The sequence below is a fragment of the Hypanus sabinus genome, chromosome 1 (genome assembly GCF_030144855.1).
Source record: "Hypanus sabinus isolate sHypSab1 chromosome 1, sHypSab1.hap1, whole genome shotgun sequence".
NCBI lineage: Eukaryota > Metazoa > Chordata > Chondrichthyes > Myliobatiformes > Dasyatidae > Hypanus > Hypanus sabinus.
This window is the reverse complement of record NC_082706.1, coordinates 31809059-31881147: the sequence shown is the minus strand read 5'-3', so window position 1 is coordinate 31881147 and position 72089 is coordinate 31809059. Positions and strand designations below refer to the sequence as shown.

Genomic DNA, 72089 nt, shown 5'->3' with positions numbered 1-72089 from the left:
GTTGTTTACAACTTCACTCTGACAACCTCTGCGACAACACTGGTGCCAAGCTGTATCGGCGCTTGCCCTTCCCTTGGACTCCATCAGTGACGTGGAGAGGGGGAACCCACTGCATGGGCAACAGCCGGTTCTTCAAACCTTCTTGCCAGGCTTGCACCCTGGAGAGGACACAGTCCACCAGAGGCACAAACCCATGGTCCCCTGGGATCGACGGCTGTCTATTACTACATACCACCCCAAACAGCACCAGCAATCATCTCATGGTCAGAGTTACCTAGATCACATTTCTTCCCAATTCTGATATTTGGTCTGAACTCCAAGTGAAGCTCTTGACTACTTCTGCATGCTTTTATATATTGACTTACTGTCAATGATTGGCTGATTAGATATTTGGATTAATAAGCAGGTGTACAGGCATGCCTAATAAAATGGCCACTGAGTGTAAGAATCAAACGTAATACATAATAATAATATTATTTATTGAGCCTGTTGATATAGTTCAAAGTGCTTTACACAAAGTACAAATATGAAAAAAAATAATAAATATGAAAATAAAAGGCAAAAAGATGTTGGTTAAAAGCAAGGTTAAATAAATAGGTTTTAAGCTGACATTTAAAAGTGTTAACTGAGTCTGTATCCCTTACAGTTTTAGGAACCTAATTTAGGAGCCTAGTTCAAAAAAGTTCAAAAGTTGATCTTTTGTCTAAATTTAAGAGACTGGCGGAAGGTGACCTGAAACTTTGACCAGGATGATGAGACTAAAATGATGTACTCCGGTCTCAGACATAGTTCATTGATTAACAACCAATTAAATCTACATGTTAAAGGCCAATAATACTTCAAAATGAGTATAGTAATTGTCCAATAGTAAAGGTCACCCTAGAATCCTTTGTTTGCATCTTTATCTTGTCTTGATATGCTTGGCGACCTTGGTTCCCAGACGAACAGGAAAGGCTGCACAAAGGGGAGTCTAACACTCAAAGATCTTGTTCAGCTTGAGACTGTACACTGTCTGCACTCTCTGTTCTGTCAGCACACAATTTTAACCCTTGCCTTCCTACGACTTCCACAGGACTTTTGTATCATATTCACTGGTCAAATAAAACTTAGTCTAAAACACTGGAACCATCTAACGTTCCTTATGAGCAAATTGCGAACACAGGCAACTATTCCTGGGCTAGATTGCACTTGTGACCTTTTCCTGGAGGATCACACCATCAGGAATTAGGCTGGGAATGCTGTGAAGAACTCACCCTTGTGCATTTGATGCTGTCCTGGTGGGTCACATTATTGTTGATGGAGTCCTTACGAACTTACGAACTGATACCGACCATTGATAATGAACTGGGAGAACATTTCACAGTGATCACCCAGTGTTGTCAAACCATAGAGTTATACTGGACAGAGACAGACAGAGACTGGCCCTCTGGCCCAACTTGTCCATGCTGATCAAAGTATAAACTATTCCCACTTGCCTGTACGTGGCCCCATCCTTCAAATCCATGAACCTGTTTAAGTGTCTGTGTACACTGTAATTGTACAGACCTCTCTTTTACTCTGGCAGCCCGTTACATTAGAACACCCCCCGCAGTATGAAAAACTTACCCCTCGGTTACCTTTAAATCTTTTCCCCCTCAGCCTACAGTCATACCTTTGAGTTTTAGACTCTCCAATCCTAGGAGAAAGACTGTGACCATACATCTTATCTATACCCCTCACTATTGTATAAACTTCTACAAGGCCATCCTCAATATTTTTCTCAATCTTGCAGGCCTACCCATTTGCTGCTCATAAATCAAGCCCGCCTGTCCTGGCAGCATCCTTGTGAGTCCCTTCTGCACCCTCTCTAGCTTAGACGCATTTTAAAATATCGGATATAATAGCACAGTAACAGTCTCTTCCAGCCCAATGAGCCCATGCTGCCCAAATAAGAATGTAAGAAATCCAGGAGGAGGCCATCTGGCCCGTCGGGCCTACTGCACCTTTCAGTAATCTGGCCATGGGCTCATCTCCACCTACTTGCCTTTTCCCCAAAACCTATGTTCCCTCTAAGCTGTGCGTATGCGTGCGCGCACACATTTCCAACCAGCACAGAAAGGAAATCAATGTGCGCACAAAAGGTTTGTTACCTAAAATAATGTAGTAATTAATAATTATACTTATCGTTAGTCTAGATAGAGTTTACAAAGAATGGCTAAATGCCAAAGACAGGAGAGAGAAAAAATAACCGAGTGACTTAAATCTGTATGTTATTTTATTGTTATTCTTTGCAGTTTTATGTCAAATATTTTGTAAACCTACATAAACTGCACCATGAGTGCATTCAGTGCGCACAAACTTTTGTCACAGGAAAAAATTTGCACAACATAAGGTTTTTGTGCACACTGACTATTAAAACTTAGAGGGAGTATTGCCCATAAGCCTTAATTCCCCTACTATGCAAAAAACACCCATGAGACCAATTAATCCAATAATCCGTATGTGTTAGGAATGTGGGAAGAAACTAGAGTAGCTGGTGGAAACCTGCATGGTCACAAGGAGAACATGTGGAATTGAACCCAACTCGCTGGCACTCTAGCGGAGTTATGCTAACCGCTAGACAACCGCGCCAACCCGTCTTTCCTATAATACGGTGATCACAATTGCACACAATATTCCAGTCGTGATCTCACCAACAGCCTATGCCGCTGAAAGGTGCCATCCTTTCTCTTGTACTCAGTGCTCTGTCCTGTGAAGGCAAGCTACTTCACCACCTAATCTACCTGTGTCACCACTTTCAGTATGTATTGTATGACTTGGTTTCTGATTTGCAATACACTCCAGGATCTCATCACTTGCTGTGTATGTCCTGCCCTGGTTTAGCTTCCCAAAATGCATCACTTCCCAGGCCAAAGACTGCCGTGTGACTCCTTTTTAATGACACATGCAATGTGAAGACCACACTTTGTTAGTGATTTCTGAACTATCCACGTACCTCAACATTTCTTTATTTGCACTTGCTATTTTGTAATTTCCTGTCATTTATGTCTTGCATTGGTACTGCTGCAGCAAAACAACAAATTTGATGACGTACCAGACACTGATAATAAACCTGATTCTGATTCAGTTTCTAATGATGTCACGTGCAGAGTGATCACATTGAAGCTGCATGCCAGCCTCTACTTTAAATGCTCAGCATAATAGAAACAGCTCTACCTTAGCTCGCATCACGTTCACGCTATCCCCTCAGAGCTTTCCGTTACGACCCCTGCCTTGCTGACCACCGATGACCTGGCAGTGGCACAGCGCTTCGAACGGTTCTCAGACTGGGCGGGAGGAGAGGTTCCTTTAAGTTTAGGGGTTGGTCTAGTAGTCACCTGAGTGATGGTGTGATTGGTGCAAGCTCTTCAAGCGATTCCCAAAGAAGAACCGCCTGCACCCATTTTAGTGAGGGATCCTATGCACACTAGGGTTCTCCCCCAGTTCATAAATCTTCTCAGGAGATCCAGATGGGCATTCATATGGACAGTATGCAAGACAGCCAAATCCGATTTCAAGCTTATTATTTTCCGTCGCTGCTATCCATTGGTCTGTCTTGCAAGTGACCCCAAGAAGCTACAGGGAGTTGTGGACACAGTTTGGAAACGAGTCACACAAAACAAGTCTCCCCTCAATGGACTCTGTCTAAATATCTTACTGTCTCAGTAAAGCTGCCAGCATAATCAAAGAGACCACTTACCCCCTGACGTTCTCTCTTACCCCCCTGTGCAAAGCCTGAAAACACATACAATCAGGCTCCAGAATAGCTTCTACCCTGCTACCCTTCTACTCTTATAAAACCATAAAATGAACTCTTGTCTGCACAATCTACCTCGTTATGATCTTACACCTCATTGTTTACCCGCACTGCACTTTCCCTGTAATCTGTTACAATTTACGCTGCATTCCTTTTTTGCTTTATCTCCTTCTATCTCAGCGCACAGTGTAATCATTTGATCTGTACAGACAGGGTGCAGGACGAGCTTTGCACTAATCATGTGGTCGCGTGCAGAGCTGTTACCCGACCGAACCGTTCTGCAGCTCCCAGCAGGAAGAGCATTCAGCTGCTCAGTGTTAGCATAACAGGTTAATTAACAAGGCAGCGGCTGACACTAGAACAGTTTTAAGCTGTTACCCAGTTTCATTGCAGGTGCATATTTACAATTAGAGACGGAATTGCAGTCTCTCATAGGCCTTCAAGACAATTGAGTAGAATCCTACAGTGAAAAAGAGGCCATTTTGGCTCACCTTGTTCATGTTGACAGTCACGCCTGTCTATGCCAACTTCATTTAGCTGCATTAAGCCTCTATCTTATCCAAACCTGTCTAAATGACTTAAAAAAATGTAATTGTAGCTACCTCTAACAGCTCATTCTAGATAACCACCATGCCCTGTGTGAAGGACCTACCCTAAGTTGACCTAAATTGTCAGATTTCTTATTTCTGAGTTTTTTTTTCTTTCATGTTTGAAAAAAAGGATGGCAGCAGTCCTCATTACCTCCTCCTTATCTCATATGGTTTCTTATGGCTCAAAACATGCATTTCTGCCATTAATACACTGTGAAATAACACCCTCAAATAGCTAATGAACAACTACAACCTGTTGCTGCAAGTCCGATTCACTGGTTTATTGGCGGATAGAAGAGACAGATGGTGGGGCAGCTGCGGGGCCTCATCTTAGTGAAGATTAGGCCTCAAGCCGCGATGTCGCCTGGATACAGCTGCCCAGGAGAGAGATGTTGAAGTCGGTGTGCTCCACCAGAATGCCAGGATGTCGTGCTGTGTCCAAGCTGGAATTGATGCTGCCCCCCCAGTGTTCACTCGGCAAAAGACAACCCGCATTGTGTTTGGCTGCAGACTGCTACAACATTCATGAACTCAGGGTCTTGGGCTGATTTTTCTTTTGAGTGTGACAGTATTTTACTGATATTTTATGTATGCTTGCTACCTTATATGTGCCTTGTGCTGTGTGTGTGTTTTGCACCTTGGCCCCAGAGTAATGCTGTTTCATTTGGCTGTATTCATCCTCATTCATGAATGTTTGAATGACAATTAAACTTGAACTTGACTTGACTTGCCCTGATGACAGCTTATTCTCATGGGCATATTCCTGTAGTTACATCTGGAAGAACATTTCTTCATCGACTTGCATGTCTCTATCTGTGTCTGCTACTGGAGTTTAAATGCATCAACTTTTCAAACCTGGTTCTTGATTTTTGTATCTTATGCAGCAGCATTCAACAGGCTCTAGGTCTAAGTAATGTCTTTAATTAACAACAGCCCCATCAGGATGCACTGAATAAGTCCAACAGTGGGTTCATTCAATATTTTATATAACAGTGCTATCCACTAATGATCAGGCAACCTGGCGGGTCTCATGTGACAGCCTACCACTGTGATCTCAGGGTGGGCTATAATCCAAAGTCTGTCTATGAGGGTCAAGAGAAAATCATCTTCAGGGCTGTGTTTGTGTTGGGCTACACTGCGTTCATCAATTCAGTGAAGAGGTTGTTAGAATGTCAATTGAGTGATAGCCTCAATGAAGAGACAAGAATGACAACTGAGTGATAGCCCCTATGCAGAGACAAGAATGTCAACAGAGCGATAGCCCCAATGTAGAGACAAGAATGTCAACAGAGCGATAGCCCCAATACAGAGACAAGAATGTCAACAGAGCGATAGCCCCAATGCAGAGACAAGAATGTCAACTGTGTGATAGCCCCAATGCAGAGACAAGAATGTCAACTGAGTGATAGCCCCAATGCAGAGACAAGAATGTCAACAGAGCGATAGCCCCAATGCAGAGACAAGAATGTCAACTGTGTGATAGCCCCAATGCAGAGACAAGAATGTCAACTGAGTGATAGCCCCAATGCAGAGACAATCCAACATGACAGTGACAGGTTAATTAAAGAGGTAGCTCCTGGTGTTGAAGCACATTTAAGCTGTGTTATCTATTTCCAGTGCAGGAGTTTCAGTAAAACCTTTGGACCCAACGAATTCGCGCCAACCACGGTATCCACCCAACTAGTCCCAATTTCCTGCCTTCATCTCATATCCCTCTAAGCCCCACCCATCCGTGTGCTTCTCTAAGTGCTTCTTTAATGACACAATTGTACCTTCCTCTGGCTGCCCATTCGGATGATTGAGAGGAATAGATAGAATGGACAGCCAGCGCCTCTTCCTCAGGGCACCACTGCTCAATACAAGAGGACATGGGTTTAAGGTAAGGGGAGGGAAGTTCAAGGGGGATATTAGAGGAAGGTGTTTTACTCAGAGAGTGGTTGGTGCGTGGAATGCACTGCCTGAGTCAGTGGTGGAGGCAGATACACTAGTGAAGTTTAAGAGACTACTAGACAGGTAATTTAAAGTTGGAGGTTATATGGGAGGCAGGGTTTAAGGGTCGGCACAACATTGTGGGCCGAAGGGCCTGTACTGTGCTGTATTGTTCTATGTTCTATATGTCTTTAGTGATTTGTCTGCAAAATTCTATAATATTCTGAAGCACGTTGACAGCCTTGAAGATTACTTCATAACATTTACATAATGAACTGGAGAGCCCTCGGGAGTACTGATGACTTAGTTGTTCAAGTTGAAGGTGGCAGCGTAGGTAGATAAAGTGAGGAAAAAATCCGAGGAGATACTAGCCTTCATTTGGTAGGGTTTTGAAAGCAGGGAAGTTATGGTGACCTTTATAAGCAATGATAGACCACAGCATGTTTATTTGTTTATTATTGTGACTGGCACCAAAATAGAGTGAAAAGCTTTATTTTGTATGTCATCCTGGCAAGTCATAGCGTACATCTTTTATATAGGTTTGCAAACAAAAAAGTGAACAGAATGCAGAGTACAGTGCTACTATTTGCTGTGAGTGAGGCAGAAGACACTCTCTACTAGTAAGTAAGTTAACTATTTATTTACATGACAGGACTGATACTAAACATTTAATAAACCCTTCAAGTTATGCTTAGTTACAAATCTTATCTAAAGTATGCACTCAAAGTGGACGGACAAGACAGACACTGACCATATACAGAGAGGCAAATCTAAAATGTGCACTCCGGCCCACTTCACTGCAGCACATCTCTTCTGTTTGCTGTTTCCAGGGCACTGGTCGCCACCACCCCAGTTTGTGGTGACCCAGGGAGTGAGTGCTTTTTGAACGCTAGATTTAAACACTACCCGTGCCATGACATCATCAGCTAAATGGCGGCTAGTGGGAGGGGCTGCAAAGCTACTTAAACAGGACAATCCACAACTGGCATGGAAGAGTGGCCTTGGATGAACATGTAATATGGACCACATTTACAGAGAAAGTAAACTGCAAGTGCTGTGACAAGGTCAATCAAGCTTTGCCTTTATCATACAAAAGCTGGAATATTGGGTTCCCCCTTCCCATCACTGCATTATCACCTGACATGATTTCATTGGAGAGGAGATTCACTATGGTTGCCTGGGATGGATTGTTTCAGTTATGAGTAAGACTGGATAGACTGGCGTTGGTTTTCCTAGAGCAGAGAAAGTTTTAGAGGTGATATGTAATAGAGGTAAATAAAATTATGTGAAGTATAGATACTATGGAAGATTTCCTGATAATTGAGGTGCAAAAAAAAAGCCAAACATGATGGGGTAAAGGGGAAAAAGACTTGCAGAGGCAATGACAACATTTCTTCACCCACAGAGTGGATGACTTCCAGAACGCACTGCCTAAGTGGGCCATGGAAGTGGGCACTCTCACAATATTTAAGAAGATTGAATTGATCCCGTGACTTTTCAAGCCATAGAAAATAATTGACCAAGTGCTGGTAAATGGGATCAGTATCAATGATCGCAATTGACATGATGGGCTGAAGGGCCACAAACGTGACCCTTTTGCAATGACCTTTAAAGTCACGATGGACTTCTATTGGAATTATCACTAGGTAAAATCTGGCTGCATTTGCAATTCCATATCTATCTGCAGTTTTCAGAAATGAATCTCAAGCACAGTACAAAAGAGAGAGGAAATTTTGTTGGTAATCTTCAAAGCACAGATCAAGTTATTAAAAGCTAAAAAAAACCTTGAAATAGTTTTGCCCAAAGGGAAATTTGCATTGCAATGAATTGAGAACAATTTGGAGGCATTTTAAATGATAATCCATAGATAAGTACCAATAGAAGCTATTTCATCTGATTCATAATTTTGAGCTCACTCATTTTGCATTTAAACAATGCTTTGGTTTCTTTTGAATTAAAAATGAGCCACGGGTGTCATGCAGTCTTTCAAGCTAAGACTCTTGCGGTAAGTGCTGGTAAACTTTTTGCTTTCCAAATGAGGGTTTAATGCTGCTCACTGTAATGGGATCTCATCCATCATTCATTGACTGCTTCATATCCACATCCTGATGCTCTCAATTATATATCCTTCAGTCTAATCATCTGCAACGTAACGGTGCCAATTTCTCATGCTTCGCACCAGGTTCTGCAAATTTTTGATATGTTTTCCCTATTTACTTTCCTGACAAGGCCAGCGTTTATTGCTCGTCCCTCATCACCCTAAAAGAGATAGCCTGAGAATAGCTGTGGGTCAAGCACATTCTTGTGGTTGAGTGTTTGTGTACAGGCAGTCAGGAAAGAATTCCTCCTCTGAAGGGTATTTGTGAAGAAGAGGGATCTACACAGCAACATGGTAATTTTGTGACCACAAATGCCATATTTTTTTGATTACTTGAATTTCTATCCCCCACAACTGTGGTGGGATTTGAGCTCATGTCTCCAGAATAATAGCTCTGGTCTCTAATGCATGTCCAGTAACTTAACCACGAAGATACTATACCATATCATGGCTGGTGCCATAAACAAATACCTCTATGTCCCCCTTAATAACTGGGGTACCTTTAAATCTGCACCTTTTCTGTCTTTGTGAATTTTCTTCATATTAAAAGGAATGGCGTCGGAAGAGATTTCTGCCCCTCTGGCATGTCAGACAGAATTAGGCAAAAGTCCCAGTCAGTCTCACACCGAAGCCAGTAAATAGGCAGCAAGCAGCTGGTTATAATCTTGAAGTACAAACCACATCCCCTTCTCAGCCGCCATTCTACCAGCAAACCGTCAACCAGGCTGCTGCTGGAGACAAGTCGTGCACCACCTCACTCCAAAGCCCAGCTGGGCCTTATCGTTGCCTTGTCAGCACAATGGAATTAAAATGCACAAGGTGTCAACGGCCCAGTACATGCGATTAGAAACCAGACGAGGACATATACTGTATTTCTAGGTGTGTGTGTGTCTATGTGCAGATTTATGCATGTGCATCTGTGTGTGTGTGTGTGTGTGTGCACTTAGGTGTGTACTCTTTGTGTGTGTGTATGCATGTGAATTTGTGTGTCTGTATGTATGTGCACATTCATGCATATGCATTTGTGTGTAAGTGCGATTGCAGATTTAATGTATACTGTTGTGTGTGTGCACAAATTTATATATTTGCATTTGTGCGTATGTGTGCACATTTGGGTGTATACTGGTATGTGTGTGTGTGTGTGCATTTGTGTATGTGTGTGTGTGTGTTTCTAGCAGGAAGGAGATGGGTTAAAATGATTGCTAATTATGATCTTCAGGCTGCCTTGCTACTTTGAAAAATGCTTATACAGTTCATTGACATTTACAAAAGCAATTTCATACTAATTGCAACATGTAACATTTTGATGACTTTAATGCATTAATTAACCTCTGAGTCGTGGCTGATTCTTGATATAATTTTTTTGTGATGACATCCAAACAGAGCAAAACTGCCTTTAACAGATTGTAATATTTCTAATCTTTTGTAGTCTTTAATAAAATTTTGGTTTTTATTTCCCAAGCCGACCATTACTGAATATTTCTGCTGATGATATTGTTATTTCAGTAAGAAGGGTTTGTGAGTTACCATTTTTATTGCCATAAATGTTAATCTTACTTAAAGAGTGAGACTAAGAACAGAGAGGTGCTGATTCTTTGCAATGTTACATTGTCACTGTCAATTTAGATTAATTTTCTTGTTCAGACACCAATTGGTCTGATGGTGGTGTGCTTGGATGCAGCAGCCTCTCTGGGTCTAAGTAAAGATGTAATTGTTCATCCTTTACTTTTTTCCTCCAATCACAAGACACTGCTGGATATTAAAAACATCAGGTACTGCAGGTCTACCCCACAAGGGCGATAGAGCTGGAGTTGTTGTCCAATGTTTTGCAGCCTGCTTTAGCCATCCAGGGAAGAAGGTGCCAGAGGTGGTGTGCGGAGCAGTGGATGCTATCTTGAACACCTCTTTTGCATTACAAGACCCTGCTGCCGGACACTGGCAATGTGGAATGCTGATTCACTGGTTCATTGGCAAGACTGACGGCAGGAGAGCAGTGTGGCCTTGATTGTAGCGAGGACCAGGCCCTCATCCCTTGGGGTCGCCTGTTGCAACTGCTGGGGGAAGAGACACCAGAACGGGTTGTGTTCCACACTGGGTTGGGGCCTGGGTCCTCCTGTGTTCATGCAGTGGAAGACAAGCTGGATTACATTCAACTGCAGTGCACTAGCACAAGATGAGGAGCTGCCATGGGCTGGTTCTTGCAGAAACGTGGCTCCAGGCCGACATCCATGCACCATCAATCTACAGACCGTGACACTCAGGGACTTAGGCTATTTTATTACTTTCTTGTGGTGTTTGTAACTATATGATTTTCTGTTATCGTAACTGTATGTGCCTTGTTCTGTGTGTGACTGTTGGTACTGTGTTTTGCACCTTGGTCCCAGAGGAACGCTGGTTTGTTTGTCTGTATTCATAAGTATGATTAAATGACAATTAAACTTGAACTTGAACTCAACTGTGACAAGATGAAACAATGTAATTGCAATATTTCTTCACATCTGTGACAGGAGCCTACCATGACCAATTTGAGCCTCTAAAATTCTTAAAAGAGATGCAAGCACTATTGAAATATATTTTTCTTTTAAAGTTTAAACTCTATGACGCCAGTCACATTGCTCATTTCATTGTGAACAGTTCTCTGTAATTCCCCAATTTCTGATAAATTTCTCCCCTTTGCCTCTTTTCTCTCCCCAGCTGGTCTGTCCTGCTCCCATCATCCAATTTCTCTTCCCCTCCTCTACCCTTTTCACCTACCCATCATCCACACACTCCTCCCACTAGTTCCCTGCCCCAACTACTCATCTCTGCCCTCCCCCAGCTCCTTCCCTTGTTTCTGTGTTCCAGCTTCCTCTCCTATCAGATCCCATCATCTGCAGCGCTTTGCCACATCCACCTACCATCTCCCAGTTTCTGTCATTATTCGCTCCCTCCCTTCTTCCAGCTGCCCATCACACCCCCTCATCCGTATACACCTATCGCCCGCCATCCCTTGTCAAATCCATTCCCATCCATTGGTGCTACCTATCTCGTTGAGGTGCCTCAGCATTTCGTGTGTTGCTCCAGAGTCTGTTCCAACTGTCGGTCCCTTTGTGAGACGATACGCAGCTCATTGGTAGAATATTCTGGTCCAATGCAGACAGCAATTTATGAAAATAAACCTGGCTTTTTGTTGCACTTGAAGTTAAGGCACAATTAAAAGGGAGATTAGATCCAGATACTTAAAGTGATTTATCAAATCCTTCAACAATTTTATCGGAATACCAGATAGAAAGACATAGAAAGACATCTTTCCAAGATGGCAGTTGTGAACTATGGTGATATGTAGCAGGCTGCTTACGAAGTATGAGGGGTGATTGATAAGTTCATGGCCTGGGGTAGAAGGAGTCAATTTTAGAAAACCTAACACATTTATTTTTCAACATAGTCCCCTCCTACATTTATACACTTAGTCCAGAGGTCGTGGAGCATACGGATCTTGGACCTCCAGAAAGTGCCCACAGCAGGGGTGATTGATAAGTTTGTGGCCTAAGGTAGAAGGAGATGAGTTATTAACTTCAAACTTTCTGCATAATCACTCAAAGAGTTGAACTGCACGTGATTGTAACAAGAGCTGTTTAACTGATGGACGCTCAACAGTTGTGACAGCACTACAAAGTGAAACCAATGAACACAGGCGACAGCAGGGCTTCACTCCCAGATGAGCTCAATGCCTTTTATGCTCGCTTTGACCATCTAAACATGGAGGCACCTTCACAAACTACCGCAGCCCCCAATGACCCTGTGATGTCATTGAGGCTGATGTGAGAGCACCCTTCAGGAGGGTGAAATATGGAAAGCATCCAGCCCAGAATGGGCAGCTTGCTGAATACTAAGGACACGTGCTGATCAATTGCCTGGAGTGCTCACCGATGGGGTACCACAGGGTGTAGCAGTCTGAGAGTTGGGGTGTTCCAGACCTCGGAGTTCAATTCTGGCGCTGTTCTGTAAGGAGACTCTGTCCATTCTCCCTGCGTGGGTTTTCCTGGTGCTCCAGTTTCTTGCCACAGTCCAAAGACGTACCAGGTAGGTTAATTGGTCCTTGTAAATTATCCCAGATTAGATTAGGGATAACTGGTGTTTTAGGGTTGCTGGGCTGGAATGGTTCAAAGAATTGGAAGGGCCTACTCCACGCTGTATCGCTTAATAAAAATATCTTTAAACTCTCGTGTTGGCATTTTGTGGTACCCAGCTGCTTCAAGGACTCTTCAATTATATCACTGCCTAAGAAGAACATGGTAACCTGCCTCAATGACTATTGTCCAGTAGCACTTACATCCGCAGTGAAGTATTCTGAGAGGTTGGTGATGAAGCATATCAACTCCTACCTGTGAAGCGACTTGGATCTGCTCCTGCTTGCCTACTAGGTCAGCAGTAGATGCCATTTCATTGACTCTTCACTCAATTCTGGACAGCAAAGATGCATACACCAGAATGCTCCACGTCGACTGCAGCTCATCCTCTCAAAACTAACCAATAAGTTTCAAGGCCTAGACCTCAATGCACTGATCCTCGATTTCCTCGCCTGCAGATCCTAGTCAATTTGAACTGGCAATATCTCCTCCACAATCCTTCTCACAGCTACACCACAGGGCTGTGTGCTTAGCTCCCTGCTTTACTCGCCTTACATTTATGACTGTGAGGCTAAGAGCAGCTTCAATGCCATATTCAAGTTTGCTGATGGCACAACTGCCATTGGCCAAATTAAAGGAGATGACAAATCAGCATATAGCAGGGAGACGGAAAGTCCCAACAAAGGGTCTCGGCCCGAAACGTCGACAGTGCTTCTCCTTATAGATGCTGCCTGGCCTGCTGTGTTCCACCAGCATTTTGTGTGTGTTGCTTGAATTTTCAGCATCTGCAGATTTCCTTGTGTGAGACTGAAAATCTGACTGACTGGTGCCACACCAACAAACACTCAATTTTTATTGACTTCAGGAGGAGGAAACTAGAGGTCGATGAGCTAGAGGGTGTTCAGTAACTATGAAAATTCCTCAGTGTTAACTTTTCAGATGATCTGTCCTTGGCCCAGCCATTATAAAGAAAGCATGGCAACACATCTACTTCATTATGAATTTACAAAGATTCGACTTGTCATCTAAACCTTTGACAAAATTCTGCAGATGTGTGGTGGAGAGTATATCGACTGGCTGCATCGCAGCTTGGTATGGAAACACCGATGCCCTTGTAGGGAAAAGCCTACAAAAAGTAGTGGATGCGTTCCAGTCCATCACGAGTAACACCCTACCCACCATTGACCACATCTTCACGGAGCAGGAAAGCAGCATCCATCATCAAGGACCCCCACCATCCAGTCCATGCTGCCATTAGGAAAAAGGTACAGGGGCCTCAGGACCCACACCACCAGTTTCAGGAGCAGTTATTACCCCTCAACCATCAGGCTCTTGAACCAGTGGGGATAACTTCACTCATCCCATCACTGAATTGGACTCATTGTCAAGGACTCTTCATATCATGTTTTTGATATTTATTGCTTATTTATTTATGTATTTATTTATTATTATTATTTTCTCTATTTGTATGTAACACTCACTTTGCCTAGTGGCTTAATATAGAGGTTGATAACCCCCTGCCCAGCCAAACTTGAGAAACCTCGTTTGGGCGGATACTGTGCGATGTGTCCCCTGTTACAAATCAGTACCTCAAAATATTAAGTAGTACACAACATGTGATTAAACAGTTAAGCTTTATACCTCTTACTTTGACTGTATGGTTAGTGGAGAAACAAAATATAAAAGAAAAAGGGCCCAAATCATAAAATGTAATAATAAATAGTCTGTGCACAAAGTTGGAGCTCACACAGTTTAATAGTCCTTCTCCCACCATCGGTCTCCTCCGAGCATTGTCGACCTTTGGACCCCAGCTCGGAGTCCACCCTGTCCGGCGGTCTACCAAATCTCTCCATTCCTGTCTTCTCTCTTCATCTCGCTCCCTCCCTCTGGCAAAAGCCTACGAGATCAACTGCTTCCAGAATCACAAGAAAGAACAATGTTTCCTCATTGGCTAACCCCTGCATTCCAAAACCCCACTATCTCTAGCCAAACCCAAACATTGCTGCTACAGAGAAACCATTACCTCGGCAGTGAACATTACAGAGAAGCCTTAGCAGGGACACATTACAAAGAAGCCATTACATGTACTTGCACAATTTTTGTGGGGTTTTTTTTGCACATTGGTTGATGTCTGTCCCCTTGGTGCAGTCTTTAATTGATTCTATTGTGTTTCTTGTACTTACAGTGAATGCCTGCAAGTAAGGGAATCTGAGCCTTATATATGGTGACATGTAAGTACTTTGATAACATTTTTACTTCGAACTTTGATCAAATCTTTCAGATTTGGAAGGAAACTGGAGCATCCAAAGAGAAACCCATGTGGTTACAGGGAGAACATCCAACTCCATTCATCCAGCATTCTTATTTTATAAGCACACTCCTCTCTAATGCCACCTACCTAGTACCGATACAGTTCCTAATCTCTGGAGTCAAGCTGGCCTTGAGAAGGATGAACATCCATATCCGAAGGAGTTTCTTCAGAATAACAGAAGGTGTTCAGTAGGATCGGTGTGGTGGGAGTAGGGGGGATCTCACTGAAACTTGATCAATACCAAAAGGCCTGGACAGAGTGGATGTGGAGAGAATGTTTCCACCAGTAGGAGTGCCTAGGATTCAAGGCCACAGCTTCAGAACAAAAGGGTGTCTGTTTAAAACAGATGAGGAGGAATTTCTTCAGCCAGAGTTTGGTAAAAGTGTGAAATTGATTGCCACAGAAGGCCGTGGAGACCAAGTTATCGGGTGTTTTTAAAAAAGAGATTGATTGGTATGGGACTTAAGGGTTTCAGAGTGAAGACAGGAGAATGGGGTTGAAAAGGACTTAGCCATGTCTGTATGATGGAGCAGAATTAATAGGCTGAAAGTTCTAATTCGGCTCCTATACCTTATGGTCTTATTGAGATGTCAGAAACAATCATCAGGTTCCTAACATCTGTAGACCATCAGTATTCCGGCCTTGCCCTTGCAACAGACGGAGTAGATTCTTCTCCTGCACACTGCTATGGCTCCTCGGTAGAGATCGTTAAGAGCACCAGATTTCTTGGTGTTTACCTGGTGGAGAATCTCATTTGGTCCCTCAATACCAGCTCCATAGCAAAGAAAGCCCAGCAGCATCTCTACTTTCTGCAAAGGCCGAGGAAAGTCCATCTCCCACCCCCATCCTCATCACATTCTACAGGGGTTGTATTGAGAGCATCCTGAGCAGCTGCATCACTGCCTGGTTCGGAAATTGCACCATCTCGGATCGCAAGACCCTGCAGTGGATAGTGAGGTCAGCTGAGAAGATCATCGGGGTCTCTCTTCCCGCCATCACGGACATTTACACTACACGCAGCATTCGCAAAGGAAGCAGCGTTATGAAGGACCCCACACACCCCTCATACAAACTCTTCTCCCTCCTGCCATCTGGGAAAAGGCACTGAAGCATTCGGGCTCTCACGACCAGACTATGTAACAGTTTCTTCCCCCAAGCCATCGGACTCCTCAATAGCCAGAGCCTGGACTGACACCAACCTACTGCCCTCTACTGTGCCTATTGTCTTTATTGTAATGTCTGCACTGTTTTGTGCACTTTATGCAGTCCTGTGTAGGTCTGTAGTCTAGTGTAGTTTTTGTGTTGTTTTACGTAGTTTCAGTATAGCTTTTGTATTGTTTCATGTAGCACCACGGTCCTGAAAAACATTGTCTCATTTTTACTGTGTACTGTACCAGCAGTTATGGTCGAAATGACAATAAAAATTGACTTGACTTGCTTTGTATATGTCTGAGTTCAGTGTGCACTTTTGTTTCATTCTATGATTTTATGTGGTGCAAAACAGATTGTCATGATAATAACTGAGTAATTCCATTTTGGTAGAGATTGATAAAGATTCCTGTTATATTACACAAACTAACCAAGTAACTGGGTGGTTGGAAAATACATTGGTGCAAGGGGTATGCATTTAGATAGCCTTTCTTTAAATTCAGAGATTGGGTCCATGTGTGACTTCTTTAATGCAGAAATTTACATCTAAAAAGTGGTGTGGCACACATCTTGGAGAACTTGCATCGATTTCTGGTGGGATTTCTGCCATGGCAGGAGACTGGTCTGGGCACCTATCTGCACTAGCTTGTTCATCATTTTCCCGTTGTTGCTTGTGATAATGTTATCAGCGCCCATGACAGAGAGGGGAAAAGAAGTTATACATTTTTACTGTGTACATACGTGGCTACAACTGCACTGCATAAAAGTTTGTGTTTTACAGTTTCTTAGTCTCCAGGTTATTTTGAATTTATTGCCAATTTGGTAATAGGTTTATTATTGTCAGATGTAGTGAGATACAGTGAAAAACTTTTGTTTCCATTCCATCCAGACAGATCACTCCACACATAAGTACATCAAGGTGGCACAAAGGAGAAAAGAATGTAGACTAGCAGAATATTGTGTTACTGTTACAGGGAAGTGCAGTGCAGGAGGTCGAAGTGCAAATGTCATGACGAAGTAGACTGGGAGATCAAGAGTTCATCTTTTAGAGTATGACAGGTTTGTTTAAGTGTTTGATAGAAGCTGTCTTTGAAGCTGGTGGTAGTCACTATCAAGCTTTTGTATCTTCTGCTCAATCGGAGATGGGAGAAGAAAGAATAATCATGGTGGGGGAGGAAGGGGTGTTTCCCAACGGTCAATGGAGATGAGGCTGGCTTGTGTGAGGGACTGGGCTTGCATTCTGTGTAGTTTCTTGTGGTCTTTGGCTGAGCAGCTGCTGTACCAAGCTGTGATGCACCCCCATAGGATGCCTCCTCTGGTGCGTCTATAAAAATCTGTGATTTTTGGAGAAATGCCGAATTTCCTTAACCTATGGAGTGCTCAGGTTTCCTGTGGCATGTTGTTTTTGGTTTGCTCTCCCTTATGCCATGAGCATGTCTGTGTTGAAGGTCTTAAAAGGACCCTGGTTTACAGTCCAGAACACATTCATTTTAAGCAGGTGCTGCTGTTTTGGCCACAGGCAACACTCTGAAAGGCCAAACCATTTCTGCATAAGCAGTTCCCCCCGATAATTCTGTTGCTCAGTGAGCCCCTGGACCACTCTCCATACTGGTGTTCCACAGCGCCGGGGTGTTTCCAGCAGGAATCCTGCATCACTGCTCCCTGCATCCCACAGTTCCTCCTCAGCAGCACGCCAACCTTCGGCTCCTGTGGAGAAGCAATGCTCAGCAGGCGGATCACTTTGCGGTTGTGAGCACAGCAGGCAGCTGGCTCCGGCAACCATGCAGGTCGCACTAAAGGAAAAAGCCCCTGACAGTTTTTCTTCAATGAGAATGTTCCAGTTTTGTCATAACTTTTTGGAGATGCCCTAATTCGAGGCTAGTGCTATATTTAACTTGCAAGATAAAGGCTAACTCTACTTTCTCAGCAATGATTCTGAGGGTTGTTTGCGCAGGGATTCTTATGGTCAAGGGCAGGGCTGTATTTCAGAAGTTATGTAGAACATAGGTCAACTTTTTCATAATTAGGTATAAAAGACATAAAAGTGCGATTTTACCAGGGGGTGATGCTTAAGCATTATGAAAATTACAGAACACAGAACACAGAACATTACAGCACAGTACAAGTCTATCGGTCCATGATATTGTGCCAAACTTTTAACCTATTCTAAGATCAATCTAATCCTTCCCTCCAACATATCTAGATGTCTACATGCCTACGTATTCTCTCCTAAATATTCCTCATCTAGAAGGAGCGAAGAAATTGATAACACTGGACAAGAAAGTTTTTCAAAATCGTTGCTTCCTTAGAAATTATTTTTGTTTTTTTGTTTATTATTTTTGTTTATGCTTGAAGCTGAACACAAATATATCTTCAGACTACTTGTATCGCATAGGAATTTGGACAAACAAGAAATTAACTTTTATTGAATATAATGAGTTTAATTGCAAAATGGTGCTGACACTTTGCAATTGTTCAACTAAGTTAACAATGTTTAGTTGATGATTTTCATTTGTACTCAGTGTCTGATGCTTCTTGCTTAAGTGTCCAACTATAATCAGCCAGTATTGATGGATTCCAGTTCCCCTGATACCATTTCTCCATGACTGCAATGTCCTGGTGACCCATGCTAATCACTGATAGTGCCAAAATTTGCAGGGGGAAAGTCTAAATGGGGGAGTAGGAGATGTATCTTAAGTTACATGTTGCATTTCAACCAGCTGCACTTAGTTTGGGGCTCTGTAGTTGCCAAGAAAATTTTCAACAACATCCTTGACTGCCTTCCATGCGATTTTCTCCATTCCCACTAGATGTTCTTCAAATTGCCTATCAATTGATTTGATTTGTGGACCAACAAAAGTGCCTTCCTTAATCTTGGCATCAGTTATTCTGACTTGAATTATGAATTGAAATAATAAAATGTAGGTGATTTCAAAAAATGGTGCCAAATTCCATGGTGATTTCCATGATCAGCAGCCCAAAATCCATAAGATGCACTGAAAAGTATTCAGGAAGCAAAATCTTTGCTGACCATTGTAATCTGGGATGTAAATTTTGTTTTGCTCCCAAGCTGTGCACCATGTAGCTCTAGGAGTGCAGTGGTGCAGTCACTGTCCTACAGGTCCACCTCAGGTTAGAGCAGGGTTCAGGTCCCGTGAACTCTTTGTAATCCAGACGGTCCACTAATCAGAAATGTGGCTGTGAATTGAGCTCTCTGATGACTGAAGAAGCCTACAGCCCCTCAGCATCTGGTCTCCCAAATGTCCGCTTGTCTAAGTGTGGGGGTTGGTCAGCTGAAGAAGACCTGTGCCGCTCAGAAACCATGGCCCCTGGTTCAGTGATGGTGAAATTCAGGATATGCATTGCCGTAAAAAGTCACTTTTGGCAATGGTAGCCATCAGGATGGCAGAGTCTTGTAATAAGCTGCCTTGTTCACATCGAGAGCTACTTGTTCGTTTCTGTGACTGATGCACCATCAATAACTCACACTGAGACGTAAGGCGAGATATCGGCTTTTATTGACTGGAAGAAGGAACCAGGAGTGAGTGTCCATCATACTATGTCCTGGAGACTGAGGCCGAGCGTCAGGCCTCAGATCGCCTTTATACAGGGGCCTGTGGGAGGAGCCACAGGAGCAGTCAGCAGGGGGCGTGTCCAGACAGGCACATAGTTCACCACAGTGACTGTCCTCTGAAATGTTAATGGCTTGCTTTCATCTGGTTGCTCAGTCTTGTTGGCTGCATAACGTGCCTGAAGCGGCCCCTCAACAAGAGTGAAACTGATTGGATAATTCCATTGCTAAGCAAGCTTGCTGAGCACATTGGAATACCAAAAGGTAGGAGCACAAGTAAGCAACTTAGATCCTCAAACCTGCCTTGTCATTTAATATAATCATGGCTGATTGACGCTGGCTTCAACTCCTCTTCTGAGTCATTTCTCTAGAAATAAGAATCAATTCCTCAATCTTTCAAATATTTATCTATCACCACCTTAAGTATATCTATATCTAATGATCTGTACAGAGTGACTGGAATTGACTTTTTGAAAGTAATTTGTATGCAAATATTATCAATTTATTACATTTTATGGAGAATATGTTCTGCTTGTGTTGGATGAAGTTGCTGTAGTTCCTGTTATATTATTGTCCCCCTAGACTTAGAAACTGTTTCTGCATTTCAATTGACACCATGGTGCCTGGCAAAGAGTTAGACAAAGCACATAACTGATTATGTAGCAATTAGTGCAGAGTATTTTTGTGCTAGTTAAAGCAGGATGACCTGTCTTCGATTGTAATTTAATGCTATTTAAGCACAATACTGCAGTGTCAGTGCATGTGCTCTGATGCCATACTTCGTTCTATTGACCTCATTGTCAGGATTTTATAGCGATTGGAGAGCAAAATAAATATCTACATGCTGGAAATGGCCAAGGAAGCACACCAGTAGCCTTGTGTCCTCAGAAGACTAAGGAAATTTGGCATGCCTTAACAATTTCTTATAGATGCCCATAGAAAGCAATTTATCCAAGTGTATCACAGCTTGGCATGTCTACTGCTCTGCAAGACCAGAAGACGCTGCAGTGAGATGTGAACGCAGCTCAGCCCAGCCTTCCTTCCTTTGACTCTGTCCACATCTCCTGCAGCGGCCCTCATAATCAAGGACCCCTCCCGCCCCGTCATCACTCTTCTCCCCTCTCCCGTTGGACAAAAGTGTCAAAAGCTTGAGAGCCACCAGACTCATCCTACCATTATCGGCCGCTTAAGCATAATTACAAAATGCTAGAAGCTGAAATTGTGAACTTTTAACCTTTCAGTCTACCTTGTTATGGACTTTGCACTTTATTTGTCCTCCTGTTCTGCTTTTCCCTTGAAATAAAACAGTATGTTTTAATTTCTGTTTTAGTTACGTTTATTTTTATTTTCACTTAAGGATATGGCATGTTACCAGGTCCTTCAGGCCCAATGGGCCTCCACCACTCAAATAAACCCAAGTGACCAATTAACCAATTAACCTACTGAACCATACATCTTTGGTTCCTAAGGTTGTCAGAGCCGGGGGTGGTTGTGGGGTTAAGCTCCCACTACTTATGAAGTGCTCCACATGGTGTGTGTCTCTAACAGCTGCTGACAACCAACACCAACTTTTGGCCTACACACGCGGCTTAGCTACTAGGCCCGGTGGAACTGTTTCTACCGACAAGAGAAAGGGCAAAGGCGGACCACTGTCACCTCAAAACCAGTTGCTTCGGGCAGGTGGAGCTCATCAGCCTTGGACAGCAGTCCGCCTAGGAGAAGGAAAGCTCTGATTTTCAACCTCCGTTGCCTTGCGACCGTACCCGCCCATGGGAAAGGCTTTGGGAGTAAACCCTGAGGAAGAAATCTGGAGCCAGGGTCCCTAAGGCAGTTTGATGCTTTACTCTGACAACCTCTGTGACGACACTGGTGCCAAGTTGTATCGGTGCTTGCCCTTCCCTTGGACTCCATCAGTGACGTGGAGAGGGGGAACCCGCTTCATGGGCAACAGCCGGTTCTTCAAACCTTCCTGCCCAGGCTTCACCCTGGAGAGGACACAGTCCACCAGAGGCGCAAACCCATGATCCCCGGGATTGACGGATGTCTACTACTATGCACATCTTTGGAATGTGGGAGGGAACTAGAGCCCCTGGAGGAAATCCATGTGGTCATGGGGAGAATGTACAAGCTCCTTACAGGTAGCAGTGGGAAATGAACCTGGGCCTCTGGCACTATAAAGCATTACACTAACCACTGTGCCACTGTGCTACCCCAAGTCCTGCATTCTGTTTTTTTTAACACCTCTGTGTAATTATGTACGGCACGACCAGTCCAGGTGGCATGCACGCACTGTTTCTCACCGTGTCACAATGATAAACCAATTCCAATAAAAGCTGGAAATGCTGAAAATACTAGCAAGTCAGGCAGCATCTGAGGTGAAAGTGTGTGAGAGTCAGCATTTCATGGGTTCCAATGAAAGAACACCCTGATATTTAACTAATTCTCTGCTCTCAGATTCTACACGATGTTTGTACTTTCAGCATTTGTGTTTAGCTCTGTAGACCAAGGCCAAATTTCTAGACCAGTCTACTTAAGCAGTAAAGGAAACAGAACGTGGCTGAAACTACAGAAATTTTACTTAATAACAGTGGATTAATTTCTCCAGCAAAATGCAGGGTGGATGATAGGTAAATTATCTGTATACAATCGGTCTTAGCCTCTGACTGCAGTGTGGGTGCTAGGACTGATCCACAGGCACTGACCCAGTCATTCTCAATCTGGCTGCAAATAACATTACCACCGTGTATAGCCGTCTTTAAGTTAAATCAACTAGGCAGACTTATTTTATATCATTGTTTTGGCACCAAATATACCAATGCTGTGGAAAACATTATCTGTGTGCAATCAATCAAGCATGGTTTTCATTAAGTCTGCACATTAAAATATTCTTTGTTTCTTTTTTTAAGTGCATAACATTAATTCTAAGGCAGAAAATCTACAAGCTATACAACTTTGGGCCACATGCTATTTTAAATGATTCAGTAGTAGTTATGATTGATCTTTGGACATCCCAGACTACATTGCACTACATGTTCTCTGTAACTGTAACATTTTAATCTGCTCTCTTGTTGTGTTCCCTCGCACAATTACAATGCGCCGTTGTAATGAAATGATCTTTATGGATGATGTGCAACACACAGTTTTCCACTGTAACTTGCTACATGTGACATTAATAAACCAATTTACCAATTTAAAATCCCCAGGAACATGGCAGAGAGAAAAAAAAGTGGATAATTAACGATTAACGAATGGGCTGCATTTCAACCTAAGATTAATTTTATTTCTTTAGGACTTCAGCTCAAGGAGATCCAAGATTGAAATTGAAATTGGGATTGAAATTTCACGTATTGGATTACATGAATTATTTCTGGTACTAAATTCAGTCTAGAGATGAATTACAGTAACATTTGGGACATTATTCCAACTGGCTGTTCTTCAGTCTATCAACATTACTCATTCAATATACAACACCATTTGGTGCAGTGGACGAGATGATCTATTCAACTGTTCTGAGATGAATCCAACCACGCTTGTAATCCAAAGTTTTTATTCCAGTATATTACTTTTGTGAGAGTTTTGGATTTTATTTTGCTCCATCAACACCTATGAGCATTAGGGGCATCCCAGTGATACCATTTCTTATGTGGATAAAGATGACACTGTGACCCATGTAGTGAGTTGTAACTTGAAAGCCCCTCAGAGTATGTGTTACTTGATATCATTAATTCTGTTCAATTTAAGGGAATGTTTTATTCCATATGGGAATGTCTGGATGAGGGTTTGCCAATGACTCTCTACTGCTAATGAAAAACAGCATGTAACACAATATCTTCCATTTATATAGTGTTTTATTGCATCCCAAGACCCAGCGTCTGAGTTTTATCTAATAAACTAATTCAAACACCCAACATTCATGCCAGGATGGAAGCTTGTAGCATGTTTTCTCTGGCAGGGAAGTCTAGGATCATGGATTCCAGTCTCAGGATAGGGGCAGGATGCTTAATTTGGGGATGAAGAGAAATTCCTACACTCGCAGGGCTGTGAGTATTGGGAATTCCCTCACCCAGAAGGCTGTAGGGGCTGAGCCTTTGAGTCCACTCAGAACAGAAGTTGTTTGACTTCTGGATCTTAAGAGAATTGAAGGGTATGAGGATGGAGCAGGAAGATGGACCTAAGGTAGAAGATGAACGAGCAGTGATTTTAATGAATGGTTGGTTAGGATTCAACATTCAAGTTTATTTGTTAGGTGCGCATCAGAATATACAGTGAAATGCGTCATTTACAACTCCAATCAAAATACCTTAGGGCATGCTGGGGCAAACAAGTGCCACCACACGTTCTGTGCCAACATAGCACAGCCACAATGCTTGACAGAATGACACAAAGCACAACAAGCAAAGTAGCATCAACAGCAAAATGCAATCCATTCTTCCCTCTCTCCGATACACATATGCAGCTCTTTAATAGTTGTTCAGGCTCAAAGACCTCCTATCTGCTTACATGCACTCCAGTTGAATCATTTATGGAGATATTCTCTGCACTGAAAGCATAGTTCTTGAAAGAAATGGGCTTTAAAGAGTGCTTCCTGGAGGAGAGAGAGGTGGGGAGGTTCAGGAGCTTGATCCGCAGTCTGAAGGAGACAGGATTGTGTGAAAGAAGTGGAATGTATGAAATCAACACGAACTCAGCAGGTCGGGCTCATTTCAACGGATGCTGTCTGACCTGCTGAGTTCCTCCAGCGTGTTGTACGTGTTGATTTGACCACAGCATCTGCAGCGTACTTTGTGTTTGGAGCATATGAAAGATGCCCAGATTGGAAGAGAGCAGAATTCCCAGTGATTGGAAGGGGAATCAGGTGGGGTGTGTCCACGATGATTCAAAAATGTGATGGATAACTGAAAAACAAAATCATAAACACAAGAGATTCTCCAAATGCTGAAAACCCAGAGCAGCACATACAAAATGTTGGAGGAATTCAACAGGTTATCAGAAGTGTTTCAGCCACAATGTCGACTCTTTCTTCCCCTCCGTAGGCACTGCCCGGCCTACAGCGTTCCTTCAGCATTTTGTGTGTTTTGTTGAAGCAGGAAACGGTGCAAGTTAGTGAGCACAAATGCGTCTGGGTGTGTGTTAGGTGAAGGGCTTGGAGTTCCAGAGTTTACGACTAGTTACAACATGTTGCAGATATAATAAGTCATAGGTGAGCCTGCACTTGCAATATTATGTACAGTTTTGGTTGCCAGGTTATAGGAAAGACATTGTCAAGCTGGAGAGACCTCAGAAGACAGTTATGAGAATGCTTCCTGGGCTAGAGAGGCTGGCTTACAGTATAGGGAGACGTTGGCCACGCTGGATCTTTATTCCCTGGAGTGCAGGAGAATGAAGATCTAAAGTTATGAGGGATAAGAAGAGACAGGAGCAGAATTGGGCCAATTGGCTCATTGAGTCTGCTCCGCCATTTCATTATAGCTGATCCATTTTCCCTCTCAACCCCATTCTTCCACCTTCTCCCCGTAACCTTTCACACCCTAACTAATCAAGACCCTATCAGCCTTAATTACACACAATGACCTGGCCTCCAGAGCAGCTTGTGGCAAAGGCTACAACAGATTCACCACTCTCTCACTAACAAAATTTCTCTTCATCCCCATTCTAAATGGGCATCTCTCTATTCTGACGCCGTGCATTCTGGTCCTAGTTTCCCCACTAGAGCAAGCACCTTCTCCACATTCACCCTATCACTCAGCTTTTTCAATATTCGATAATTTTCAATGAGACCCCATCGTTGTTCTTTTAAATTCCAGCAAGTACAGGCCCAGAGACTTCAAACGCTCCTCATACGACAACAGTTTCATTCCCGGAATCATTCTTATGAACCTCCTCTGAACCCTCTCTCCCTCTCTAAAGTCATCACATCCTTTCTTAGACAAGGTGCCCTAAACTGCTCACAGTGCTTCAAGTGAGGCCGCACCAGTGCCTTACGAAGCCTCAGCACTACAGCCTTGTTTTTGGTTGACGGTTATATGCATTCCTTAGGGTTGGGGAACCCATAACTAGATGGCACAGATACAAGATAAGAGGGGAGAGATTTCAATAGTTCATTAGTTCCATTTAATATCAGAGAATGTATTCAAAATATAACCCGAAATTCTTATTCTCCGCAGCCATCTTCAGAATAGAAGGAAAACCCCCAAAGAGTGAATGTCAGGAAAAAAAACCACACAGGAACACTGAAGTCTCCATACCATAAGAACCCCTGCCCCCTCCCTCGCACAAGCAGGTGCACCCACTAAAGTGGACACTGAGTGTATAAAAATGCAAAGTTTCTGAGACGAAGGGTCTCGGCTCAAAACGTTGACTGTACTTCTTCCTATGGATGCTGCCTGGCCTGCTGCGTTCCACCGGCATTTCGTGTGTGTTGACTGAGTGTATAACCAGAGTCTTTCAAGGGAAGATAACTCCAGGGGTAATAAAATGCACTGGTCATTGTCTTCTGAAATTTTGGTATTTGGAAACTTTACCTATGGCTTGGAGTGTGTCAACTACTGTATGTTCAGTAGTTCAATAGTTACATTAAGTATCAGAGAACATATTCAATATACAACCTGAAATTCTTACTCTCCGCAGACATCCTGAAAACAGAAGAAACCCCCCCCCCCCCAAAGAATGAAAGTCAGAAAGAGGCCCGCCTGCCCCTCCCACACACACGCATAAAGCCCCTCTAGCATAAAGCATCAGCATTCCCACCACCCACTGTGTAAGCAAAAGCAAAGGCCCCAAAGAGAGACCACGATCTACAGTCCATCAGAAACCAACTGTTCAATTCAATATTACGATGTCCCACAAGCTCTCTCTCGAACAAGGGAGTCAGATATCGCTCCTTCCACAGTGACAGTGGAGGTAGCAATCTCTATTTCGACGTTACAGCTAGTTTGAAGCATTGTTTTTTTATTTTCAGCTCCCTGACTCGAGAATCAGCAAATCGATTACCCAGTGTGGAGCCTTCTGACACCCACTCTTGTCGTCTTCGATGTTCTGCCTCCCGTGACACTGGCAAGATTTCAAGTCCACAGGGCTGCTTAGGCCCCAAAGGCGCCTGAGCTCAGGCCGAACCACTCGGCGAGCTCCAAGAACAGCAACACACCATCGTGCAGAACCGCAGATTTTGAGTTCTGCTGTAGATGAAAGACCCAGTAGGACCCAGCAACCCTGAAAAGGAAAAATAGAGACGTTAAGTTTTAAAGAGACCTGAGTGTAATGTGTTTACACTGAGGGCAGTAAAAATGAACTGTCAAGGAAGTGGCTGAGGTGGGTAAAATTTTAACATGGAGGTTTATGTATGGAAAGCAGGAAATTGGGTCTAACAGGATGGCTGCTGTGGTCAGCATGGACCAGCTGGGCCAAAGGGCCTATTTCCATACTGTGTTACCCTGTTACTCCATTAAATGGCTTCCGGTTTACAGCAGGTCTGTCAAGGGATGCATTGTAGAAGCTGTTTCTCAAAGGAATGGGGATATAGACGAGGGTTTCAGCAGTAAATAGACAGAAAGAGGGTAGAAGTGGGCACTATTACAGAGGTTAGACCATAAGACATAGGAGCAGAATTAGGCCATTCAACCCATCAAATCTGCTCCACCATTCTATCATGATAGATCCTGGATCCCACTCAACCCCATACTCCTGCCTTTTCGCCATATCCTTTGATGCCTTGACTGGTCAGGAAATGATCAACTTCCACCTTAAGTACACCCATGGACTTGACCTCCACTGCAGTCTGTAGCAGAGCATTCTACAGATTTACCAGTCTCTAGCTAAAAAATTTCCTCCTTTCCTCTGTTTAAAGGGTCACTCTCAATTTTGAGGCTGTGCCCTCTGGTTCTGGATACCCCCGCTATAGGAAACATCCTCTCCGCATCCACCCTATCTAGTCCTTTCAACATTTGATAGATTTCAATGGGATCCTCATTCTTCTAAATTCCAGTGAGTACAGGTCCAAAGCTGCCAAACCTTCCTCATATGTTAACCTCTTCATTCCCAGAATCAGCTTTGTAAACTTTCTGCCTTTCAGTTATCCATGCCAGTATCTTCTAAATTCCAGTGAGTACAGGCCCAAAGCTGCCAAGCTCTCCTCCTATACTAACCCCTTCATTCCTGGAATCATCCTGTTGCCTCCTGCCTGTCAGTCATTCCGCTATCCCTACCTGAAGCCTCATGAATGGCCTCTGAAATGCCTCTGAAAATCCACGTAAATGACATCCACTGCCTCTGCTTTGCCAACTTTGCTTGTTACTTCCTCAAACAACTCTTACCAGGCAAGATTTCCCTTTATAGAAATCACGTTGGCTTTGCCTTATTTTATCACTAGTCTCCGAGTATCCCCAGGTACCTCAGAGTCTCAGATTATAATCCTTTCCCGACACTGAGGTTAGGCTAACTGGCCTATAATTTCCTTTCTTTTACCCTCCTCCCTTCTTACAGGTTAAATAAGGCAGCCAGACCGTGAATGGGGCCAGTGGATTGATTCTGGCACTGTAAACAGAATGAGTCAGATGGACTCAGTGATGAGAGAACTGGGAAGAAGCTGAAAGGCTACTTCTACTCCGTAAATTGCCAGTGTTCAAGTGCTTTGTCCAGCTGCATGTGGTAGCAGGTTCCATGTTAACTTACGAACTATGCAAGGCTCTGGGGAGGGAGCAGAGAAGCCTTCTAAGTAACTCCTCTGAACAGCTGACGCAGACATGCTAGGCCTGATCCCTGGTCAGCTTTTCTTCCTGTTGTAGATGCTTTCCTCACGATAGCTGGCAAGTGCTTCCCTAACACAGCTGTCAGGCGTATCTCCATCCAGAGCTGGTTGATTTTTCCCAGCCCACAACTGGCAGAGTTGATAAGTATTTCTGTCCACAGCTGGTAGCTGTTTCTCTGTCTACAGCTGGCAGATGTTTCCCTCTTTACAGCTGGCACCTGTTTCCCTGTCCACAGCTGGTAGGTGCTTCTCTACCCACATCTGGCAGAAGTTTCCCTCTTTACAGCTGGCACCTGTTTCCCTGTCCACAGCTGGTAGGTGCTTCGCTACCCACATCTGGCAGATGTTAACTTCACTACATCTGGTAGGTGCTTCCCTTTTCGCAGTTGGAAGGCATCTCCTGGGCAGAGTTGGTAGGTATTTCCTGACCATGTTTGATAGGTGCTTTCCAGACTACATCTGGCAGGTGTCTCCTGGGCAGAGTTGGCCAGTGTTTCTCTTTTCACAGCTGGAAGACATTTCCCTCACTACAGCTGGCAGGAGTTTCTCTGTCCACAGCTGGTAGGCATCAAAGGAACCTGGTGAGGCCATTCCAGTTGCCTGGCTGATGGAGCACATGTTCAAAGCTGCAGAGAAGCAGGGCACTGAGCTTCCAATATTCCATCAGTGCTGTCTCAACACTGTCCCCAACTGATTGGAGGGATGTGACTGTTAATTTATTGAAAAGTTTCTCACTGATGTATGCATTGTCATTTTGGAGGAAGGAGACTGGGAGGATGGAGATGAGATGGTGGTTGCCAAGGACAGTGAAGCCAAGGTTTTCTTCAACACACTGTGAGGGATAATTGCACAAATGTGATTAGAGGGCCAGAATTCCGATTGCCTACTATCCCATTTGATGTACTGAATGGCCATCTTCTGTGCTGTAACAATATTTATTTATCTATTGAAATAGAGCATGAAATCGACCGAGTACCACCCAACAATCCACCAACTTAATCCCAGTTTAATCACTGGAGAAGTTCCAATGGCCAATTACTTACTGATTGGTATGCCTTTGGACTTTGGGAGGAAACCAGAGCACCCAGAGGAAACCCACACAGTCACGGGGAAAAAGTACAAACTCCTTCCAGGCAGCGGTGGGAATTGGACCCAAGTCACCTGTATTGTAATGTGTTGTGCTAACCACTACGCTCTGATTAGGTACAGCCTATTAGAAGGTGCACAGAAGGAAGGGCAAAGAGCAGGTATCATTACCCACCTGATGGCCAATCAGCACGCAGTGTAGTTAATGTATACAATAGTCAGCATAATGACACAGACAAGTTCTGCATTATTTAATAGGAATATTCATCACTTTTTGATTTGTTGGTGAGTCAGTTGGGAGTCGTCCAGAGCTAGAGGAGCCTGAAGACAGTGTAAAGGAAAACCAGTCTGGTTAAGTTGACTCAAGTTCTCTCTTCATCAATGCTGTCTGCTCAGCTGAGTATTTCCAGTATCTTCTGTTTTGATTAATTAGCAGAACACTTCAAAACCCAATCATTCACACTCATTGAAGTGTTTTGTTCTCAAGCAGAGCCTTGGGAATCTGCTGATAATTTGGAACAAGAGCAGGGTATTACTTGATCAAACATGTATTAGTAGGCGGGAGGGCAAATTGACATAACAGAGACTCAGGGATTAAGCTAATATAGCTGTAGGTATACAGACAGAACAGCCAGAAAATAAAACTACAGACTTGTGTCAAGCATTTAGTAGTTGTAGTTATTGAAAGATGATTTAACCTTGACTCCAGGACAGGGGCAGAGAGTTGCCCCAGAAGCGATAAAGACCCTAAAATCTTGTATATACAGTACATAGATATTTTTTGAACAACTAAAAGATGTCAACTTATGTCAAGAAATCTTGACCGTGGCTGGTGACTTATTTTGGCTGATCATGGCTCCCTGGATTTGGGAGAATGGGCAAAGAAATGGTGGACGGAATATAGTGTAAGGAAGTGCATGGTCATGCATTTTAGTAGAAGAATAAAGGCATAGGCTGTTTTCTAAATTAGGAAAAAAATCAAAAATCAGAGGTGCAATGGGACTTGGAAGACCTTCTGCAGGATTCCCTTAAGGTTAGTTTGCAGGTTGAGTTGGTGGTAAAGAAGGCACATGCAACGTTAGCATTCATTGTGAGAAGACTAGAATACAACAACAAGGGTATAATGCTGAGACTAAGGCATTGATCAGACCACACTTGGAGTATTCTGTGCAGTTTTGGTCCCCTTACTTAATAAAGGATGTGCTGGCATTGGAGAAGATCCAGAGGAGGTTTATGAGAAGGATTCAGGGAATTAAAGGGTTAACATATGAAGAACATTTTTTTGGCTCTGGACCTGTACTCACTGGAGTTTTGAAGAATGAGTGGGGATCTAATTGAAACCTATCAAATATTGGAAGGCCTAGATACAGTGGATGTGGAAAAAATGTTTCCGAGAGTAGGTGAGTCTAGGAGCAGAGAGCACAGTCTCAGAACCAGGCACAGAGATGAGGAGGAAGTTCCAGTGAATCAGTGGAATTAATTGCCACAGGTGGCTGTGGAGGCCAAGTCATTGACTATATTTAAAGTGGAGGTTGGTAAGTTTTTGATTAGTAAGGACATCAGATGTTACAGAGGGACTGCAGGAGTTGAAATGGATAATAAATCAGCCAGGATACTGTTAGAAGAGTAGACTCAATGGGCTGAATGGACTAATTCTATTCCTACATCTTATGGTTTTACATCAGTCTTACCTATTTGCCTGACCTGCTTGCTTCCACTCCCATATACTTCAGCACAGGAAAAGGCCCTTCGGCTCCTGATGTTGTGCTGACTTAATTAAACTAGTAATTAAATGCCTAACTAAGTTAGTCACTTCTGCATATACAATGTCCATAACCCTCCATTATTTGCACAAATAGGTGCCTATCCAAGAGCCTCTTTAATACCTCCATCGTATCATCTTTGGCAGCTCTATCCAGGCAACTTCATGACAACTCTCTTCTGCACTCTTTCCCTACCTTTAATACCCTTCCCATAATGGGTAACCAGCATTTGTTTATGAAACTACAGCATCATTTCCCAACTCTTGAATTCAGTTTCTTGAGGACGAAAGGTGAACTCGTCATATGCCTTTTTTACCAACATACCAGCCCATTCAGCTACTTTCGGGGAACAATGGGCTTGGACTACAAGACCCTGAAGGTCCCTACTCTCCCCACTCCCTCTGCCCAGGGTGCTCTCCTACTTTGCCCCAGCCAGGGACCTCACCTCAGGTGAGGGTGCACATTGAAGCCTCGCCATTTCGGCAAGTTTGGCTTCACTCTGTATGGTTTGTAAAATAGGGGAAAACAATCCAGTGGCAGGCAGAGAAAATGATTGAAATGCTCTCTTGGAACATCACCAAAGGGTGTCAACATCGACCCGTACCGCAGCGAACTATGAGCTTTGCACCATCTGGTTGGGCATACCTGCATGAAAGAAGTGGTGCTCAGTCATATAAGGAAAGTAGACTGGAGGAAGAAAAGAGGAAAAGGGAATCTGAAAAATCAAGAACTGCTGATACCACAGTAGCCCCCACACTCCTGTCACTTGTGTGAAAGGAGCTGTGGAGCCCCAGTTGTTCCAATCAGCCTTCTCCATTTACAGTGCAATACTATAGACTGGATGTGTGATCAACAGCTTCACCCACTAACTCACTCCTCCACACACCCAACCACCAACACTTTATTATTTATGGCTTCATCATTCTCCACAAAGACAGAACAGCTCATTCTCTTAAAGGCAGAGGAGGTGGTGTATGCATTATGATTAACTTATTCTGGTGCACTTATCCGGCGGTTCTGTCTCTGTCCTGCTCACCCGACCTGAAAATCTAGTGGTCAAACGTCATTCATTTTATCTGTCGAGGGATCATCCAGATGGCGGTGTACATTTCAACTCACGCCAAAGTCAGGCAGGCTCTGGAGCAGCTGAGCAACATAATTGGCAGACACAAAACTGTACACCCCAATGCCTTCCCTTTGGACAGGAAGGAGAGTGATTGGATTGACTGTCTCATTGTTGCTTCAGCAGTTGAACGCTGTCCTGTGGGAAGTATTCCTGTTGGATCACTGCCACTAGACAGAGTGCCAGTCACACCACATCGTGAGAACCAACTTAATAGAAAGGATAGGTTTGCTATTACAAAGACTACTCCTTCCACAGGCAGAGGCATCTCCACAGAACTATTTCCTTTTGCATGGAAGGGTTTACTTTAACCTCATGAACTTTTAAGTTGTTTACAAAACCTGAGGCTGCCACTGTAACTGAGTACTGGCCACACTCCAAGGAGGGGACACAGCGATGGGAGTGCTTGTTCATGAATCACAAAAAGTTGGCTTGCAGATACAACAGGTTATTAAGAAGGCAAACAGAATGTTGGCCTTCATTGCTAGAGGGATTGAATTCAAGAGGTCATGCTGCAACTATACAGGGTACTGGTGAGGCCGCACCTGGAGTACTGTGTGCAGTTCTGGTCTCCAAACTTGAGGAAGGATATATGGGCATTGGAGGCAGTGCAGAGGAGGTTCACCAGGTTGATTCCAGGGATGAAGGGGTTAACCTATGAGGAGAGATTGAGTCGCCCGGGACTATACTCTCTGGAGTTCAGAAGAATGAGAGGGGATCTTATGGAAACATACAAAATTTTGAAAGGGATAGATAAGATAGAAGTAGAAAAGTTGTTTCCATTGGTAGGTGAGACTAGAACTAGGAGGCATTGCCTCAAGGTTCAGGGGAGAAGATTTAGGATGGAGATGAGGAGAAACTGTTTTTCCCAGAGAGTGGTGAATCTGTGGAATTCTCTGCCCAGGGAAGCAGTTGAGGCTTCTTCACTAACTATATTTAAGATACAGTTAGATAGATTTTTACATAGTAGGGTAAGTAAGGGTTATGGGGTAAAGGCAGGCTGATGTAGCTGAGCTTACGGACAGATCAGCCATGATCTTATAGAATGGCAGGGCAGGTTCGATGGGCTGTTGGCCTACTCCTGTTCCTATTTCTTATGTAACATATCTGAACAACTCAAATTACGTTTATTATCAAAGAACGTATAAATGATACAACCTTGAGATTCACAAGGATGTTGCTGATACAGGTAATGTTAATGAAACATTTCTTTTTATTTTATTTTTTTATATTGTTTTTTTAAAGCATTTTCTACATCACTACAGATAGAAAAAAACCCCAAACCAAAATGAAGAAAATTAATACAGTGCAAAAATAAACATACATTAATAATATAATACAAAAAAGATAATTGAGAAAGCACCCAAATAGAAGTCATGTAAAGTTAGTATCCTCCCCAAGCCCCACAGCAAAAAAAAATTCCAGACCAACCACAACACAATATAGAGAATATAAATCAGGACATTCAAACCCCCAAAACTGTGAATACACTTGAAAACAGAAGATAATAATGCCTACTACCAAAAAAGAGAGCTGAAAGCAAGGGACCGAAAAAAAAAAACCTTAATTAAGAAGGAGGTTATGAAAGTACTCAATAAAAGGTCCCCAGACCTTATGGAACTTTATATCCGACTTAAGAACTGAATAATGAATTTTTTCAAGGTCTAAGCAGGACATAATATCATTAAGCCATTGAGCATGTCTGGGCGGGGCAACAACTCTCCATCTAAGGAGGATTAAACGTCTAGCCAGGAGAGAAGCAAAAGATAGTATTCGACACTCAGTCGAACTCAAACGTATATCTGTCTCACCCAAAAAACCAAACAAAGCAATTAAAGGGTTATGTTCTAAGTGGTGCTTCAGAATATAGGATAAAGTTATGAAGACATCTTTCCAAAATTTCTCTAAGCTAGGACAAGACCAGTACATATGAATAAGAGAGGCCTCGCCCCTTTTGCATTTATCACAAAGAGGACTAACATTAGGGTAAAATCGAGATAATTTAGATTTAAACATATGGGCTCTATGAACAATCTTAAATTGTAAAAGGCAATGGCGAGCACAAAGAGAGGTTGAATTAACCGATTTGAGAATCAAGTCCCAAGTCTCATCAGATAAAGAGATATTTAAATCATGCTCCCAAGCCAATCTAATTTTATCCACAGGGGCACGCCGTAAGAATGCTAATTTATCATGAATAAATGATATTAAACCTTTACCCAGTGGATTAATAGAAAGAAATAAATCCATAACATTTTTCTCAGGCATTTCAGGGAAGTTAGGAATTAAAGGATTAATAAAGTGTCTAATTTGGAGATATCTAAAAAATGGGGATTAGGCAGATTGAATTTAGCAGAGAGCTGTTGAAAAGGTGCAAAGTGATTATCAATAAAAAGATCTTCAAAATGTCTAATGCCCTTCCTATACCAATCATGGAATGTTGAATCGTACATAGTAGGTAAAAAAAGGTGATTATGTAAGATAGGACTAGAAGAGGAAAAACCATAGAAACCATAAAATTTCCTAAACTGAGCCCATATTCACAAAGTGTGTCTAACAAGAGGGTTAATAATTAATCTAGACAAACTACTAGGGAGTACAGAGCCAAGAAGTGCAGAAATAGATAAATCTTTAGTGGAACTCAACTCCATTGCCACCCATTTAGGGCACTCCGGTTGGCCATGGAAAAAAGACCAAAAGGTAGCACAATGTATATTGGCTGCCCAATAATATAAACGAAAGTTAGGGAGGGCTATGCCACCCTCTTTTTTTTAGATTTTTGGAGATAAACTTTATTAATTCTGGAACGCTTATTCTTCCACGGGTATGACAAAATAATAGAGTCCAAGGAATCAAAAAAAGTTTTAGGAATAAAAATTGGGATTGATTGAAATAAATATAAAAATTTAGGGAGAACATACATTTTAACAACATTAATACGACCTACTAAAGACATAGATAGAGGTGACCGTTGTGACAGACTCTGTTTTGTAGTATATAAAAGATTGGCAAAATTTTCACAAAAAAGATCTTTAAACTTCCTTGTAACTGTAATCCCAAGATAAGTAAATTAATTATGAACTACTTTAAAGGGGAGGTCACAAAATGCTAATTCTTGTGCTTCTTTATTAATTGGGAAAAGTTCACTCTTATGTAAATTAAGTTTATAGCCAGAAAAATGGCTAAACTGATCAAGAAGTGAGAACATTGGAGGTAAGGATGTAGACGGATTTGAAAGAAAAAGTAATAAGTCATCAGCATAAAGAGAAACTTTATGCTCAACAGCCCCCCTCCAAATCCCAGTCAATTCTGGACAGCTTCGAAATGCTATCGCCAAAGGTTCTATAGCCAAATCAAAGAGAAAGGGACTTAAAGGGCATCCTTAACGGGTGCCACGTTTGAGGTTAAATAACTGGGATTTCTGAAAATTAGTCAAAACAGAGGCAGTAGGACACAGATACAGCAATTTGATCCAAGAGATAAAACTTTGACCGAAGTCAAACTTTTCTAAAACTGCAAAAAGGTAGTTCCACTCTATACGATCAAATGCTTTCTCCACATCGAGGGAAATAACACATTCAGGAATCCCAGTTGAAGGTGAATATAAAATCTTAAATAAATTCCTTAAAAAAGGAAGACGGTTTTTAATAAAACCAGCTTGATCATCAGAAATAATAGAGGGAATAACAATTTCTAATCTATAAGCCAAAACTTTGGCCAAGATTTTAACATCAACATTAAGCAAAGAAATCAGCCTGTATGAGGAACACTCTGTTGGGTCTTTACTTTTTTTCAATAAAAGAATAATAAGATGCCTCATTAAAAAAGGGTGGCAATTTACCATAATTAAATGAGTCAGATAGTACTGAGAGTAACTGAGGAGAAAGAAGTGAAGAGAACTGTCTGGTATGGGTAGGGGTGGGCTACTGCACAGGATCAAAATAAGCTGCAGAGTATCTTTCACTTAGTCATCTCCGTCATGGGCTCTAGCCTCTGTAGTGTCTTGGATATCTTCAAGAAGAGATGCCTCAAAAAGTCGGCATCTATCATTAAGGACCCCACCTCCCAGGGCGTGCTTCCCTCTCATTGCTACCATCAGGATGGAAGCACAGAAGCCTGAAGGCACATAATCATATTCAGGAACAGCTTCTTCCGCCCCCCCCCCCCCCCCGCCAGCTGATTTCTCAATGGTCATTGAACCCATGAACACAACTGCACTACTTTTTTTATTTCTATTTTTCACTACATATTTAACTATTAAATATATATATATATATATTTCCTGTGTTTGATATTTTTCCTGATTATTATATATTGCATTGAACATGAAGAAACAGACAACAAATTTCATGACAAATGCTGGTGATATTAAACTTGATTCTGATATGCAGGGAAAGGAGGGGACTGGCAGAAACTTTGGCACTGTGTTATAAATAGATGTGATGGACTTGAGTGGCTGTACCTGCGCCATATGGTACTGTGTTGATCCTTTTACTCGAGAGAACAGAATAGAATTCAAAAAGATGTTGTTGCCACTTCTTCACCGGGAACACACAGAAACCCACTCAATAAATGAGTGTGCAGATTCCTTGACCCCCACCTGTGGCACGGTGCACACTCGCCAAATTTGGCTCATTAGTTGCTTCCAAACCCAGAGATCAGAAGTGGAAGCAAGACTTCTTTGACCCTGTAGCACTGGATAAAAGAGGGTTCCTGTACAAATGGTGATTGAGCTTAACCTGTTGAGATCAGATAAATCCAGCTTAATATTGGATACTCTACTTTTATCTCTGCTGTTCCTGCAAAGTAAGATTATAAAAAGTTGCTTAACACAGCATAGAATTCTCTTTTATTCCAATAAAGCTCCACACAGCTTGCTTAGTCAAAGTTTTATTGCACACAGGAAAGGTAGAATTCATCAAGTGAATAAATACAACTTATTTATAATATTTGAGCACTTTGTTGTGAATACACAGGCAGAAGAACATAAACCATTTTCCGCAAAGAACCAACCTACACGTTCTCCAACGTCTTTCCCCACCATCAGCAGAGAAGCAGTCGTTTTACAGGGGCTCGTGGAAGTCCCCCGAAAGAGGGGACATTACCGTTGTACAGACTCACTGATGGACTCATGACATTGCTCCCATGAAAAAGTTTCTGCTAGATCTCCTGTCCCAAATTTGGGTTCAACGTGAACACGCTGCATGGTCTAGATAGAGTGGATATGGAGAGGATGTTTCCAGCCACGGAACGGTAGTGTAGTGGTAGCGCATTGCCTTACAGTGCCAGTGACCGAGATTTGATTCCCGCCGCTGAGTTTGTACTTTCCCTCTGTGACTGTGTGTCTTTTCTCCGGGTACTTTTTGTTTCCCCCCACATTCCAAAGACGTACAGGTTATTAGGTTAATTGGTCATATGGGCGTAATTGGGCAGCACGGATGAATTGGGCCAGGACCTTTTACCGTGCTCTATCTCTAACCTGAATATTGAATTAATAACAGAGTCTAGAATCCAAGGGCACACCCCCAGAATAAAAACAGAGATAAGGTGGAATTTCTTCAGCTGGAGGGTGGTGAATCTGTGGATTCATCACCACAGACGGCTGTGGAGGAGAAGTCACTGGGTGTAAGTAAAGCAGAGATTGGTTGGTACTTGATAGGTAAGGAAGTTAAGGGTTATGAGGAGAAGGCAAGAGAATGGGTTTGGGGGGAAAGAAATCAGCCATGATTGATTGAATATACTGAAGGACCAAGCGGCCTAATTCTGTTCTTATACCTTGAGGTCTTAGGCCACATTTTGCTACAGTAATTGACTTTGTCCAGTTTCTAATCTTTTTTTACTGTGAATACGTACTTCCATTGGAGAAGGTAGAGTGTCTGTCCTTCACTTCTCCTCTGCATAGTATGGAGTTGATAATGTTCACTTGGACTGCACTCCCTTCCCTCAGGGCTCCTTCTAGCTTTCTGCCTCATGTCCAGACAGTTTGGGCAACCCGGCACCCAATGGTACCCCTGTCACCTCCTTTACATACTCAGTATTGTATACTCATTTGTCAGAGTCAATCAGGACTTCAGTGTCTATATCACAACAAATGTTTGAACAAACATTTTAAACTGACTATATTGTTTTATTCTAAAATGTTGTAGATTTGCAGTCTTTAAAAATGTGGCTAGAATAAAGTCTTTTGCTGCTGGGAATTAAAGTGTATTACACCATTTTATTTTGTGAAATAAATGCAAAACTACTTTCAACAGGAAATTGCAACAACACACATAAATTTCAATCATTCAAATATATTGTAGATTTCAAGTTGACAAAGTTATGCGGGATCTGATGTAGGGTCTCGAGCTGAAACGTCGGCAATTCCTTTGCTGCTCAACCCAATGTTCTTCCAACAGTTTGTTTTTTTTTTGCTTATAAAGTTATATCCTAACTTCAAACTTGCCCTTTGAAGTGATTTTGCAGTTTTCTGAAGCCAGTGGGGATTGTTGTAGCTTTATGGAATTACTTAACTAGCCGGCACATTGCAACCTGTCGTTCCATCAAACAAAAACCTGTGGGTTCATCAAAAATGTAAATGCTGAGGCCAAAGATCATTGCTGCTGTGGACATATAGTGGAGCTTTGATTTGCCAGCTTGCGTCCTCTCTAATTACCTCGCACTGAGGCAAGCTGTTTGAATATCCCCAGTCAGCTGAGCGAGAGTCCGTCTGTCAGCTGACTGCAAGCTCCCTGGTGCAACCACTCAGTTAACAGTGAGCATGTCAGTAGAAGGAAAAATAAAACTTGCCACTAAGTTTTTCACTTCCTTGGCGAGGCAGTTTAGAAAAGTCTACCTTGCTTCAATTCTTGTAAGATTTCGGTTGAGTTGTATCTGCAGTCAGTGCTATAAATTAAACAGGTACTCTGCAGTGCTGGTGTTGCATGACAAGACTCGGTAAAACATGTGATCTGTTGGCATCACCAATTATTGTCACAAGGTTGACTACCCACTTTAATGTGATTACTTTCCAGTGTCCTGAGTTTAAGGGCTAGTCAAAAGGTTATAATTACCTCACAGCAGTAACAATTTGTTTAAAAGTGACCATAGAGTGTTAAGTGCACTGTTTCCTCCCTCTGAAAACCTTCAAGAAGAGGTTTTTTTTTAAAGTTTTGGATTTGTAAAGGCAAGGAAAATTCACTTTGAACTGTTTGGACATTCAAGTAGGAGATTTCCTACTGGATGACTCAACCAAATTGCAATCCTAGTCTCACTGACAGATAAACAGGATTCCAACCTACTGAATCATCGGTTTCTTCATTGCACTCCCCTGGGTTCAAGCTCTGCTTCAGAGCTTAAGCATGTAATTGAGGCTGACATCTCAATGACGTAAATGTTGCACGACTGGAGGTCCTATCATTTGGATTAAAACAGACTCTCCTGTGTTCCTTTCGGTTGAAATGTAAAATAGCTCACGATAGAATGAGACCAATTCTCCTGCTTGTGGGCCCAAATTGATCACTACGTTTCCAAAAATGATTACACTTCAAAAGTACTTATTAGATACAAGATGTTTTGGGACTTGTTATATTGTGATGGATTATATATAAATGCAAATTCTTCCTTCAATTAATTTCAAACTTCCAGAAATAGCTTTAGATCTTTTTGTTTTGCAGGAATATAGCCTTATTTTGAAATCCCCTGGTCTGGGGCAAAATACCAGCTAAAAGGAGTCATCACAGCTGTGTTCCTGTGATGACTGGGATGGGGGAAACCATTTTTATTTTGCCTTCGAAGCACTCACTGATGGAACAGCCAATTGGATGTGCTTCCTCTGGACAGTGTGAGTGATAGGCATCACCGCAGGTTGCCTCTTGTTTTGGAAAGCAAAACGTTCAAATGTGGGAAGTGCCCATTTCTGCAGGATGTAGAACGTGACTGTCCAGTTCGGAGCGTAGAACTGCTTGAAGTGGGGCTCCATTCACAGATTTGCTCTTGAATCTCATAGTCGGTTTTTCAGGCTGAAAGACAAAATGGACCATTTAGCAAGTCAGGTTCAGCTTACTGTCATATAAATCATTAAAATGATTTATTATTGTCACACTTATCAAAGTACTTGTAAAACCTTGTTTTGCATGTCATCCATAAAAATTTTGTTATTACAGCAGTCCAATGAAGTAGTTCAAAATCTCAGTAGCTCAGTCAGCGTCTGTGGAGAGAAAGAGTTAATGTTTCAGGTCTGAAACCCTTTAGTGAAGTTGAAATGACCTGAAATGTTAGTTGATTTTCTCTCCACAGATGCTGTCTTACCTGCTGACTGTCTCCAGCATTTTCTTTCATTTCACGTTTCAATCATCTGCAGTTTTTCCTTGGTTTTCATTGACAGAAATTGCAATTCTGTGCTCATCCACCCACATGCACTTGGTTTAAACTCTCCCCATCCACTTCCCCGCTGGTCCCCTTTCAAGGGAACAGAACTGCAACTTGGTGTGGCGTGGAATAGCGCATAAATGTGTACTTGCTTAAACTGTTAAGGCAGAAGTCAAGAGAAATGAGAATCCCAAGTTTCATATAATGAACTTCTCCCCAAAGTCAAAATAACCCCAGCCTGAGCAATTAAGCAGAAGACCTTAGTGTCAGAGGGTCATATAGCACAGAAACAGGCCCTTCTAGCCCAGCTTGTCTATACTAATCATGATGCTCACCAAGCTAGTCCTACTTGCCAGTGCTTGGCCCACATCTCTGTACACCATGGGCTCCCAACCTGGGGTCCATGGACCCCTCAGTTAATGGTAAAGCTACATTGCATTAAAAAGTTTGGGAACTGCTACTCAACACTCCTGTTATCCAAGTATTCATCCTATAACCATAATAACCAGCCTTAATTTGCTTTGGTATTATTAAATACAGTTCTCAGGACAGGGAATTAATGAAGCTTTGCATTCGCCCAGAGGAAGAGCACCTCACTGGTTCTGAACGTACTTAGAGTGTTATTGCTCAACAAAAAGCCGGCATGTAAGCCTCAAGGCATCACTCAAGCCCTTAAAATCCTATTGGGATTTGATTCCATTAAGTGGACAGTTATCTGAAGTGTCAGCTGTGACTTGGTGGTTGTAGGTAGAAAGCAGAAGGTGAGCGACCCACTCTGACATTGACTATCTATCATTGAGCTCCAAGACCTGAGCCTCTATACCTCCCTGCAAAACCGGATCCTCGATTTCCTCACTGACAGGCTCATTTAGGACAGACTGGCAACAACATCTCCTTAACACTCACTATCAGCGCAGGTGTACCACAGACTGTGTGCTAGTTCCTGCTTTACCCACTTTGTATCCATGATTTCGTGGCTAAGTACAGCTCCAATGCATATGGAAGTTTGCTGCCAAAACCACTGTTGTTGGCTGAATCAAGGGTGGTGACAAATTGGACACTGAAAATCTGGTCAAGGGCTGTCACAACTACAACCTCTCGCTGAATGCCAGCAAAGCCAAAGAGGTGATTATTGACTACAGGAGGAAGAAGTTGGATGTCCATGAGCCAGACCTCAATAGATCAGATCTGGAGAGGAGTTTCTTCTAGAATCAGCATGTTTCTGCCCCCACAAAGATGGCATGATGGTGTTGCTACTTTCTTAGACATTTGCATCGAAAGGAGGGAGGAATTTAGAATGATGGAGCCTAACAATGACTCAGTTGCTTGTATCTTTGGAAGCAGCTCTAATTCTATCCTTAATATCTCTTTTTTTTCCTTTTCGGGGTTGTTTTGAAGACCCTGACCTGGAGTTACACGCTGACTTCAGTTCTTTGCGGAAATGGGACCCACTCTCAGGGCTTCATGACCGGCCGTTTTTTGATACGCCGAGGATGCGGCCTGGAAGATCAGCGCACCTTCAGGGTGCCGGATTTTCGTGGCTCCGGAGGCGGGCGGATTTGAGGTCAGTGCCACCGCCTGATGTGTCATGGGAGTACATGGAAGATTGAAAGCAGCCTGCTGGCTGTTTGCCCAGAGACCCAAGCTCTTTGGACACAGAGCTCAGAAAAAGCAACGCAAAGACTTTTAACATCATAGATCAGCAAGTTGTTTTGTTATGTCTCCATTCTTGCTGTGAAACAGAGACACCTCTTTTATCCCTTCTTAGAGAGAGAGAGAGCCTGTGGTATGTCGAACTACCTGGTGAATGAGTAGTCTTTGGGGGTACTGCAAGTCTGTGTCTTTACTGATGCTTTGCTGCATGCTCGAGTGCTCAGTGGAGGGTGCCGATGCATTTTTGCTGGTGGGGAGGTGGGGTCGTCACTTTGCTGCTGCTTATGCATGGGGGGCATTTGGAGAAAGCTTTGGGGTTCCAACACTTAACTGTCATTCATTCTTTGGGGCACTCCTCTGGTTTTTGTGGATGTTTGCAAAGAAAAAGAAAGTCAAGGTGTATATTGTATACATTTCTCTGACATTAAATGTATCTATTGGTTTGGCATGCTACCAAAAACTTTGACAAACTTCCATAGATACACAGTGGAGAGTATCCTGGGTAGTTGCATCATGGTCTGGTATGGAAACACCAATGCTCAAGAATGGAAAAGACTTCAGAAAGTGACACATACTCTCACACAACCTGTCTCATCAGTGAGCTCTGCCACAAGAAATCAGCATCCATTATCCAGGGGGTATAGATGCCTTAGGTCCCACACCATCAGGTTCTGGTAAAGTTCTTGCCTCACTACCATCAGTCTCCTGAACTGACAGGGATGACTTCACTCAACACAACTCTGAACTAATTCAACAACTACAGACTCACTTTGAAGGACTGTTAACAACAACCTATCTCAATATAATTTTTATTTGCACTATTTGTCTTCTTCTGCACATTGGCTGTTTGTCAGTCTTTGTTTATATATAATTTTTCATATATTCTATTTTTTTCTGTAAATGCCTATAAGAGACTGAATCTCAAGTTAGTATACATACACATATATAGCTTGACAATAAATTTACTTCGAACTTTCAATATCAAATCCAGCCAGTCTGTCACTGTGGCCAAACCAAGCACTGGTGTTATGATCCTCGACTTAATTGCTCAAGATGGGGTTACATCAAATTTGGGGTTGCTTATAATAGAGCTCTAGATTTTCATTTTCCTTGACTTTGACAGTTTATTCGTGTGCTCTCCCAGATTACTGCTTTGGGTCAGTGCCTGTCCTCTCTGCTGGGTCAGCAACAATGGATCATCTCTTATTCAGTCAGCACACTGTCAAGTTCGATTCATCACGCTGAGGCCGTGGTTCATACTCAGGGCTGTAGTTCCAACAGGACATTATACCAGTGTCCTAAATGCTTCTCCAGTGGGTCTAAGGAGATCAACATGAGATCGGCTTTCCAATGAGGCCAGGTTTCTCTCTCTATTCAGAACTGCCCTAGCTGTGCACAAGATGGCTACCTTGTTACCAGCAGTGTGGGCAGGTTTACTGGGCTGCTAACTTTGAGGAAGAAGAAAATAAGATTTCTCATTCCTTACGCTCCCAGCACATCATTCTTTGAAACATCCACCACCAACCACATCTTCTCCCCATCCTTATCTCCTTTCCACAGAACTACCCCTCTGCTGCTCCTTGGTTCACTCATCCCTCCTCCTCCCCATGCATTTTGCCCTGCAGCTGTAGGAGTTGTAACACCTCTTCCCTCACCAGTATCCAGGTGAGGCAGAGATTCACGTCAATTGTATATTGAATATTGGCACCAGTGAACAACAATTCCTCAGGTGACATCTTCCAGACAGCAAATCTCTCCAATTATTTCACTTTTTCTAGGCCTTCTGCTTGTTCTTTTGTCTTTCTGTGTTACAGAAATTGTTGGAGTCTGTGGCTTGGAACTTGATCGAAGGATCTAGCACTATGCTGTATCCAGACAGCTGCCTCATGGAGATTAAACTTGGGGCGGGGGCAGGGGTGCAAAAAGGACCGAGAACTCAAGCTTACTCATGGAAAAGACCAGAGACAAGGCTTGGGGTTATGAATGACTCCATCTCGAAGTGGCGAGGAAGAATGAAGCATCAAGGTGAATCCGGAGGGGTCAGCGATGGCTCCCAAAGGAGATGGTCAGCAGCTGGATTGGTGTATTCAGCCACAGATTAGCTGTGTTCAGACCCGAGTGGAGGTCACTCTTTACAGAAGGAGTGAGTTCATGTGGCTGCTCTCCTTGTACACAATTGAAAAATGTCTCCGATATTCTGAGATTTATGTGGTTATTGGACTGGATTTAATATATTGGTTTCCTTCAGTTTTTTGGTGCTTTCTTTCTTGTGGACAATTGGAGGGTGTTAACTTTTATGTAAGGGGGGGGTTGGGGTTTGGTGCTACTGTCCCTGTATTTTTCTGTGGGTGAGGGAGTTGAGGATAGTTATTGTGGCTGTTTTTTGTTACGGAGGGGGTGGGATTTTGAGGTCTGTGAGTTTTGTTTCTTTTCTTTGTCGTGCCACTTGGGGGGAGTTGATGTCTTTTCTTTCATCCTCACCCATGGTCTTTCTGTATTTAAGGCTATCTGGAGAAGACAAATATCAGAGTTGTATTGTACATGCATACTTGGACAATAAAATTAACCTTTGAACTTTTTTTAATAAAACAGAGAGATCTAGGGGTGCAGGTACATTGGTTTCTGAATGTGCTGATATCTATAGGTAGTATGGTAAAGAAGGCATTTTACATGTTTTCATAAACAAGAGAAAAGTTTGCAGATGCTGGACATCTAAACAAGACACATAAAATGCTGGAGGAACAGAGCAGGTCAGGCACCATCTATCGACCCTTCTTCACGGCTCCTCAGCACTCTTACCCTAACTGGTCAGGGCTTGGAATATAATAGTTGGGACACCTTGTTACATCTTTAGGCATTGTTGAGACCATAGCTGGAGTACAGAACAAAGTTTTGGTTGCCTAAATATAGGAATGATGTCATTAAGCTGAATAGGATGCAGAAATGATTCAACTGGATGTTATTGGCACTGGAAGGCTTGAGTTGTAAGGAGATTGGATAGGTTGGGGTTTTATCCCCTGCAGTGTAGGCATGCCGACTTTACAGATAAACATGGAATCATGAAGAACACAGGTAAGGTGAATCATCATAGTCTTTTCCCCAGGGAGGGGGGGGTGGGGTCCAAAGCATGGAGGCATAGGTTTAAGGTGGGAGGGGAAAGAGTCAAAGTGAAAACTTTCTCTCCAGGTCTACTTTGAATCCTTCTCCTCTCACCTTAACTTGGTAAATTGAACGAGCTGGCACACAAAGTGGTGGAAGATACAGTTACAACATTTAAAAGACAATTGGACATGGATAGGAATGACAGAGGCATACAGGCCAAACATTGGCAAATGGGACTAGCTCAGGTTAGTATGGATGGGTTGGGCCAAAGGGCTGAATTGTGCTGTATAACACTAAATAAAAAACCTTTATTTTTCTGGTACACAGTGGCTTCTATAGGGGCCAATGAAAGGTGTAGCTGCCTTCTTTAAATATATTTTTTACAATTGCAAGAACCTGCTGGATATTAAGAACTTAAAAGTACTGCAGGTCTACCCCATCAGCAAGTTGCTTGTTGGCAGTGAACCTGAAGGAGCTGGGCTTGGTGTGGATCGAGCTGCTTTCTGTGTCAGAAAGATGTTGGGGGAGTTAGTGTGTGAAGGCAGTCTAACAGTAAATGACGGTTTTAGTCACTTTTCTTGCGATCGCAAGACCCTATTGGATATTGCTAATGTGGAATGCTGCAAGGCCAATTCACTGGTTTATTGGTGAAGGGCAGGGAAGCTGTGCGGCCTTGGTCATAGTGGGGTCTAGGCCTCCAGCTGGTGTCACCTGCTTGCAGCCACACAGGAGGGCCTGAGGCATTGGAGTCGGTGTGCTTGACTGGAGTGCTATGTCCATATCGTGTTCATCTGCAGACTGCTGCAACATTCATGGACTCGGGGACTCCGCCTATATGTTTTTTTCTGTGTGACTGTACATTACTGCTCCCTTACATGTGCTTTGTACCTTATATCCTGAAGAGGATGGAGCTCGTGAACAACGTGACCAAGGGCGACATCCTCTGTACGGTTCACAAAATGACTTCTTTCAAGTCTGGTTCTGCTACTGCTGGAGCCTGTGATCTCTATTCCGGTGCTGTGTTATCAGGCCGATTGAGCGATCTGGCACTTTGCTGTCTCTGAGTGAAGCTGGCTGCCTTGAGGCCAAAAAGCCCAGAGATGGGCCACGGGCCCTTGATCAACTCCATTTCTTGACAATCTCACCGACCAAAGTGCCGAGAAAAATCAAAATAATCCAGGTGAGCGTGGAGGGTGAACGTGTGTTCAGTGCTGGGCACCAACCTCTCACTCACTGCTGCTGGATGAAGGTGTCAGTGTATGAGTCTCTCTCTCTCTCGCTTGCTTCTCCTGGAGGAAGGTCCCTGCATTCAAATGGTCTCTCTCTCTCCCTTGATGATGTCAGAGGATATGCCTGATTCCGGGGTCTCGAGCAAGGTTTAATTAACATGGTTTGTGGCTTCGACTCTGTAGTTCATGTTTTGATGTGTTTTTGATTTTTGTTTGCTCCCTTTTTTTTGATGCCACTTTGGGCGACTTCCAGTCTGCAGGTCAGAACACTGAGCTGAACCAAGTATGCCTGGACACTTTTGATGTTGTGTTTTATATTCTGTATTTTTCACTCTTCGTTTGTTGCTGTTTGCATGATTTGTTTTCTTATGGTGCACATGTGTGGTTTTGAATGGGTTCCACGGTTTTCATTGTTTTGTGGCTGTCTATGGGGAAGATGAACTTCAGGGTTGTGTACATGCAGATAGACTTTGACAATAAATGTACTTTGAATCTTTGATTGTGGCTTGTGCTGTTGGTACAGTATTTTGCATCTTGGCTGTATTCATGGCATTCATGTATGGTATAATGACAATTGAACTTGAACTATGACTCTACCACACGGAGGACAGAACATGCTTGATGGGCTAAATAGACAACTGACGAGATCCCTTTCACTTCAGGCAGATGAGCAGCGTGACCTGGCACTGCAACACACTTATCTGGAATGCAACCTCCCCCTTCTAAACTCAAGAGTCCGTGCACCAATTCCTGCCACTGATTTCCTGTTTAGGTAAATGGCCTGTAAAAAAGATCCTCAGATTTGTAGGACATGGGGACATTAGCATGAATGCCACTTCAATACAGATGTGATCTTTCTTCCAGTAATACAGCCCAAAAGAGTCTATTACCACTAATTGGAAGCTACTGTTAGTCCAGCTAATATGATTTGATGATTATGGCAGTCCCGTGTTTCTTTTAATTAAATTGTTATTTATGTTTTTGCAGCTAATTAACTCAGCCAGTTAATGAATAGGTTTGAGATGAAATGCTGATGGTGGCTTTATTGCTTTAAATGATAGCTCAATGCCAGACACTAATACATTTCTGTTAACAGGGCCATTAACAAAGCCTTTGTAGCAGGAGAGTTATGGAACAGAAATCAATGCTCGAGGCTACAGGCTGCTAATTTGTACAGTTCTTCCCATCCGACTGCACAGGACAGGCTATCTGAGCTGTAGAACCAGAACAGACCTGAAACTACCCTGTCCTGGGTCCCTAATCAGCCAGGAATTGGCAATTTATTATTATTTCTGTCATGAGCCAGTCCAGACACTTAGCGCAGCCTGAAATTTGCAGCTGACTGCAATGACATTACTCAAAAGCAATCATTTTCTGTACATTACTGCAGTCCTCTGCAACAGGTCAGCAAAATCTTGGTTTGCTTTCTGGCCGGGAAGTTTCTCTTGCACAATAACACACAATGAAGTGGATACAATGAACATTATCAAAATATGGAACAAACACAAAATGCTGTGGGAGCTCAGCATGTTAGGCAGCATCAGCGGAAGGGAATAAGCAGTTGGTGTTTCAGGCCAGGACCCTTCTTCAGGACTGGAAAGGAAACCAGAATGAGATGGTGGGTGGGTGGGGAGAGGGGTGGAGTAGATGTGGTACAAGCTGGAAGGTAAACCAGGTGAGGGCGAAGGTGGTTGGGTGAGGGAGGGGGGAAATGAAGTGAGAAGCTTCAGAAGTGTGAGGTGTTACATTTTGGTAGGACTAATCAAAATAGGGCATACATGGTAAATGGTGGGGCATTGTAGAATGCAGTAGAACAGAGAGATCTAGGAATAATGGTGTATCATTCCCTGAAGGTGGAATCTCATGTGGATAAGGTACTGAAGAAAGCTTTTGTATGCTGGCCTTTATAAATCAGAGCATTGAGTATAGGAGTTGGGATGTAATGTTAAAAGTGTACAAGGCATTGGTGAGGCCAAATTTGGAGTATTGTGTACAGTTCTGGTCACCGAATTATAGGAAAGATGTTAACAAAATAGAGAGAGTACAGAGGAGATTTACTAGAATGTTACCTGGGTTTCAGCACCTAAGTTACAGAGAAAAGTTGAACAAGTTAGGTCTTTATTCTTTGGAGCGTATAAGGTTGAGAGGGGACTTGATAGAGGTATTTAAAATTATGAGGGGAATAGATAGAGTTGACGTGGATAGGCTTTTTCCACTGAGAGTAGGGGAGATTCAAACAAGAGGATGTGAGTTGAGAGTTAAGGGGCAAAAGTTCAGGGGTAACACGAGGGGGAACTTCTTTACTCAGAGAGTGGTAGCTGTGTGGAATGAGCTTCCAGTAGAAGTGGTAGAGCAGGTTCGATACTGTCACTTAAAAAAAATTGAATAAGGATATGGACAGGAAAGGAATGTTGGGTTATGGGCTGAGTGCAGGTAGGTGGGACTAGGTGAGAGTAAGCGTTCAGCATGGACTAGAAGGGCTGAGATGGCCTGTTTCTGTGCTGAAATTGTTATATGGTTTTAAGCTGGGAGGAGATAGGTGGAGAAGGTAAAGGCTGAAGAATAAGGAATCTGACAGGAGATGAGAGTGGACCATGAGAGAAAGGGAAGGAAAAGGGGCATCGGGAGGAAGTGATAGGGGCAGGTGAGGAAAAGAGAAATTGTCAAGAGGAGATCTAGAATGTGGCATGAAAAAAGAGAGAAGGGGGTGGTGGAGAAATTACTATAAGTTAGAGAAATCACTGTTGATGCGATCAGGTTGGAGGCTACACAGACAGGATATGAGGTGCTGCTCCTCAAACTTGAGGCTGCCCCCATCATTTTACAAAAGGAGGTTATGGACCGACATTTTGGAATGTGAATGGGAATATGAATTAAAATGGGTGGCCGCCAGGAAATACTGACTGTTGTAGCGGGTGGAGCGAAATTGCTTGACAAAGCAGTCTCCCGATCTATGTTGTGTAGAGGAGGCCACACTGGGAGCTATGGATACAGCAGACAATCCCCACAGACTTGCAGGTGAAGTGTTGCCTCACCTGGAAGGACTGTTTGGGGTCCTGAATAGTGGTGAAGAAGGAGATCAAGGGGCAGGTGTTGCACAGTGAGAACAGTGGGGAGTGCTGAGTGGGCAAGAAAGTTATGTAGAAAGCAATCTCTGTGGAAAATAGAGAGCAAGGGAAAAGAATGATGCATTTCGTGGCAGGGTCACATAGAAGACGGCAGAAATTGTGCCGAATAATTGCGGAAGCTCATGGGATGGTAGGTGTGGACAATGGGAACTGTACCCTTGTTATTTTGCTGGGAAGATAGGGTGAGGGTAGATGTCCAGGAAATGGAGGAGATAGAGGGGAGGGCAATGTTAATAGTAGAACAAGAGAAACCCTTTTCTTTGATGGAAAGGACATATCAGATATTCTGGAAACCATGATTGTGTCTTCACAGTTGGGATGCAAAGTCACATGACCTGAGAATAACATCATGGCTAATGGAAGCACAAAGGCTGAGGGATGGATCTGGGCTTTTACGTTTGTGCACAGCTCACAGCTAGTTCAAGCGCCTTCCCACTTTTGCAATATTCAATGCTGTCCAAGGAGGGTGACAACTAGCTACTGGGTTCAATTTCACTTGTCCATTCACCAGTAAATGGACCATCCCATGTATGTATGCAGCAAGATGTGGGCATGGGTTGGTAACATGGCAAGTAACAGTGATGCCACCGAAGTGCCAGGCAGTGCCCATGTCCAACATTGTGCGTGTGCTCTGTGAGTCTCCCAGCTGAAAATAAACAGCTGATCAGAGGATGTTCCCAATGGGTGGGTACTCCTCAGATCAATGTAGCTCAGTTTTCTGTCCAAGAAGCACCTTGCAGCAAATGTTTACATCCATTCCGTGACTGACATTGAATTGTGCAGAGTTGATTTGGGCCTGGAGGTGCCCTGATCTGATTTCTGAATGGAGTGATCCAAACGCGAAATGACTGCAAACATGTTCCAAACCAGTAACGAAGTATTTTCATTCTTCTCGTCACCAAAGCTCTCAGGCCTGCAGCTTCTGTTCATTACTATTTCTGGCAGTGTAGAAAAGATTGCGCACCAAAGAGGTTAGAAAACTCGGCTCATAAAATATGCAAATCTGTAAATTGCAGTGGTTACTCTAATATTCATACATTAAAGAGCTAAGGAGCAGGGTTAGGGCATTTGGTACCTCGTGTAGGTCCCTACTTAATGATCACATGTGACCTCACTAGCTGGACTCTTAGTTCCCCCAAGTCTCATTTATCTAACTGATCTAGATGGTAAAGTTCCAAAGTCTACTCATAAACAGCCTCACCTGCCATTAATAATAATCTTTTGATTGCAAAACTCCATTCCTGATGAAAGGTTAACTCTTTCTCTCTGCGTGTGTGTTGTTTAGGTTGTGGATAATTTCCAGCAATTTCACTTAGTTTCTTGCCTTATAATTCATATCACTTGCCTGACACCTAAGCCACAAATCAATGTAATCTTCCATTGCTGGAACACTTGTAAAGCCACTTATACCATCCAATCTGTGAAAGCTGGAACAGTAATTCTGAATCCTCCAACCGGACAGCATGGACCTCAACTTCTTTGACTTCAGGTAGCTTCTACCCCCACCGCTCCTCTCTTTTTCCATTCCCCATTCTTACCCCTCCTCTTCTTCATTGCTATCACCTCCCTCTGGTGTCCTGCCTCCTTGCCTTTCTCCCATGGTACTCTCCTTTCTTATAAGATTCCTTCTTCCTCAGCCCTTTATTTTTCTACCTATCATCTCCCAGCTCCTCACTTCATCCCCAAACCCCCTTGCCCTGCCCTCCCAGCCACATAGGTTCACATATCACTCAGAACAAGCCCTCTTCTCATTGCAACTATTAAGGAGGAGGTACAGCTGCCTGCAGACACACACTCAACAGCTTCTTCGCCTCTGTCATCAGATTTCTGAATGGACAATGAACCTATGTACACTACCTCACTATGTCTTTTTCCCTCTTTTTTGCTCCATTTGTGCTATTTATTTAATTTAATTAAATTGTATATATATATATATATATATATGTATATATATATATGTATATATATATACACCTTATTGCAATTAATAGGTTTTTTACTACTATTCATTGTAATGTACTGCTGCTGCAAACAACACATTTCACAATATATATCTGTGATATTGTATTCTAGCTTCTTCTTCCAGTCCTAATGTTGGGTCTTTATTTCTCTTCATAGATGCTGCCTGACCTGCTGAGTTCTTCTGGCATTTTGTGTGTGCGTTACACTGAATTTCCAGCATTTGCAGAATCTCGTGTTCATAATTTGATGCAAATGCCAAGTCTTTCAGAATGTGCACCAAAGGTCATATTTAGCAAATACAAATTACTGTGAGTCTGAGCAAATATGGGATTGAGCTCTTGTGCAAGTTAGTACGAATCAGTTTGGCATTCATCTCTTTACCATGTGGAGTCCTGGGGGAGTCTTAGCTGGAGAAAGACATTGTGGTTTTGCAATTGGAAGATTATTATTAACTGGTTATGAGTGGGTGTTGGAACTGTACGACTACACTTTACACTGGTAATACAAACGAGGACATGTCTGCAACCATGCCAACAGCTCAGGATCTTCTGACGAATCTCAAGGTTATGTAATTTATACATACTTTGATAATAGATGTACTTTGAACTTCGGTCTTGTTACAACTGCAGGAAAAGTAGAGGTAAATACAACAAACTCCGAGCTGGCAGATATGTTTAGTATGGATAATATGCATTGTAATTTATAACACAACATGTATTTGTTCTGCATAAAGCACGTGCAACTTCCCAAAGTATGTTAACAACTTTGAAACAGTAAATATCTTTGAAAGGTATCCAAGTGTGCAGCTGCCTTGAGGAATCATGCCCAATATTATACAAGAAATGAAGTTGGAATGACCAACAGGACAATAAAGCATCAGATACGAGTATTACAGGGATATTGTTAGGTATTATTTAAATATTTACAATAAATTGTCCTGATTCTGAAACTTATCCTAATGAAATGTCATAGACATGATACAAATGCCAGACCTCCCATTAAAAGGGCGAATCCTCACCAGGCCTCAATGGTGGGCCTGGCAGTGTGCTGGGAACCTGATGGGCATGCCATCTTCCTAGTACTACCATCAGGAAGGAGGTACAAGAGTCTGATGAGGCTTACTCATCATTTTAGGGTCAGCTTCTTCCCCTCTGTCATCAGATTTCTGAATGGCTCGTGAACACTACCTCATTATTTCTCTTTTCAAAGTTCAGAATCTATTTATTATTAAAGTATGCATATATCATAGTCTTGAGATTCACTTCCTAACAGGCAGCCCACAAGAACTCGTTAAAAAAAAATGTCAAACGCCCGATGTGCAGAGAAAAAAAACCAATCCTGCAAGCTAACAGTGTTCCGAAGTCCACAATGAGAGTCCGTCCATGGTCCCATAGTTCAGCGCAGAGCGGAGCAGTGTGCTGAACTGACCTGCCCCTCGCCTCGAGCTCCCGACAACCCTAACCTTTTCAATCTGGCCCAGCACCTAAATCGGTGTTCAAACCTCACATTCAGTCACTTCGATATGCTCTGGGGTGTGGACTCCACTGCCTCAATTCGGCCTGTCGCCAACCTACTTATTATTAATTATTGTAACACAGACATTTTCATGTCTTATACTGTTCTGTGGATGCAAAATAACAGTTTTCATGATGGATGTCAGTGATTAAAAACCTGATTCTGATGCGGTGACAGCACACTCAGTAAAGAGTCGAAGGAGACGAGTTTCTGAGCTTTGGTTTCTTAGATTTGGTGTAGGGGATGGGTGAGTTAGAACATCTGGATTAGGTTCAGAGGAAGAGTACCAGATGGATATGTTACAGTTGAGAAGCACGGGCATAGGAAGCTGTACTTCATTCATTTTTTTTGCAGCACTCCTCTTCAGGACATTTGATGAAAGAATCGAAAATACTGAATGAATTAGACTGTGTCATTTGGATGGACAGTGGAATTAGTTGGGATAATGCAATAAGGGCAGGCGGAGAGGCCAGCAAGTCATTCTATATAGAGCTTTGTTCTAAGTTCCACAGAACTTAAGTAGTCAACAGCTGTTTGATTTAGATGATGTATTTTTGATCTCAATGTGAGGAAAGGCTAGCCTTTACTGTTCATTCCAGGTGGCTCTCAAGAAGGCTTAGAGGGTTAATTCTCATGTAGCTTATGTAGTGAAGGAGCGTTGACATTGAGTGTTGTACATCAGTCCATGAAAACAAGCATGCAGGTACAGCAGGCAGTGAAGAAAGCTAATGGCATGTTGGCTTTTATAACAAGAGGAATTGAGTATAGGAGTAAAGAGGTCCTTCTGCAGCTGTACAGGGCCCTGGTGAGACCCCACCTGGAGTAGTGTGTGCAGTTTTGGTCTCCAAATTTGAGGAAGGACATTCTTGCTATTGAGGGAGTGCAGCGTAGGTTCACAAGGTTAATTCCCGGAATGGCGGGACTGTCATATGTTGAAAGATTGGAGCGACTGGGCTTGTATACACTGGAATTTAGAAGGATGAGAGGGGATCTGATTGAAACATATAAGATTATTAAGGGATTGGGCACACTGGAGGCAGGAAGCATGTTCCCGCTGATGGGTGAGTCCAGAAATACAGGCCACAGTTTAAGAATAAACAGTAGGCCGTTTAGAACAGAGATGCGGAAAAACTTTTTCACCCAGAGAGTGGTGGATATGTGCCCCAGAAGGCAGGAGAGGCCAAGTCTCTGGATGCATTCAAGAGAGAGTTAGATAGAGCTCTTACAGGGTCAAGGGATATGGGGAAAAGGCAGGATTGTGTATGATCAGCCATGATCACAGTGAATGGTGGTGCTGGCTAGAAGGGCCGAATGGCCTACTCTTGCACTACTGTCTATTGTCTATTGACACTACATTTGGGGGGGGGGGTCAAAGATATATACCCAGTGAAGATCTAGAGAGGCCATAGAAGTTTCCCCTCATGTTTCCCTTAAACTTCTCACCCTTCACCCTTAACCCAACCTCAATGGAAAAAGCCTACTTGCATTTACCCTATTTATATCCCTTATAATTTTGGATACCTCTATCAAATCTCCTCTCAGTCTTCTATGTTCTAAAGACTACAGTCCTAACCTATTCAATCTTTCCTTATAACTCAGGTCCTCCAGACCCAGCAACTTCCTTGTAAAATTCCTCTGCCTCTTTCAACCTTGTTTACAGTGTTCCTGTAAGTAGGTGACCAAAACCACACAGTTCTTCATATCAGGGCGTCCCAGCATCTTATACATATTCAACATCTCATCTCCTATACCCAAAACATTGATTTTTAAAGGCCAGTATGCCAAAAGCTTTCTTTATGACCCTACCAACCTGTGAGTACACTTTCATTAAATATTTGTATTCCCAGGTCCCTTTGTTCTGCCACACTTCTCAGTGCCCTACGGCTCACTGTGTAAGACCTACCCTGGTTGGGTCTACTGAATTGCAAAATCTCACATTTGTCTGCATTAAATTCCATCGTCATTTTTCAGCCCATTTTTCCAGTTGATGTAGATCCCTCTACAAGCTATGATAGCCTTCCTCACTGTCCACTACACCCCCAGTCTTGGTGTCATCTACAAATTTGCCGATCCAGCTAATCGCATTGTCATTCTGTCCATTGATATAGATGACAAACAACAAAGGTCCCAGCACCGTGGTACACCACTAGTCACAGGCCTCCAGTCAGAGGGGCAACCCTCCACTACCACTCGCTGGCTTCTCCCACAAAACCAATATCTAATCCAATTTACTACCTTATCCTAAATGTTGAGCAACTGAACCTTTGTGACCAGCCTCCCATGCAGGACACTGTCAAATGTCTTACTGAAGTCCATGTAGACAACATCAAACTGCCTTGCCTTCATCTGCTTTCCTGGTAACTTCCTCAAAAAACTCTGTAAAATTGGTTAGACATGACCCACTACGCATGAAGCTGTGCTGACCATCATTAATCAGTCTGCGTCTATCCAAATTCTTATATATCCAGGCTCTTAGCATATCTTCCAATAACTTTCCCACAGTTGATGTCAGACTTACTGGCCCATATCTTCCTGGTTTCTGTTTAGAGCCTTTTTTAAACAATGGAACAACATCGGCTATCCTCTAATCCTCTGTACCTCTCTGTTCACTAAGGATATTTTAACTGTCTCTGTTAGGGCCCCAGCAATTGCCTCCTGTAGGGTCTGAGGGAACACCTTGTCAGACCCTGGGGATTTATCCACCCTGATTTGCCCCAGGGTAGCAAATATCTCCTCCTCAGTAATCTGTACAGGGTCCAGGAAGTTGAAGCCACTTTGCCTCACTTCTATAGACTCTGTATTTGTCTCCAGAGTAAATACAGATGCAAAGAATGCATTTAAAATCCTGCGCCCCTCTGTTTTGGCACCACACTTGGATTAACGTTCTGCTCTTCCAAGGACCAATTTTGTTCCCTGCAATCCTTTAGCTGTTAACATTTCTGTAGAACCCCTTACGATTCACCCTGTCTGCTAGAGCAACTTCAAGCCTTCTTTTAGCATTCTTGATTTTTTTTCTTGTGTTCTCTTGCATTTCTTGTACTCCATAACACCTCATTTGTTCCTACTTGCCCATACATGCTATGCACCTCCTTTTCGCTCTTAACCAGGGCCTCAATGTGTCTTGAAAACCAAAGTTCCCTACACTTGTTATCTTTACCTTTTATTCTGACAGGCCATACATCATCATTATGTGTCGTGTTGTATGATGTGGGTGATCATGATCTATCCAAGACCATTATTCTTGGCGAGTTTTCTACAGAAGTGGTTTGCCATTGCGGCCTTCTGGGCAGTGTGTCTTTACAAGACTGGTGACCCCAGCCATTATCAATACGTATTTCAACCAGCTGCATGTAGTTCAGTGCTCTGTAGATGCCGAGAAAAATTTCAACAACTTCCTTGAATACCTCCATGTGATTTTCTCCAGTCTCACTAGAAATTCTTCAAATTGCCTGTCATTGATGACCTGTTTGATTTGTGGACCAACAAAAATGCTTTCCTTAATCTTTGCATCAGTTATTCTGGGAAGCATCTGTCTCAAATATCAAAATCCTTCACAGAAATTTTTGTGCCTGGTGACAGCAAATTCCATCCTTACAGTCCTGGACCCAATAACTATTACTAAAACCTGTCCTGCCATGCAGTAGCAGTGCTGCCTAAGCATGCCTGGACAAGGTAGGAGACTTTCCAGCTCACATTGCAGGCAACATTTTAATTGACTTGAATTATGAATTGAAATAATAAACATAAGTTTATTTTAAAAAATGGTGGGTGATAGGGAAATTTCATGGTGATTTTCATGATCAGTAGCCCAAAATTCATAAGGTACACCTAAAGGTATTCAGGAAGCAAAATCTTTGTTGTCCAGTGTACTCTTGGCACCAATGGTCGCATAATCAGGATTTGTGCTCCAGCTGTTCATACAACCATCCACCACCAGCTCCCATGGCTTCACGTGACCCTGATTCGGGGGGGGGGGGCATTAAGCAGGTGCTACACCTTGCTCAAGGGTGACCTGCAGAGGAAACGAGTGGATTACACCTCCTTTGTTGGAGACGTATCTCCACCCCAACACCCATACTTTGCTTTGATAATAAATTAACCTTGTCAGTTGATTGGTGGAGGGGAATAAACTGTCGATGTTTCAGGCCGAGACCCTTCATCAGGACTGAAATCCTGATGTTGGTACACTGTATCCTAGTCCACGTGACAGTAATAAACCAATACCATTGTCAACATGGAATTTTCAACTCATTTACATTCCCGCATTAGCGGTTCGTTTTTAATGTACTCATTACATATTTGAGCATAAGGGTTTTGATGATTAGATGCGGCATGCCTACAGGGCTACTCAAATGGCTGGCTGCCCTCTGCTGGTGCATTAAGGTTAGAAGTTCAAGTGTCTAAATGATGCCTCTTGTAACCTCTTGAACCTGCTGTTTACCACCTCCGCTGTTTCTCTATTAAAAGTCATTTCTGGAACCGCTGGTGAGTGCCCTTCACATTAGGAATATTCAGCATGCCCCCAGGGGAAAACGGTAGCTGTCAGCTTGAAGTCATTATCTGCCCCATAAGTGACCTGAATGTGTAGTGCTCATTCACTTTTGATCCAGCAAGATACTATTGCAGCAGAGGCACAAGGGGCTGGCGTCTGGAGTCAAAAAAAAAACAAAATACTGGAGGAACTCAGGCAACACCTGTGGAGGGAAATGGATGGACGACGTTTTGGGTTGAAATCCTTCATCTGGACTCTGACTTGCGGGATTGCAATGGCATTGCTCCCAATGGAGGCCGGACATCCAGCGATCACTCCCGACAGAAGTCAGATGGTCAGCGATCGCTCCCAACAGAGGCCTTCTAGGTGAATGTGGAGGGGGTCAGCGATCGCTCCCAGCGGGGCGAGAGTTCTGAATCATGTTCTGAGGTTTACGCAATTGGACTGTACTTTATATTTGTCTCCTTTGTTTCTTTCTGCGTTTTCTTTCTTGTGGCCAATTGGCAGGTGTGTGATACATTAGTTCTTTGTGTGTGGGGGTGGGGGGGGGGGTCAGGGGTTTTGTTGCTACCGTCACTGTTCTTTTTTGCAAGTGTGGGGGTGGGGTGGGGTATTGTTATTGTCGCTGTTTTTTCTGCGAGGGAGGGGTTCGGGGCTTGTGATGCTGTTTTTCTGTGTGTGGGGTGGTGGGAGATTTGTTGCTATTGTCATCGCCTTTTTCCTGGGGGGTGTTGATACTTTCATTACTGTTTATTTCTGCGGAGGAAATTTGTTTTCCTTCGGGGAGGGTGAGGGTTTTGTGAGTTTTGTTTCTTTTTGTGAGGGGGGATGTTGATGTATGGGTTAGGGTACTTCATGGCTATCTGGAGAAGACAAATACCAGAGCTGTATTGCACATGCATACGTTGACAATAAAATGAACCTTTGAACCATATAGGCTGGTGGAGTGAATGGTAAGGACAAAGGGACTCTATTCTTGTTTGGTCTTGGAGAAGATGAGGTAAGAGTAGAAGTATATGAAATAGAGGAAATATAGATGAGGGCTCCATCAACCAGATGAAGGATCTCAATCCAAAACCTCAGTTGTCCATTTCACTCTACAGATCACAAGAGATTCTACAGATGCTGGAAATCTTCAGCAATGTACACAAAATTCTGGAGGAAATCAGCAAGTCAGACAGCATCTATAGAGGGGAGTAAACAGCTAACATTTTGTACCGAGACCCTTCATCCGGACTGGAAATGAAGGGCACAAGCTAAAATAAGAAGTTGGTCTGAGGGAGATGAGTACACGCTAGCAGGTGAGACCAGGCGAGCGAGAAGATGGGAGGGATGGGGATGGGGGATAATGTAAAATGGTGTGAGATGATAGGTGGAAGATATAAGGGCTGAAAAAGAAGGAACCTAATAGGAGCAACACACACAAAATGCTGGAGGGCCCCAGCAGGTCAGGTACCATGCATGGAAAGAAATAAAGTGTCTGACCTGCTGAGTTCCTCCAGCATTTTGCGTGGGTGTTGCACTGGATTTCCAGTATGTGCAGAATTACAATAATAGGAGAAGGTAGTGGACTGTGGGATAGAGAGAAAGAGATGGGGAACCAGGGGAAGCTGATGGACAAGTAATGGAGGGGAAAGGGGGAACTTCACAGAATCTGCCTGGCTCTCTGATCCTCCAGCAGTTTTTTGCAATAGTGTTGCACTGACTGGGCAGGGTAGGAAACAGGGTACAACAATCTACTAATGGTGAATGTCACTATCACTCTCCTCTAGCTTAACATCCACGTGGGACATTCATGTCTGATTTTCAGGGAAAGACAGAGTGTTGAAATAACGTTGGGAATGAACAGCCACTAACTAGCTCTATTCTGCAATGTAAGTATGCAGCAATTTGCTTGAAAAATCCCACACAAATGCAAGATGAAAATGAATGATTCTTCTCTCAGTGTCCGTCCTTAAACTTAAATTAGGTAAAATAAAACACTTTCTCTAGGTGTGTTGGGTTTACTCACAAGTAAATCACTGGCCAATGGCAGTGTACTACAGTAGAGTGCAGAACAATCCACAAGCAATGGAACCACTGCATTATAGCACAAAGGCCCATTTCAATCCTGACCTCAGGTGCTGTCTCTGTGGAATATACATGTTATCCCTGTGATCATCTGCCCTGTGGTACAATCTGCTGGGAGTTGATAAAAATGGATGTAGAAATTCTGAAAATGGGATTAACATAGGACTGGTGTCATCAGCATTGTCATTATGTGCCATGTCCATAAGACCATAAGATATTGGAGCAGAATTAGGCCATTTGGCCCATCAAGACTGCTCTATCATTTCATCATGGCTGATCCAATTTTCCTATCAGCCCCAATCTTCTGCCTTCTCCCCGTATCCTTTCATACCCTGACCAATCAAGAATCTATCAACCTCTGCCTTAAATACACATAAAGACTTGGCCCCTACAGGTGCCTGTGGCAAAGGATTCCACAGATTCACCACCGTCTGGCTAAAGTATTTCTCCTCATCTCCGTTCTAAAAGGAGGCCCCTCTATTTTGAGGTTGTGTCCTCTGGTCTTAGACTCTGCCATCATAGGAAATATCCTCTTTGGATCCACTCTATCAAGATATTTCACCTTTCAATAGGTTTCAATGAAGTCACCCCTCCTTCTGAATTCTAGTGAATACAGGTCCAGAGCCATCAAAAGTTCTTCATATGACAAGCCGTTCAAATCTGGAATCATTTTCGTGAACCTCCTTTGAACCCTCTTCAGTTTCAGCACATACTTTCCAAGATAAGGGACCCAAAACTGCTCACAATTCTCCAAGTGAGGCCTCACTAGTGCTTTATGAGCCTCAACATTCCATCCTTACTTTTATTTCCTAGTCCTCTTGAAATGAATGCTAACATTGCATTTGCCTTTCTCACCACTGACTCAATCTGCAAATTAATCTTTAGGAAACCTTGCACAAGGACTCCCAAGTCCCTTTGCGTCTGTTTTTTGCATTTCCTCTCCATTTAGAAACAGCCAACCCTTTCATTTCTTCTACCAAAGTGCATGACCATACACTTCCTGACACTGTATTCCATCTGCCATTTCTTTGCCCATTCTCTTAAGCTGTCTTAGTCATTGTACTGTCTCTCTACTTCCTCAAAACTACCTTCCCCTCCACCTAGCTTCATATCTTCTGCAAACTTTGCAACAAAGCCATCAATTCCATTATTCAAATCATTAACATATTACATAAAAAGAATTGGTCCTAAAACAAACCCTTGTGGACCACTAATAATCAGCAGCCAACCAGAAAAGGCTCACTTTATTCCCAGTCTTTGCCTCTTGCCAATCAGTCACTGCTCTATCCATGGTAGTATCTTTGTTGTAATTCCATGGGCTTGTAGCTTGATAAGCAGCCTTGTGTGTGGCACCTTGTCAAAGGCCTTCTGAAAATGTAAGCATACAACATCAACTGAATCTCCTTTGTCTATCCTGCTTGTTAATTCTTCAAAGAATTTCAACAGATTTTTCAGGCAAGATTTTCTCTTGAAGTAACTTTGTTGACTACGGTCTAATTTATCATGCGCCTTTCAGTACCCTGAGACCCCATCCTAATCAACTCCAACATCTTCCCAACAACTGAGGTCAGACTAACAGGCCTATAGCTTCCTTCTTCTGCCTCTCTCCCTTCTTCAACAGTGGAGTGACATTTGCAACTTTCAAGTCTTCCGGAACCATTCCAGAACCTAGTGATTCTTGAAAGGTCATTACTAATGCCTCCACAATCTCTTCAGTCACCTCTTTCAGAACCCTGGGGTGTACACCATCTGCTCCAGGTGACTCATCAACCTTCAGACCTTTTAGTTTCCCAAGAACCTTCTCTCTAGTAATAGTAGCTTCACACACTTCATGATCCTTGACACCTGGAACTTCTACCAAACCAATGTCTTCTACAGGGAAGATTGATGCAAAATACTAATTCAGTTCTTCTGCCATGTCTTTGTTCCCCCATTACTACCTGTCCAGCATCATTTTCCAGGGTCCTCTCTTTTACCCTTCATGTATCTGAAGAAACTTTTGATATTCTCTTTAACATTACTGGCTAGATTACTGGCGGAGCTTAGTAGGGTTAATGGCGCCTACTCCTTTGCTTGCACCTTCGGAAACAGATTTAATATCTCCATTTTTCCTTGTCAGGGTTCTTCTGAAGACCCTGACTTGGAGTTACATGCCGACTATGGTTTTTTGCGGGATAGGGACCCGCTCTTGGACTTTCACAACTAGCCGTTGTTCAGCATGCCAAGGGCTTGGCCTAAGAGTGCCGCTCGCTTCCAGAGGACTGAGCTTTCATGGCTCTGGAAACAGGGGGATTGGAGGTCGCTGTCCGAGAAGAAGACTGGTGTATCATGGGAGATGGAAGATCGAAGGCTGTGTGGCCACAGTCCTGAGATTGTTGGGCACAGAGCTTGGAAAAAGCGATGCATCGGACTTTTAACATTGTAAACCAGCGAGTTGTTTGTTATGTCTCCCCTCTCGATGTGAACCGGAGACATCTCTTTCTCCCTTATTAAGGGGAGGGGGGAGGGAGAGAGGGAGGGAGAGGGAGAGGGAGAGGGAGAGGGGGAGGGGGAGAGGGAGAGGGAGAGGGAGAGGGAGAGGGGGAGGGGGAGAGGGAGAGGGAGAGGGAGAGGGGGAGAGGGAGAGGGAGAGGGAGAGGGAGAGGGAGAGGGAGAGAGAGAGAGAGCCTTTCCCCGCTACACATTGTCTTTGTAAACTTCATCTTCAGCACCATTAACTGCCTTTCCTATGATACTTCTTGCATTGAGATATATGCAAATTGGGACACGAGTCACATCATGCTCAACTTTTTGATTCCTAACTTTGCCTGAGATCTTACCAACATCTGCCTCCACAACCTGTCCACTAACTATTCTGCCACTCTGGTTCCCATCCTCCTGCACCTCTAGTTAAAACTCTACCATGCAGCATTTACAAACCTCCCCACTAGGATATCAGCTCCCTTCCAGTTCAGGTACAAACCACCCCTTCTGTGCAGGTCCCACTTTCCCTGGAAGAGAGCCCAATGATCCAAAAATCTTATGCTCTCCCTCCTACGCCAACTCCTTAGCCACGAATTAAACTGCATAATCTTCTTAGTTTTGTCCTCACTAGCACATGGCATGGGTAACAATCCTGAGATCACAACCCTGGAGGCCTTGCCATTTAAATTAGCACCTAACTCCCTGAACTCTCAATGCCGAGCCTCATCACGTGTCCTACCCATGTCATTGATACCTACATGGACCACAACTTCTGGCTGTTCACCCACCCACGTACGAATGCTGAGGACTCAGTCTGAGATATCCCAGACCCTGGCACCCGGGAGGCAACATACCATCCGGGAATCTCATCCTCCTCCACAGCACCTCCTGTCCGTTTCCCTAAGTAACAAATCGCCTATCACCACAGCCTGCCTCTTCTCCCCACTCCCCTACTGACTCAGTGCCAGAGACCCAACCACTATGACTTTCCCCAGTTAGGTTAACCCCCCACCCCCACCAGTAGTATCCAAAGTGATACACCTGTTGTTGAGGGGTACTCTACACTGGCTCCTTGGCCACTTTCTCCTTCCTGACTGTCACCCAGTCTCCTGTGTCTTGTGAAGCTGTGCGCCTGCTCTATTAGCCCCTCAGCCTCCCGAATGATCCAGAGTTCATCCCATTCCAGCTCCAGCTCCTTGATGCGGATTGTTAGTAGGTGCGGCTGGCTGTACTTCTCGCATTGTAGTCGTCAGGGACACTGGAGGTCTCCCTGCCTTCTCATATCCCACAAGAGCAGTGTTCCACTACCCTGCCTGGCATCTCTACTGTCCTAGCTGAGCAGATATAAAGAAGGTATATATAAAGATATAAAGAGAAAAAAACTTAACCTCGAGTTTTTCTTTTCTATGTTTTCTCTGACTGAAGCCTGAAAGAGCTAAAGCCTCAAGATCACCACTCAGACGACAGCCACTGCAATGAAGGCCACTGTGCTTGCCCCTGCCTTCTTTAATTTGCTCTTGCTAATCAATCCCAAACACTGATTGGTTGCTGATCAAAACTCTTTTTTGCTGTAGTGACCCGCTGCTTCTACTCAGACAGTGGCCCTGAGTGAAATCCCTCCTCTCTAAACTTCTGAAGTTGTATGATGCAGGTGATCATGGTCTTTCCATGGCCATGATTGTTTTTGGCAAATTTTCTATGGAAGTGGTTTCCACACCAGTACCAGCTATCTCCTAACAGCACGGTGAAATCTAAAGGAAGGAAGACTAAATGATAACAGGAAGACCAAGCTGTAATGTATTTCCTCTGCAATAGGAACTAGTGATACCTCAGCACAGGAAATTTCTTTCACATCTGTTGAGCTTCAGTGCGTCAGACCCAACAGTGACATCAAAGGTATTCTCATGGTTGCAAAAGGTCACAGTAAATGTTTTATCACTGAAACATGAAAAGACAGATCGTCCCATCTGAACGGGGTTGTTGTATCTTCTGTGTGCGCTCAGTCGCCAAGGACTGCTGATGGACTGTCTGGTACTCGATGTCCTCATCCATATCCTCCCTTTTATTGTCTTATTCTGGCATTTGCTGCTTTACCTGTCCTTATAAAGAAAATCCTATTTCCACCGCAGGCTGCTCCAGGGTTCCTGTCTCTCTTGCACAGTAATTTTATTGTTTTCCTTCTGATTAACCCACTCAGGCTCCAATCCTACCTCTGGTTTACTTTAATTTAATAATTGGTGGTCTTATCTTCATCACACCAGTGGCGATATGAACATGACTCTAGGCCCCTCCTCCAAGAGCCCTGCTATGATATAGGAGCAGAATTAGGCCATTTGGCTAATCGAGTCTGCTCCACAATTCAATCATGGCTGATTTTTTCAACCCTATTATCCCGCCTTCACTCTGTAACTCTTAACTGCACCCCCTTCCCAATTAAGCACCTATCAGTCTCGGTCTTAAATGCACTCAATCATCCTCCACAGCCCTCTGTGACGACAAATTCCACAGATTCTCCTCCCACTGGCTGAAGAAAATCCTCCACATCTCAGCTGCAAAGCGACATCCCTTCATTTGAAGCTGTGCCCTCTGACCCTAGACTCTCATACAAGTCGAAACACCATTTTCACATCCACTCCCAGGCCTTTCAGTATCCTGTGGGGTTCAATAAAATCCTCTCGTTATTCATCCTTCTGAACTCTACTGAGTGCAGATCCAGAGATATCAACACTTGTCATATGTTAAGCTTTTCATCCCTGTGAACCTCCTTAGGATCCTTTCCAGGGTCAGCACATCTTTCCTTAAATATGGGGCCCAGGGTTGTTCGAATGTGAATTGACCCAGCACCTTATAAAGCCTCAGCAGTTCAATCTTCATTCTATATTCTGAACTAATGCTAGCATTGCATATTGATTGTACTTAAGCCTGAGATTAGTAAATCTTTACCTTGTGGGGAAGTTGAAGGACTGGGCTGGAAAGTGTATGAGACACAGGGTCAATTGTCCTGAGATGATTTTACTGAGTAACAGACAAGGTATAAGGGGATGAATAATATTCTGTGTTTTTCTCAATGGCCTAATGTAGGTTAATTTGTCCAAGCCCTCAGTTTAAGTCTTCTGTTCTTGTTCTGCACCTGTTGCTCAGTCAAATTCATCTCAAAACACATCTGTGGCTCATCTCAGAAGATTGCCCTTTGAGCAACTTCTGGGTAATTTCAATTGCTAGAAATATGATTCATAACAGAAACACTTCTGAGATTGAAATCAAAGAAGTTCACATGAATTTAGAAAGTGTATCATGCCAGACTGGATTCTTTGTAGGCAGATGGGGAATTTTATTCAAAATGAGCCTTGTGCACTTGCCAACTTGAGTCACTATTTTAATGTTTTTTTAATGTATTTGTCCACAAGATCCAGCTGCAACTCTGTCTATTCTAGATGTTTAAGTAGCAAGGATGAAGTAGCACCTTATGCATTCAAATGAATCTCACCATCTTACAGTTATAAAGTCACACGGTTGTAGAAACAGGCCCTTTGGCCCACTGTGTCCATGCTGACTACTGTGCCTATCTATACTATCCCACCTGCCTCCATTAACTCCCTATCTGCTCATTTAAGCAGTTGCCCAGATACTTCTTAACCACTGTTACTGATCCTGTCTGCAACACCTCCTCTGGTACTGCATATCAGATTACTCACTGTGTGAACATTTTCCCCTCAAATTCACATTAAACCTCTTCCTTCTCACTTTAAATCTACGCCCTCAAATTCCTCCCTCCATTTCCCCTTCTTTCCTCCTTTTCTTTACTCCATAGCACACAGTCCTGTCTAATTCCATCATGTTTAACCATTTGTCATTTCCAACCATCACCTCTCAGGTTCTTGCATCATCCACATTCCCCTCCCACCCCCTCTCACCTACTGTTACTCCCTTCTCACCTGGATCTCCTGGTCAGATGATTTACTGGGTACTGTGGGTGAACTCCCCTTCACACACTGTGACTCCGGTTTCCATTCTCCCTTTAAGTTTACCTGGTTCAGTGGAATGTTCATTATTCTATGATGAGACATATAAAAAAGATTTTGTTTTAAAGTGTGTTGGCTTTATCAGTTGGAGTAACATTCAATAACATCCAATAGTCTGGAAAGCCTGCTGGTCCAGCATCACCAAGTTTCCAAAGAGTGCCAGTGTGAGTGAGTTTACTGCAGGACCACGTCTCGGGGATAATGGATGAAGTCAGTAGAGTGGAGGAAAGTGGAGTAGAGTGCAAACTGCAGCAGATAGGAACATGATGAATAGTTTGTTTCTGTCTTGTAAATCCAGTGTAATTGTGTGTAATCTAATACTGGGGTTGATAAACTAATCAAGGTTTCTTCTTGCTATCTGGTGCTCTCTCTTTAGATTGTAATCACTGTTGGATATCCATCAGGCAGAATCATTTATCAACAAAGCACAGGAGAAGAGTGAAGGGGCCTGGACTAGCCGTTTCTTGCTTACAGTGCTGCAATCTGAACAGACGGCAATGCTGCCTTGCTATGGGAATTGCCTCTGTTTTTAACTGCAGCCAGGCATCTAATGGCTAAATGTATCCCCAAGCTTTTCTGGGGCTGCAGGGAGGGTGAATGCTGATCTACCCTTGTGATTGTAGATGTGGCCATTCACTGGGAGAGGGGGGAGAGGCCGGAGGGATCTGAGGGTCTGTGTGTGGTGGGGGGGGGAGGGGGTGGTGGTGAATGGTTGGGGTAAAGCAGGGCTTGGGTGGGAAAAGAAGGTGTAAGGTAAGATAAAAGGGGGTTGGAGGAAGGAGGCAAATAGGCTGAGGGATGGGAATGGGGGAAGTGAGGGGGAGTACTTGGGGAGGTGGAGGAAGGGGAGTAGATGGAAAGGAGCTGAGGAAGTGGGGAGGGTGTGTGTGTGTATGCAGGGCTTGGCACCCAGTCCTCATGAACCTCACTCTGTCCACCCCACTCCTCACTGAGCTAAAAGTAGGTCAGTCCTGACCCTGAGGGGCCACCTAAGAAGCTGGTACTGGTGATGGCTCCTGATTTTAATTCAGTGCAAATGCAACTTGTCAGTGTTAAATAGGGAAGAGGATCTGAACTGAAACCAGTAATGAGAAACTCAGACCTTTTGGATCCTACTTCCAAAGGCCTCCTTAGAGAATACTTAACAAATGTTTTGAGGAATTTAAGGAAAGTGCTATTAATGGTGCACTAATTTAAAATGATGGGATAAAACCAGCACTGAAACCCCACGGTGTACAATTCCTGCCCTGTTATATACATCAGAATATATTCAATCTCATCAAGGCTCTAGACACAAACCCTTGGCTCCGTGTGGTTGCAAGCAATGTGAGATCAAGCAGGATTGAATATTCCACTGGTGCAGAACTTGTGTGCAATGTGCCTCCATGTGAAGGTGGGATTATTGTCTCAGAAATATGTTTGCCTGAATGTTAGCACTGAGTTCTAGTAAGGCGAGAGAGTCCTCTTCTCTCTGGTCTGGTCTGAGGTAAACAGCAGTACAATTTGAGGCACTCTGGCCTAGGAGAGAATTCATCATTTTAACATTTTGACAGGTTTTCCATTTTACATTCCCGTTCGTTCCTCAACAATTCATCTTGGTCGCAACATACGTCAGGCAATTTCAAATGAGACTGAATCAGTAAACACAGGCAGGGTGTGTGAGTCACAGAGTTCCCAAAGGTTTCTGGAATCAGATAACAGTTTAGAAGGCAGATGATGGAGGAGGTAAGTCATTCAACCTGCCAGAGGTCTCCCTTCTGCCTCAGTTCAGATACAAGGTTATGAGTCAAACGGAGGCAAATGGGACTAGCTTTGATGGGGCATGGTCCAGTTAGATGGAATGGCCTGCTTCCATGCTATATAACTCAATGACTTAGGGGAAACCTATTCAGCCTTTCATGTCTGCACCTATTGACGAGTTCTTGGCTGATCTTTCACCCCAGTGCCTCCTTCCTGTCCTAACCCCATATACCATGATTCAGAGTTCAAAGTATATTTATTTTCAAAGCATGTATTCATCTCCTAACCGGCAGCCATGAAACAAAGAAACACCAAAAAAATTGAAAAAAGACCATCAATCGCCCAAAAAAAAAACCCCAAATCACACAAACAACAAATGCAAGCAAATCACATTCTGAAATGAAGCTCACAAAGAATTTGTCCACGGACCCTTACATCAACGCAGAGCCGAGTAAACATCATGAAGCAGCGAGCTGAGCTGGACTGTCTCTCGCCTTAGACTCTGACCTTTTCAATCTGGCCCACTGTCTAAATCATTGTCCAAACACTGGGTTGCATTTCCTCGATACACTCTGGGACCTGGACCCCGCCTCCTCGATTTGGCCTGTACCCGACCTTTCTGATTTGGCCCGGCACCTAAATTGGTCAAAACTTGGGTCTCCCTCAGTCTCGGCGCCGGGCTCGCTGCCTCGTATCACCTCAGTTCTTCCACATCGATTTGCCTCCAAGTCCAAAGGACAATTGCTGGAGATGATTTTTTGCCAGAAAAAGAGTGATTAACAAAGTTCCCTTAATACTGATTTATCACTGTACAGCACATTCAATGTGATGGGTTGCTTGCTCTATTCATGTACTTAATTACAGGTCCTTCCCCTGATTATGAACACCTGCAGGTATCTTCTGCTGGGTGGGATTAAGGGCATTTCCATATCACCTCTCTCCATTCCTCCCCGAGCCTCCCCCTGAAGCTCAATATCTGGGGGGAGGGGGATGCTGGGTAGGGCCAGGAAGAGGCGGGAGGCCCAAGCAGACTGGCTCGCTCACTCGTTGCGTCAGTACGACAGGCTGGCGGCCACTCCCCCGTGCCTGCTCTTTCGGTGATCCTCTGCCACGCACTGCTGTTCATTTCTGACTTACAAACAGCTCTCAGGAACGAAACCCTGCAGTAACCTGAGCAGAGGTTGGCTGAAGCCCCTTCGACTGCTCTGAGCTGTGGTCTCAGCTCCAGCTGTGGAAGCATCCCAAGTTAGCGCCACACTTAGGTCTGTCCTTTGTGAGCCTAAGCAAAATGCACCCCAGGGTGCCTGGAGCACTAAGTGGGGTGTGCACCAGTACTGTATGATAAAGTCCCTTCTCCCCACTGACCTTTGGATGCAAGGCCCAAGGGAACTGACCCCCAGTCTCTCACTGTGCCCTGACTATTTCCACTTCCTTCACTTCCAGGCTAGTTTCAGGCTGAAGACTGTAACGCTACAATGCGGATGAAGGGATGAATGAGTGTATACCTTGCTACTCCCTGAGTTAATGGAAGAGAGGAAAAAAATGGCAGAAGGGGTACTTCCAATTCCTCTATAGTGCCAGGAGTTTTCAAAGCACCAATTTATCCTGGGTTTCATTCTATACAATAGACAATAGGGGTAGGAGTAGGCCATTCGGCCCTTTGAGCCAGCACCGCCATTCACTGTGATCATGGGTGATCATTCACAATCAGTACCCTGTTCCTGCCTTCTCCCCATATCCTTTGACCCCGCTATCTTTAAGAGCTCTATTTAACTCTATATTGAAAGCATCCACAGAGAATTGGCCTCCATTGCCTTCTGAGGCAGAGCATTTTGCAGGTCCACAACTCTCTGGGTGAAAAAGTTTGTCCTGAACTCTTGTTCTAAATGGCCTACCCCTTATTCTTAAACTGTGGCCTTTGGTTCTGGACTCCCCCAACATTGGGAACATGTTTCCTGCCTCTAGCATGTCCAATCCCTTAATAATCTTCTATGTTTCAATCACTTTACACTTCCAATACACTTTACGGATTTAAATCTGGAGTCAGCATGGTTAGTTTAACGAGATTTGGGAAGAGGAGGTACTCACATTAAGTCTTCAGGGTTCTGTACTCTGTGCTGCTGGAACACAGAGGAACAACTGATCATGGCAAACCACAATCAGAGTGTGAGATGAGAACCATTCTGATGATTTATGATTGGTCTTGGTTGATTTGCCGTCTGGCGTCTGTGCACAGACCGTGTGCGGTGTCTGCAGCAACACTATTTCAGCCTTGTAAGTAACAGCGCACAGTTAATGACTTCCTGAAGTAATGATTCTCCCGACCACTGCTTCCTATTACAGGTAATGAAAGCGGTTTGTCTGAGTGGCATGGCTGATTAGAGCCTTTACGCCTGAGTTGCTGGCTTAAGTCCAAACCAGCCTGTTCTTCTGGAGGTCACCTTCCTCTCTGGCTCCCTAAGAAGGTAACTTGAAATGATCAGTCAATCCACCTCCTGGGAGTCAACTCCAACAAATAACTGAAGCCCAAACCGGCTGCTTTACCAAGCTCCTTTCGTCTCTCTCTCTCTCTCTCTCTCTCACACACACACCCCCACACATGGTCCTCCAACTTCCAGAGGGCTTGCAGACCTCTGCCATCTCCACTGGACTTGCAGACACATGACCATCGGACCGTCACTTCTGGGATGACAGGCTTACGAGCTAAAGTCCAGATAAGTTGCTCTTATTTGTAGTTCAATTTCTAAGCCTGGCTTGCCATGTTTCAACAGCTCCAAGCAACACACACGAAATGCGGGAGGAACTCAGCAGGCCAGATAGCATCTATGGAAAAGAGTATAGTCAACGTTTTGGACCAAAACCCTTCAGCAGGACTGAAGAAGGTGAGGAGTAGCATTAAAAGGTGGAGCAGGGGAAGGAAACACAGGGAGATAAGTGAAGCCGGGAGAGGGAGGGGTGAAGTAAAGAGCCGGGAAGTTAATTGGTGTAAGAGATACCGGGCTGGAGAAGGGAGAGTCTGCTAGGAGAGGACAGAAGGCTGTGGAAGAAAGAAAAGGTGGGGCAGGAGCACCAGAGGGAGGCAATGGGCAGAGAAGGTGAGAGAGGGAAAAGGGGATGAAGAATGGTGAAGGGGGGCATTATCTAAAGTTCGAGAAATTGATGTTCATGTCATCAGGTTGGAGGCTACCCAGACGGAATATAAGGTGTTGTTCCTCCAACCTGAGTGTGGCCTCATCACGACAGTGGAGGAGGCCATGGACAGACATATCAGAAAGGGAATGGGAAGTGGAAATAAAATGGATGGCCACTGGGAGATCCCGCTTTTTCTGGCAGATGAAGTGTAGGCGTTTGGAGAAGTGGTCTCCCAATCTATGTTTGGATCTCACCAGACACAGAATATGACCCCAAAGACTCACAGGTGAAGTGTCGCCTCACCTGGAAGGATGGTTTGGGGCCCTGAATGGTGGTGAGGGAGGAGGTGCAAGGGCAGGTGTTGCACTTGTTCCACTTGCAAGGATAAGTGCCAGGAGGGAGATCAGTGGGGAGGGACAAATGGACAAGGGAGTCGCATAGGGAGTGGTCCCTGCAGAAAGCAGAAAGTGGTGGGGAGGGAGGGAAAGATGCGCTTGGTGTAGGATTCCATTGGAGGTGCTGGATGCAGAGGCTGGTGGGGTGGTAGGTGAGGACAAGAGCAACCCTATCCCTTTGGTGGAGGGAAGATGGGGTGAGATGGAGGAGATACGGTTGAGGGCAGTGTTGGTGAAGCCCCTTTCTTTGAAAAAGGAGAATATTTCCTTTGTTCTGAAATGAAAAGCATCATCCTGAGAGCAGATGCAGTGGAGACAGAAGAATTGAGAGAACGGGATGGTGTTTTTACAAGTAATGGGGTGGGAAGAGGTATAGGCCAGGCTGCTGTGAGAGTTTATAGTTTTATAATAGACATCAGTAGATAAGCTGCCTCCAGAGATAGCGACAGTGAGATCGAGAAAGGGGAAGGGGGTGTCATAAATGGACAAGGTGTCAGAGTTTGAGGGTAGGGTGGAAGTTGGAGGCAAAGTGGATGAAATCAATGTGTTCCACATGGGTGCAGGAAGCAGCACCAATGCAGTCATCGACA

The 72089-nt window shown here is 43.6% G+C and overlaps 1 long non-coding RNA gene across 1 annotated transcript; it reads right to left on the bottom strand.

Annotated features, from left to right (window-relative positions):
- Window positions 1-37077: 37077 nt before the first annotated feature.
- Window positions 37078-70288, bottom strand: LOC132392821 (uncharacterized). The gene is made up of 3 exons (XR_009511667.1): window positions 70061-70288; window positions 66146-66263; window positions 37078-40247 (listed from the first exon to the last, which is right to left on the bottom strand). It is a non-coding gene; the product is annotated as an uncharacterized LOC132392821 (long non-coding RNA).
- Window positions 70289-72089: the final 1801 nt, after the last annotated feature.